Source organism: Nelumbo lutea, chromosome 4 (assembly GCF_056320005.1).
Source record: "Nelumbo lutea isolate HS-2025 chromosome 4, American lotus-T2T, whole genome shotgun sequence".
Lineage (NCBI taxonomy): Eukaryota > Viridiplantae > Streptophyta > Magnoliopsida > Proteales > Nelumbonaceae > Nelumbo > Nelumbo lutea.
Window position 1 is genome coordinate 30,522,417 of NC_142687.1, and position 56,196 is coordinate 30,578,612.

General features: G+C 39.3%; 2 long non-coding RNA genes and 1 pseudogene across 3 annotated transcripts; 2 read left to right on the forward strand and 1 right to left on the reverse strand.

Annotated features, from left to right (window-relative positions):
- Positions 1 to 20,121: 20,121 nt before the first annotated feature.
- On the forward strand, positions 20,122 to 22,202 carry LOC148854941 (uncharacterized). Of its 2 annotated transcripts, none has more exons than XR_016112170.1 (2): positions 20,122 to 20,503; positions 20,728 to 20,998. It is a non-coding gene; the product is annotated as an uncharacterized LOC148854941 (long non-coding RNA). The 2 variants fall into 2 exon arrangements; XR_016112171.1 differs by lacking the exon at positions 20,728 to 20,998 and adding an exon at positions 21,299 to 22,202 and having other exon boundaries at positions 20,178 to 20,503.
- Positions 22,203 to 22,245: 43 nt separating this feature from the next.
- On the reverse strand, positions 22,246 to 30,069 carry LOC148854942 (zinc finger CCCH domain-containing protein 30 pseudogene; annotated as a pseudogene).
- A 651-nt stretch (positions 30,070 to 30,720) lies between these two features.
- On the forward strand, positions 30,721 to 31,581 carry LOC148854943 (uncharacterized). The gene is made up of 2 exons (XR_016112367.1): positions 30,721 to 31,011; positions 31,131 to 31,581. It is a non-coding gene; the product is annotated as an uncharacterized LOC148854943 (long non-coding RNA).
- The last annotated feature ends 24,615 nt before the right edge of the window (positions 31,582 to 56,196 follow it).

Here is a 56,196-nt window from a genome sequence, read left to right on the forward strand (position 1 = left end):
CTGAAATGTCAAAAGCTATATATATTTGGTGAAAATCTGGAAAGCATGCCACTGCATTCCAAGCATGAGAAATGTGAGTACTCTATTACAAAACTACTTTAGGTAGCTTCTTCAGAACATAGGTACTCAACCACCTAGCTTTGTTATCACAATACCTATGACATAGAGGACACACCAAACTAGTTAGGAATGGAAACAGGGCAGGTTTGGGGTAGGGATCATATTCCCAGTCCTTGACCTGATTCTGAAATTTGAAATAAATCCCCATCGGAGACCCAAAAATCCCAGAAATGTTTTAATTAACATATTCTTGAAAAATAAATAAATAATTTAAAATATGAATAATATTTACAATATATATAAATAATATCATAATATATATTTAATATTTATATATAATTGGGTCTGGGTGGGGTGGGGACCTCATTTCCCATCCCGACCCCGACCTTGGTTTGAGATCCCTATTAATCCCCGCCCCGCCAAAATAATTCCCATCCTCATCCCTATCAGGTTGGGAAAACGGGTACCCGTAAGGGATGTGGAAAATTGCCATCCCTAAAACTAACTCTAAGATTGAGGCTTTGTGCTTTTTGGGCTTTGAAAGCAAAAATCCAAACTTAACCAAATACAACCTAATAATCAATCAAACTGGGATTATAAATCAAAACAGATATATATTATACATGAAAATGCATGCTTATATGTTTGACTTTGGGAAATTTTGCATGATCTTCGAGTGGATCTAGCTGAATCCAACCAAAACAGACTTGAGGTCCAAAATTGAGCCTCAGCCTAGCCTTGGTTCTTTCATCTGTGAGTCATTGGACATTCATCAGGTTGAGTTCAATCAACCAATCCAAGTCGCAACCCTATTATCAAGGCACTATGTCAAGATTTACGGTGAGTACATGTTAGTTTGCAAATAGTAATGCAGTAAAGAGATGGGTTTTGATTGAATTAGTGTGGGTTCAGATCTGATTCAGTTACTTAAATATCGAATACATCTTTGCTTTCTTATCCGAATGGACCAATCAATCAGAGAAATGGAGATTCAAATATGATAATAGGCTTTCCTGATTCTTTGGGAAATGGATGGGAATAAACAAAAGTATTGCCATCGAAGGATAAAAACATACAAGGATGAAAAATACAATTTATTCAATCCTCACCCAATAAAAACAACAAACAATAAAAATAGATCTCTAAAAGATGTAGCATCCTGATCACCAATATTCAGCCATTGCTAAATAATAGCAACAACAACAATAGAGTATGAATTAAGCCAGAAGAAAATGAAGTTGTTGTGTATTCAAAGCAATCATTTATTTGAAATCAACCTAAAATTTGATTTTGATCCATTCAATCAATAGTAGAAGCAAGTACTTCTTCATGAAAAAAAAAAGTATGAAGGGGCAAAAAAGATTACCCGAGATTTAAACTCTTGGAAAATATTGAACACTTTGCTATGGATTTGAACTTGAGATTTAAGAAGATGCTCAGCCACCCTCCTTTTAACTGCTAAACAATGTTAGCGTTTCACCTGATGATGGTAGGTATAAGTTCTTTAGGCTATATAATTTCTACCAAAAAATATATTTAGGTTATAGATTTAATCTGATTACCATTTTTGGGGAAGATGGGGTCACTGTAACTTAGGAGGAGAAGCTCTGAGGCGCGTCTGAAGACACTGTCTTTAGAATGTTATTTGCCCCCACTCAGTTTTACTGAGTTTGTTGTTGGGTTACAGGCAAATTCATTCCCACGATACAACAGAGCCTTGGGCGAGAATCTGCAACCAGCAAAGTTGAAGAGTCTCCAAAGAAACCTTCTGTGATACTGTAGCAGACCAGACTGAGAGAGAAAGAGAGTGAATTTCGAAATTGTGTTTTTGGAGTCTGATTCATGCTCCTTAAATAACTTGTGAAGAGGTATGAGGAAAATGTAGGTGTTGGTTTAGAGAAGGCACCTTGAACAGTCACAATTTCAATCATTGTGACTGTTTAAAAAGTTGTTAACAGTTGGTGACTGTTAACTTTGAATTATGCCTCTTGATCACACCCGATCGAATCGTGACCGTTGATCTCATCAATGGTGATCAACGGTCATCAACGTACCAAAACCAGAGCCGCCCATCGCAAGCCACGCGGGTGCGAGCAAAGTGTGAGCAAAATGCGCCTCTAAAGCGCCTCATTGCGCCACACATGCATGCGCACGCGTTGCACGGTATCGAATCCCCATACTCTCCTCTACTAATTCTAAGGAGTGTAAATCAACTCCTATTGAAATATTGAAAACAAAACTTATAATTTTCCAATGTGGGACAAGTTCAAAACTAGGTTTTTCTAAGAGAAAAACTGATTTTTTTCAAACAAGTGTATAGGTGCAATTTCTCATGTAATTGACCAATCAAACCCATTGGATTTAATCTCTTATGAGATTAAAATCCAACAGTCCCTCACATTGATTGATCAATTACGTAGTTCTCTCTCAATCCAAACTACTATGACACAGTTATGCATATAAAAGGTGTTTATCAACTTAAACCTCTTGCTAGTATAGTTATCTCAGAGCCTTGTCAAAGTTATTGGTGGTAAGACCTTAAACCAACTACTCTCAATACAGACCGGAGACACTTATACACATAAAAATGTTCAGTCTCTGCAAGAGTTTCAAATTTTGCTAAGCACTATTATGGCCATGTGCTTCTTTCCTAGTTTCATGAACAATCCCGAGAGCAAACCCAAACCCTCATGAGAAGCGACACCACTTCTATGTTCACATAGGTGAAGTTTCACTATGTGCTCCGTTATTTGACACATTTCAGAACTTCATTAAGAGTTTATCTCAACCTCTCATCATAACGGACAGCACTGTTTATGTTGTGATGGGAAATTTCTCAATATCAGTGCTAACAGTCACATTGCTGTAACTTGTTGTTACCCATTAAATCCAATACTGATGGCTTTTCAGTTCAGGTCGGGTTACCATTACAGGTGACTAAGTAAAGGGTTTTAATCCCATCTCTTTGGTTGTCATTCTTACCAATTCTCTTGCTAAACCCTTGGTAAGAGGATCAACCAAGTTTTTACTTGACCTCACATAGGTTATAGTGTTGACTCCATCTTGAATCAGTTGCCTAACAAATTCATGTCTCAGACTTATATGTCTGGACTTACCATTGTAGGTACCACTGTAGGCCCTTGATAGAGTTGCCTCACTATCACAGTAAATGGAAATTAGAGGCATAGTACTAGGCCAAAGTTTTATATCCAATAATAAATTCATAATCCATTCAGCCTCTTTTCCAGTAGCCGCTAAGGCTATGAATTCGGATTCCATGGTTGAGTGAGATATACAAATTTGTCTCTTGGATGCCCAAGAGATCGCACCTCCACCAAGGACAAAAATCCTTCCAGATGTGGACTTGTTATCTCCATTACCGGTAATCCAACTTGCATCAGTGTACCCTTCTAGTACAGCTGGATAATCACAATAAAACAAACCAAGTTCCAATGTTCTCTTGAGATACCCAAGAACTCTCCCAATTGCCTTCTAGTGCTCTGCACCGGGATTACTTGTAAATCGACTGAGTTTATTTACTGCAAATGCAATATCAGGTCTGGTACAAAGCATAGCATACATCAAGCTCCCTACTGCACTAGCATACTCAAGTTGTGCAATTGCTCTACCAGTATTTTCTACTAGTTTTATACTAGAATCATATGGCGTGCTATATTCTTTAAAAACTAAATGTTTATATTTTCAAGTACTTTCTCAATATAATGTGATTGGCTTAGTGCATAGCCCCTACTATGCTTTTTAACTTTTATTCCCAAGATGGTATCTACTTCTCCTAAATCTTTCATCTTGAAAATAGAGGATAAGTAGTTTTTAGTTTCATTTATGCCAACTATATTTGTACCCACAATAAGCATATCATCCACATAAAGACACACAATTACTCCATAATTTTCAGTGAATTTTGAGTAGATGCATCTATCAGCACTATTATGTTTAAAACCAAAAGCTAGAATGCAAAAATCAAATTTCTCATGCCATTGTTTAGGTGCTTGTTTTAACCCATATAGTGATTTAACCAGTTTACAGACTTTCTTCTCGTTTCCAGGAAGAACAAATCCTTCTGGTTATTCCATGTAAACCTCTTCATTTAAATCATCATTTAAAAAAACAGTTTTAACATCTATTTGGTGAACAAATAAGTGATAAATGGATGCTAATGCTATAAGTGTTCTAATAGAAGTTGTTCCATCGGTGTTGTATTTTCTTCTAAACACCCATTTACATTTTATTGGTTTTGATCCTAGAGGCAGATCTACTAGTACCCATGTGTTATTTGACATTATTGAATCAATTTCATCATTTATAGCTTCCTTCCAAAAGGCAGCATCTCTAGAGGTCATGGCCTCACTATAGATTTTTGGATCATTTTCAATGTTTAGGACAATGGGTATTTTATTTAAAATCTTCTCTCTATCAACCTCAACGAAAAATACAATTGACTGAGTATAGATAAAATCTGAACCTAAGTGTTTCTCTGTTCTTTGTCTTTGACTTCTTCTAAGTCCTATTGTAGGTGTTATAGTTGTGTCATTTCTTCTTTCAGTCTCATTATTATCAACAGGTATTGAGATCTGAGTTTCTCTGTCATTTCCTGTGGATTCATTTTCTACAGGTTCAGAACACAGTTTATTTTCAAAGAATTCAACATCTCTAGTTTCAATTATTATGTTGGACTCTAAGTCTAGAAGCCTATAGGCCTTGCTATGTTCTGCATATCCAACAAACATACTTTTCTTAGCTCTGGGTCCTAATTTGGTTCTTTTAGGATCTGGAACTCTATAATATGCTAAGCACCCCCACACTTTTAGATATGCTAAATTAGGTTTTCTTCCTGTCCATAATTCATATGAGCATTTGTTATTAACTCTAGAAACAATTCTGTTATGTAAATGGCAGACTGTTAGGAATGCTTCCCCCCACAGGTTTAAGGGTGCATTAACTTTTAACAACATGCAGTTTATCATTTCTATAAGTGTTCTATTTTTCCTTTCAGCCAGGCCATTCTGCTGAGGGGTATAGGGAGCAGAATACTGATGTATTATTCCAAATTCTTCATAAAAAGAATTAAACTCATTTTTAAATTATTCAGCACCCTATCACTTCTAAGGATTTTAATTTTCTTTTCTAGTTGATTTTCAACTTCAGTTTTATATAGTTTAAATATGTCAAAGGCTTCATCCTTAGTTCTCATAAAAGGTTTCTTAGCCATTTTAGATTTTACACATATTTCACATTTTTCAGTTGATTCATTACAGTAAGCAATTATACCTAGTTTGCTCATGTTCTTTATGGATTTAAAATTCAAGTGTGCTAATCTATCATGCCATAAAGAGAAAGAATCAACAATATAAGCAAAAACTTTTCCTTCATTAATACTTAATTTGAACATACCATTACAACCATATCCCTTTCCAACAAACATCTCATTCTTGGATATGATTAGTTTGTCGGATTCAAAGACAACTTTGAATCTCCTCTTACAAACAAGATTTACTGAGACCAAGTTCTTTCTAATGTCAGGAACATGGAGAACATTCAGGAGAGTCAGTGTCTTTCCGGAGGTGAAGTTCAACTCTACATTGCCTCTTCCAGCAACTTTGGCACATGTTTGATTTCCCATCTGTACCTCTTGGCCATCAGTCACTTATTCATATGTCTTGAATAAGGACTTGTCCTTACAAACATGGACTGTGGCGCCTGAATCAAACCACCATCCAGAAGATGATTCTGTCATGTTGACTTCAGTAATCATGGCCACGAGATTGTCTTCTACCATGTTTGCAGACTTGGTTCCGCCTTTCCGATATCGGCAGACTCGAGCATAATGCCCCTTCTTTCCACAAACATAGCAGGATCCTTTCTTATTGTTGCTCTTTTTGAAGTTCCCATCATTCTTCTTTACTTGTAATGCAGGGTTAGTATTTTTCGATCCGTTTTCCACAAAATTTACCTTAGAGTTCAGCATACTAGTCAGGGTCTTATCCCTATTGTCTCTAATTCGAGACTCTTCTTCAATACGAAGGTGTTGCTGAATTTGCTCCAAGGTAAGTTTTTCAGCATTGTGCATAAACTTCTTCCTGTAATCCTTCCAAGAGGGTGGAAGTTTGGCAATGATTGCTCCCACTTGGAAAGATTCAGGAAGGATGATGTTAAAGGATCGAATTTTATTGACTATCACCTGTAGTTCATGAACTTGCTCTAGTATAGGTTTATGGTCGTTCATGGTGAAGTCAAAGTATTCTGCAATAAGATACTTATTCGTACCTGCTTCTTGCACCTTGTATTTGAATTCCAAGGCCTTCCAGATTTCTTTTGGAGATGCAAGTTTCTTGTAGAAGTTGTAGAGTCGGTCTGATAAGGCATTTAGTATGCATCATCGGCATAGAAGTGAGTCCTCTTCCTGTTTTGCTCATTCCTTCTTTAGTTTCTCAGAGTCTTTGTCAGTGGGTTCAAGAAGTGATTGCAGATTCGGGTCCAACAGATAGTATAGCTTTAGTGTGGTCAGAAAGAAGATCATCTTGTCTTTCCATCGGCTGAAATTTGCTCCATCGAACTGGTCTAATCGAATAAGATCTTGGTTCATCATTTTGATCGAAGTCATGCTTGCTTCCGCCTCCATTGCAGAATAACGTTCTAAAAATTGTTGGGGAAAATGGGGTCACTGTAACTTAGGAGGAGAAGCTCTGAGGCGCGTCTGAAGACACTATCTTTAGAACGTTATTTGCCCCCATTCAGTTTTACTGAGTTTGTTGTTGGGTTACAGGCAAATTCGTTCCCACGATACAACAAAGCCTTGGGCGAGAATCTGCAACTAGCAAAGTTGAAAAGTCTCTAAAGAAACCTTCTGTGAGACTGTAGCAGACCGGACTGAGAGAGAGAGAGAGAGAGAGAGAGAGAGAGATAGTGAATTTCGAAATTGTGTTTTTGGAGTCTGATTCATGCTCCTTAAATAACTTGTGAAGAGGTATGAGGAAAATGTAGGTGCTGGTTTAGAGAAGGTACCTTGAACAGTCACAATTTTTTAAAAAGTTGTTAACAGTTGGTGATTGTTAACTTTGAATTGTGCCTCTTGATCACACCCGATCGAATCGTGACCGTTGATCTCATCAATGGTGATCAACGGTCATCAACGTACCAAGACCAGAGCCGCCCATCGCAAGCCACGCGGGTGCGAGCAAAGTGCGCCTCTAAAGTGCCTCATTGCGCCACACACGTGTGCACGCGCGTTGCGCGGTATCGAATCCCCATACTCTCCTCTACTAATTCTAAGGAGTGTAAATCAGCTCCTATTAAAATATTGAAAACAAAACTTATAATTTTCCAATGTGAAACAAGTTCAAAATTGGGTTTTTGTAAGAGAAAATTTGATTTTTTTCAAACAAGTGTACAGGTGCAATTTCTCATGTAATTGACCAATCAAACCCATTGGATTTAATTTCTTATGAGATTAAAATCCAACAACCATTTTATGTTCCGCATTCTTTAGGTAAAAATGACATGAAAGAAGCACATGTCGTGCCACGTGTATTAAGGCTAGAAGACGGAAACATGACTAGCGAACTTTATTAATATTCTCCTTTCATTAGGAGTGATCATTTCACCATGAAAACCCTCTTAGGTCTTTACTTTCTCTAATAGAATCCATCATTATCCTCTCTCATAAGGCCCTTTTCAAAAACTCTTTCTCCAATAATCAACGTTTGTAAGTTGTAACGTTTCTCTTCTCTCATTAATTTCATTATTTCCTCTTAAATCTCTCTTGACCCATTTTGACTCTCTTAATCGAACATAGGTATAAATTACATAGGTTGATTTTAGATATGTTGGTTTGGCTTAAGGCTTAAGCCAAGAATATGGAGCCTAGCTAGACTCAAGTTGAAATCAATTCAAACCTAAAATTTGCCAACCTAAACCTAACAAAATTTTCCCTCTCACCTCAATGCTTATATGGACCCTATCCTCTTCTCATTTATTGCATATCATTATTTCTTTATAAATTAAATTATTAAAAAAAATAAGAAGCCACAATAAAATCCCCCTTTCTCTCTCCAATTGCCTTTTTTTAAGGCTCTCTTGATCGTCAATGTTTGTAACGTCTCCCCTCCCCATTAAACCCCTTATTTCTTCTTAAATATCTATGAATCTCTTTTGACCATCTCTAATAAAGATGGCATATAAATTAGATGGGTTGGATCTAGACCAGCCCTAGACACGAACCTTAGTTTGGAACCAAACTGATGTCAAACCCTAAATTTACAAACAAAAACTTAACAAGTCTTCCATTTATGAATTTGATTATTGATGTAGCGCGATCCGGTCACTCCTATCTGACACTCACGTGGCTCCTGGAAGGTACTTGAGGTGAAGAAGAAGAAGAATCCCCGGGGAGTTTACCCGGTGGGGATACTCCAATGCTTAAGTTAGTACTCTGTAGGAGAAGCAAAAAGGAGACGAAGACTAAGAGTGCAGATAGCGCGTTCTCACTATACTCGAGAGATTAGAGGTCTCAAGAAGAAGTCTCTCTTTTGCCATGAGGGCTTTTATAGGGACATTCATGTCAGGTTGGGCATAACCGCCACTGGGCTCCTGCCACAGCTGTTACCTGCCAGGGCCGCGCAGGTGGCCATTGTGGCGTACGTGTCACCCGGGTGAATGACACGTCTCCAAAGTGGAAGGCATGCCTTTTGCCTGCTGAGAGATGTGGATGCAGACTGTCGAAAGGACTGGAACTGCACCGTCAGTAAGGGATATGGCGCAGTCTAACCGGTATGGTCTGTCAGTCAGAAGCTTCCTGAGGAGCGCTCATGCGGCTCATTCGCGAACTATCTTATAGCGAGCTGGGAACACTCCAGGACTACCCTTAGTAGGATTGGTCATTGGGAACGAGTTGTCTGCTTGGGATCTCGGACGAGCTAATAACTTTAGCTCGTGAGCTAAAGTTGCTTCGGAGTATCTCTTTGAAGGTAGCTCGGGGAACCCGGAGCTCGCGTTGTGGCGAGCTTCTACTTTTGTGAGCTACAACGTAGTGAGTTGCTTCATGGGCCCGTCACTTGGTCGCACCAGGCTACAACGTTGAGCTGTCGCTCGTGCTGAGTCAGTGTCCATGTGTTACTGTTTCATAGGTTGAGTCAAATTGTCCTCCATCAATTGCCCCCCCTCCCCTTCTCGGGCTAAGGGCATTGTCTTAGTGCGGGGAGTTTATGAAGCGTGATGGACTGATTTGACCGAAATTCAAACTTGATTGACTGTTCACATTAAATGCGTTCGCGGGAATCAAGAGATTTTCTAATTTTTCTGACTTTTCGGATTCCAAAAATGTGCTGAAGTGGCTTTTAACTCTGAACGTCGTGCAACCACGATTACCTTAATTATAGAGGACATGCCGCCAATCACCTTCGGTTTTCAAAAGGCATGCGGTCAGGGCGCCCGCAGACCGTTGGATCTGCTTTGATCTAGGCTATCAATTTGGAAGGGTGGAGACTATAAATAGGGGGCCTCCTAGATTTTCTCCCACGCCATCTTGCTGTCTTCGACTTCTGAGGTTGCACACTTCATCTAGTTAACCTGAATTCCTCACTTTGCTTCGTTCTGTCTCTTCTGGTGAGTCCCAATCACTGTCAGTCATGTCTGGGTACCCATACCACACTTACCATCGCAGCGATAGTTAGGACGACGACGATGCTCCCTCGAGCTTGGGGGGAGCCTGGGAGCAGATCCCGGAGGCTCGGGAGGCCTCCGGCGATGTAGCATCTACTTCTAGGGAGAGGGAGCCTAACACTTTCGGCCCTTCGTCCATGACAATAGAAAAACTCATGTCTCTAATCTGCTACTTTCGCCTCCCTGGGATCTGGCCTACAACCTCCCTACTAACAACTTCCCATGGGAGCATGGTTCCAATGACATAGTAATCTTCCAGGAATAGTTCGAGGCTGGCTTGCGCCTCGCCCTGCACCCCTTGATAGTGGAGGTGCTAAATCACTTTAACATCACCATTGACCAACTTCATCCCAATGCTATTCGAAACATGGTTGGGCTATATCTTTGTGTTACGAGTACTGTCTTCCTCTGGACCTTGATATTTTTGCCTCTATCCTCTGTATAAAAAATGATGCTCTTGGGGTTCCTCTGAAGAGGCGCTTTTATTACCTCTCTCCCCGTCGCGGCTATAAGCTCTTGTACGATCTGCCGAATAAGATTCCCGCTTGGAAGCGGGATTACTTTGTGGTCCGCAACCCCGAGGGGTGACCCTTCCCGAATGCTTGGAGGGGCGCCATCCAGGACCCTGGGGCCGAGTTGGACCCCGAAACTCAAAAAATGATGCTGTCCTGGGCATCGGTAGGCTTCCTTTGCTCGGACTACTTAGCCGAGGAGAAGCTCGTGCAGGAGCCCGGGTAGGTTGTCTTTTTAGGTCGTGTGGTTTCTTTAACGACATTGTACTCACATTCACATGCATATATTTCATTCTTGCTAAATTAACACTGATGTTCTTCTTGGCAGCCATCATGTCTAGTATCGATTCGTGCCGCCTTCTCTCGAGCAACCAGTGGCACCATGCTAAGAGGACGCGCCCCAACCGAACTCCCCCCTCAGGAGGTACTGAGTTTGGGTCTGCCGAGCCGGTTTTATCCTCCCCTCCACCGGAGATTCCGGCACCCCCACCTGAGGGAACTAGTGGGGTTGGTTTCGAAGGGGACGAACTCCCTCAGCAGGGGAAGGCTCCCTGTAACCCCCTCCAGCCACGCCCTTAGCCCCAATTCCTAGTGGGAAACTAGGAAGGGGTGAACGACTACCTTGTGGCTTGTCGAAGGAGCCGGAAGGCGATTAGTAACGACGAGATCACTCACTGGGGGAATATGGAGCCCAGGGACCTCGTCACGTTCGCCTCCGCCCACTGCATGGTGGTAAGTGACCCCTTTCCACTATCCTCTGATCTTCTCTTTTGTCGGCAGGTGAATTCCGCCATCCATGCCATGGCTCTCCAGACCCTCGATCGGTTCCGGGGCGAGCTCCATCACACTCGCAAGGGGAGCGGGTCTCAATAGCTGCCCGTCCATGATCAGGAGGCTCAAATAGCCCAGCTTTCTGAAGAGAGCGCACGTTACAGGGAGGAGTCATCGAGGATGGTGGCGGAGAGGGAGCTCCTCAAGCAGCAAGTGCGGGACTTGGAGTCCACTCTTCTAGATCAGACTTGAAACTTTGATCAGATGGTGGAGGCTGAACGAGAGAAAGCGGTCTGGGATTTTAAAGACCCCCAGGAATACCATGACCTCCGGGTGGAATATGGTTCGAGTTCGTACTGCTCTGGGTTTAAGCTCTGCCGATGGCTAGTTCGGAAGAAGTTTTTTGGGCTTAACCTCGATGGCATCACTATGAAGGGTCTGTCTCCTAAGATGACAGACCAAGCGGAGGAAGAGGAGCCTGACTCCCCAGAGGATGAGTTGGCGGATCCTTGAGGCAGTGTTTCTCCGGACTTCTGGTGGCTTCCGGGTGCCATAAACCCGATCTTTCAAAGGTCTTTGGTTGGGCAGTTGTGCCCTATGATAGTCAGACTTTCCCGAGCTGTTTAGCTCGGTTATTGCATTGTCATTTTTCTTTCTTTTTTTTTGAAATGATAATGAAAGTTCTCCCTTTTTTCTTCCAAGTATGATGTGCTCTCTTTATCTTTGCTAAGGCAATCTCAACACCCAAGCTATTAGAGCTACATGCCTAAAGTATATGCTTGTTGGTTATTCTCTAGTTCGACCATCGTGCTAGAACAACCCTTTAGCCCAGTCCATCCGTGCCTTCAGTCCGCGGAAGATGACCCTGTTCGTGACTTCTGCTTGACCGTTTGCTTGAGGGTGTGCGACTGAAGTAAAATTCTATCGGATTCCCATGTCTTGGCACCAGTCATGGAATTTGATGTCATCGAACTACTTGTCGTTGTCAGAAATCAATACCCGAGGTAACCCGAAGTAGCACACGATGTTCTTCCAAAAGAAGTTTTGGACATTCCGGGCTGTGATCGTTACAAGGGGTTCGGCTTCTACCCACTTGGTGAAGTAGTCCACTGCTACTACTAAGAACTTCCTCCCACCCGTTGTTGGCGGGAATGGTCCGAGTAGATCGATGCCCCATTGTGCGAAGGGCCACGGGCTAGTGAGATACTTGAGATCGACAGCAGGTTGGTGGTTAATATTGGCGTTCTTCTGGCATTTGTCGCATTTTTTAACAAGTTCAATAGCGTTTGCCTTCATTGTTGGCCAATAATACCCTTGTCGAAGCATCTTCTGAGCGAGGGCCCTGTCCCCCAAGTGTCCGCCGCACAATCCCTCATGAGTGTCATGGAGTACGAGCTTGACTTCGGTAGGTCGCAAGCAACGCAGGTAGGGGAGCGTGTAAGATCTCCGGTATAGCCGTTCGTCTATCATGACATATTTGGCTGCTTGGCGCTGCACCCTTCTGGCTGCATTGCGATCTGTAGGGGGTCCCGTGTAGCAAGAAGCTCGTGAGTGGGTCAATCCAGCTCGGCTCTGCTTGAACGATGAAAGCGACCTCCTCTTCCCCCCCCCCCGAGAATGCTAGGCCGGGGCAAGTCCTCTATGTACACGGTTCTCATGGTGATGTCACTGGCGCTGGCTAATCTGGACAGGGCATCGGCCTCAGTGTTCTTCGACTTTGGGATTTGCCTGACAAAGTGTGACTGAAAGTTGAGTAGGGCCTCTCTGACTTTGGCTAAGTTGGCTATCATGGTTGGCTCGTGATCTTCGTACTCACCGGTGACCTGGTTGACCAAGAGCTAGGAGTCACTACAGATAACGATGTGCTTTGCTTTTCCTTCTCTAGCTAGGGCTAGTCCAGCTATCAACGCCTCGTACTCCGCTTCATTGTTAGATGTCGCGAACTCGAAGTGTAGTGCGTACTCCAGTTTTGTGCTCTTTGGGCTGTGCAGAACTATTTCGGCTCCACTGCCCTGTTGGTTCGAGGAGCCATCTACGTGAAGGATTCAGGGCTCCTCATCCTAGCTCGCGCTTGGCCGAACTAGGAGAGATGCCACATTGGCTGCTACCTCACAGGGTTCGGACTCGATCGGCCTGGGAGCTTCGGGCTCACCCGAGCTGGGAGCCTCGTGCTCAACCGGCCTGGGGACTTCGAAGCTGAATGTGCATTCGGCTATGAAATTTGCTAAGGCTTGGGCCTTAATGGCAGTTCGCGGCTTGTACTGGAGGTCATACTTGCTGAGCTAACGGCCCACTTCGTTAACCGACCAGAGACCTCGGGCTTAAGTAAGACTTGCCTCAGAGGCTTGTCGGTGAGAACGATAACAGTGTGAGCCTGAAAGTACGGGTGGAGCTTCCGAGCTACAATTACCAATGCGTATGCCAGCTTTTCTATCTCTAGGTATCTCATCTCTGCTCCCTACAATACTTTACTAACATAATAGATGGGTTGTTGAACCCAATCTACTTCTTTTATTAGTACCGAACTGACCTCTTCGTCACTTGCCGAGAGGTACAATTCTAAAATATCACCCTCCTCGGGCTGGATTAAGATCGACACACTAGCGAGGTATTTCTTGAGCTCGTCAAATGCGAGCTGATAGTCTTGGGTCCATTCGAACCCTTTGCTTTTGATTGCCTTAAAGAACGGCAGACAACGGTCTGCCGATTTGGACATGAAGCGGCTCAGGGTGGCTATGCGGTCATTCAACCTCTAAACCTTCTTCAACTTCCGGGGTGGTCTCATATCTAAGATGGCCTTAATTTTATCCAGGTTGGCCTCAATGCCGCGCCAGTTAATGATGTATCTTAGGAACTTGCCCGAGGTCACACCGAATACACACTTGTTTGGGTTCAGTCTCATATTAAACTTACGCAAAATTTCAAAAACAAAATGCAAGTCTTGTATTAATTCATGTGAAAATTGAGTTTTGATGGCCATGTCATCTACATAGCATTCTAATTTTCTGCCGATTAGTGGCGCAAACAACTTATTTACAAGCCTTTGGAAGGTTGCCCCTGTGTTTTTCAACTAGAAGGGCATAACCTTGTAATAGTATAGACCGAACTCCGTGATGAAGGCAGTCTTTTCTTCGTCCGCCGAGTCCATCTTGATCTAGTTATAGCCCGAATAGGCATCCAAGAAACTTAGCAACTCGTGCCCTGAGGTCGCGTCCACTAAGCGGTCAATTCTGGGGAGTGGGAAGTAGTCTTTTGGGCAAGCCCGATTTAGGTCGGTGTAGTTGACGCACATGTGCCACTTGCCGTTGGCCTTCTTCACCAGGACGGGGTTAGCTACCTAGCTAAGGTAGTGGACTTCTCTTATGAAGTCAGTTGCGAGGAGCTTCTTGACCTCCTCGTCGACCACTTTCTATCGCTCTGGGGCTAGGTTGCGTTTCTTCTGTCTAACAGGCCTAACAACAGGATCAATATTCAACTTTTGAGTTATGAGCTCGAGGTCTATACCGGGCATCTCTACCGCGGACCATGCAAAAATATCTAAATTTTGAAGTAAGAAGCTTACCGATTCGGATCGTAGAGGCTTCTGGACAGAAGCGTCGATCTGAAGCGTCCGAGCTGGGTTTGTCGCTGAGGTCGGGACTGTGACTATTTCTTCCGTGGGCACGGCTCGTTCTTCGCCTTGCTTCGTAGGCCGCTCCAGTTTGAGGTCGTCGTCCACCTTGGTCTTTCCCTTCAGAGCGGTGACATAACACTTGCGGGACTCGAGCTAGTCGCCCCATGCTACCCCCACACCGAAGTCTGTTGGGAACTTCATAGCCAAATGGTAAGAGGAGACCACCGCCCGTAGGACATGGGTGATCGGTTGACCTTTATGGCATTATAGGGGAAGGGGGTCGCGACCACCAGGAAGTCGTGTTTGAATCTGACCACACAAGGCCATGTGCCGACTTCCACGATACTGTTATTTTCCCAAGGGGCCAGACTTCTTCTCCGCTGAAGCCCACCAAAGGAGTGTCCGTAGGCTTCAGGTCACTTCTTTGCAACTAAAGATGGTCGAACACAGTTTTGAAGAGGATGTCGGCTGAGCTACCTGAGTTAACGAGTACGCGCCTGACTTCGAAGTCGTTGATTCTCAGCTTTATTACAAGTGCGTCATCGTGGGGATAGTGGACCCCTCGCGCATCATCTTCTGTGAAGAAAATTGGCTCTTCTGTCCTCGGCCGCTTTGGGGGATTCTGCTCTTCCAGGGCGGCCTCACGAACTGACGTTCGAGCTGCTGCTGAAGTGCAACCCGCAACGATCAAACCTCCCACTATCACGTGGATGGTCCCCCGAACTGGCCTCTCCTCCGAAGGCTGCCACTGCGGTTGTTCGGCCGGCTTGCTACTGGACTCGGGAGCATCCTTACCGTGCTCCCCTTGACGACCTATTTTATTACTATTGTTATTATTATTTTGTACAAAGTTTTTCAAATATCCGCGACAGATGAGTTCCTCTATCTTGTCGTGGAGGTTTTTACAACTCTCAGTACTGTGACCGTGATCTTTGTGAAAATTGCAAAACACATTCTTATTTCTTTCATTGGGATTCCCCCTCAAACGAGGTGGCCATTTCACATACGGGGCATCCTTGATCGCCATTAGGATTTCAGCCCGCTTCGCGTTCAGTGGAGTGTAATAAGTTCGGTCCACTACAGGAGCTTGAAATGATTGACCCGACTTTGCCCCCCGAGCTGCATCCTTTTTCTTTCGGCTGTCCCCTTGACTGGAAGGCTCTCCTTCCCTCTTCCTCTTTTCAGGCGTGCCCTTGCCCTTCTGGTTGATCTCTTCCTTGGTGGCTATAAACCTGTCCGCGAGCTTAAGGAATTTGGTTATGATCGTTGGTTGGTTGACAACCATGTACCACTTGAACTCCTTATGCATCACACATTTCTTTGCTGCTGCAAGGCGCACAATGGGGTCCAGGCGCGATATTTGCATACAAGCATCGTTGAACCGCTTGATGTAGCTCCGGATGGACTCTCCCTCTCTTTGCACTATGCTGAGGAGACTCTCTTCAGTTCATGGACACCGCTTGCTGGTAACGAAGTGGGACGTGAAGGCTTGCGCAAACTGCGCCCAACTTCTTATCGACCTGGGTGCCAAGTTTCGGAACCACGTACGGGCTGCTCCTCTGAAAGTGGTGGAGAAGGCCACACACATGCATGACTCGCTGACTCTACGATTGGAAGGTATCTACGTGATCATTTGGGTCGAATGACCCATCGTACTTGTCAAGAGGGGGGAGCTTGAAGTCTTTAGGCATTGGGACTGCCAGGAGCTCGGGAGATAGGGGGATTGAACTGAAAGGATGGGAGCCTTGACTTCACCCGAGCTTTCTTCTTCTTTGCTTCCGAGCTCGAACAGGTCGTGAGTGGTAGACCGGCAAGCTCGACAGCGTCATCTCTGTTTCTTGGCGGGCTCAACATTTGTACTGCTCACCTCTGTGTTGTCCGGGATGGTGTGTACAGGAAGTAGCTTGGGCCGTTGGTGATGACTGTGGATAGAGGGATCCTGCTTAGAGCCTGTGGCTAGAATCTCGAACCGGTTCTCCAAGAACGAGGTATCGAGCTTGGATGGTTGAGATGATGTGGACTTGGTGAGCTGGGGTCCTTCCGACCTGACCGCCCGTGGTGAGGTCGGAGTGGCCAGTCTTTCCCGTCTGCTGCAGGAGGAGGCCTGACTCCTTGGAGGGTTCTGGGGGGCCTTTCCTGGGCGATAAAGGTGCTCCTCTTGACGATGGTACCTAGTCCTCTATGAGGCTAGGTGCCGAGGAGGGAGCTGCGATTGCTGAAGCTGAGGCTGTGGCAGCTGGGGAAATTGCTGTTGGTATTGGTACTGGGAGACCTGGTATAGCACGTGTTGTTGATAGATCTGAAACTGTTGCATTTGAGCCTGCATGGCCCACATGCACTGCACCAAATCTTCTAGTTGGCTCGGACTGGCCGTTGGGGGCACAACCGAGGGTTCAGTGAAGGTTGTTCCAACTATGGTAGGGAGTGAAAAAATGACGGGTGCCCCTCCAAGAGGCACGTTCAAACTAGGGATCACGTCCGCTGAGAGGGGGGCGGTGAATTGTTCGGTATAGACAATAGGGAGCTAGGGCTGTTTCGTGGAGTTATTCATCTTCGTGCTTCATCCGATATTGCTTGAGGACGCCATGAGTGTTGAGTTTTTGGAGAGTAAAGAGATGTGAAAGTTTAGGGAAAGGCTTTTCGAAGCGATTCCCACAGATGGCGCCAAATGATGTAGCGCGATCCAGTCACTCCTACCTGGCACTCACGTGGCTCTTGGAAGGTACTTGAGGTGAAGAAGAAGAAGAATCCCCGGGGAGTTTATCCGTTGGGGATACTCTGATGCTTAAGTTAGTACTCTATAGGAGAAGCAAAAAAGGAGACGAAGGCTAAGAGTGTAGATAGCGCGTTCTCACTATACACGAGAGATTAGAGGTCTCAAGAAGAAGTCTCTCTTCTGCCCTGAGGGCTTTTATAGGGACATTCACGTCGGGTCGGGCATAATCGCCACTGGGCTCCTGCCATAGCCATTACCTGCCAGGGCTGCGCAGGTGGCCGTTGTGGCGTACGTCTCGCCCGGGTGAATGACATGTCTCCTAAGTGGAAGGCATGCCTTTTGCCTGTTGAGAGACGTGGATGCAGACTGTCAAAAGGACTGGAACTGCACCGTCAGTAAGGGATATGGCGCAGTCTGACCGGTACGGTCTGTCAGTCAGAAGCTTCTTGAGGAGCGCTCATGCGGCTCATTCGCGAACTATCTTGTAGCGAGCTGAGAATACTCCAGGACTACCCTTAGTAGGATTGGTCATCGGGAACGACTTATCTGCTTGGGAGATCGGACGAGCTAACAACTGCCATTGCAAGGGAGTTTGAAATTAGCAATGTGTTTATTGAAAATGATCCACTAGGAAAGGCTGATAAGATCAAAGAATTACAGGTAGATACATCCAAACAATTAATGGGCCAGTAATACTCCATATTAACTATAAACCTTCTCCATATGAACTATAGAAGTCTAATGCAAAAAAAATCCTATATTTATGTATAAGCTTTCATGTTTAAAGTCTATCATTTATGAATTCCTCTGAACTCAAAGCTCCCTCAATCTTATTTGCCCTACAAATGTTAGAATAAACGGAAAGTTTTGTGTTCAATCAAATAATCACATAATTGTTGATGTTGTAGATTTTCTATCAAATAATCATATATGCCCCCACAAATGTTGATATTGATTCTCTAGATCATAGGAATAAATGGTAGTTTAAAGGCTTTGTTCAATTGATATTGTGTAGGGACAAGCTCACTTACATGTCAAAAAACTAGATATAAATTATACATGCATCTCTAACAAACTTATATGCTAGGACTTAATTAAGCACAGATTGAGTGTAAAGTTCCAGTAATAATCAAACTAAAATTTTATTCAGAGGACTTGTTGGTTTATTGCTAATATCTTTAGCTCCATTTTGCCATTATGTCAAAGGAGCAGCATTGCACTGGGTCAAAAGAATAGGGGAATGTCATGACACAAATGGATAATGAATTTGTGTTTGCAAAGATATAAGTGATTGAGAGAATGGATGGAAAGGCACAATCAATAGATTTAACTGAAAATCTAGATGAACAAGAAATATGAACAAGTCATTAAACAATAGAGATTATATATTGATCAAGCATTTTGCAATTTTTCTTCAAATGAAAAAAATGGAGAAGATATTGCTTTCGAGTGATAGCATACACAGATATAGCATCCACAAATAGCATACACAAAGATAGCATAAACAAAAGGAGAAGAAGGTAAAAATGAATGAAGAAAAGGATCTATTATAGCATCCAAAAATAGGTATGACGAGTTTGTTCGTTTCAACATTCAAATGAAAAAACAAGAGAAGAAGGTAAAAACAAAAAAGAAGAAAACATAAGTGAGACGAAGAATGCTTAATTTGGAATGATGAAGATAAAAACATGAGAGAGATGAAGGAGAAAGAGGGACACGACATACCGGTTGATGGATCAAAATGGCGGATAATCGTCTTCTTCCTTGTGGCGGATCACAACAGCAAAGAGCTTCAACGAAGAACATAGCGGCACAGGCAGCGAAGAATAACAATGGTAAAATGTTGTAGGGAAAGAACAGAAGTGTGTGATGCATAATTGTATATTATCAATAAAAAATTGCATAATAGCCAGGACCGAATTCAACCACGATAAAAATGTATTGACAAATTATTGAGCCGTGTATAGGGTTGATTTACGATATATTGTGAACTGGTCTCGTCCACACCAAATTGAATTTTGAATTCAACCTGTGGTATGAATCGAATTGATCCATTCACGAGATGAACATAATTCCAAACACCACCTACACTAAATACGTCAATGATTCAATCGTCCAAATTAGTGTTTTTGGACCGTTATTGACCTGGACGGTCGGACCGTTCGGCCCAGGAATCATCTAGGCAACCGGTTCCGTTATATTCCAAACCCAAAATCTAGTAAAAAATCGTTCAAAAAGTTAACAAACCGTTGATTCAAGCGGTCGAACCATTGACGTGTTGACCCATTCAACGGCTTTGACTTTTTTTTAAATTAATTTTTTTTTTAATTTTACTATCAAAACGGGCCATCCATTTGAATTGGATGATAAAACCGTTGACCCACAAATCGGTGGCCAAAACAGTTCCTTTTTTGGGTCGTTTTTTAAAACGTTGGATCGAATAACGAGGGATTGAAAATAGCTTCTTAATTTTTGTAGGTCGGAAAACAATGAAAACAGAACACTCGTGAAATGTACGGGTCGTGCCAAACACCCACAGAGTCCGTGGCGCTGGACTAGTGGAGTTTCCTTAGCATTCACGTTAATGTTGATGACCCCTTGTTAACTAATTTGGAGACAAGAAAAGAACCGGGAATCCGCATTCCACGTGTAAGTGGATGGTAGCATTTGATGCATATCATAGGTTATGATGGAGTTGGGAGGTATCATCACGTCCACGCGTACAGTGCAAGTGCAACGCGGCTTTTATGAAAACCCTAGCAGCGAGGGAAGGGGGTTCATTAGTCCCTCCACTTCGTCTATTTATACTCCCTTTGGTGCTTCACATTCACAGATCACGGAGTACTGGAGCCGGCCGCCAATTGGAGATGATGTAGCTGCCACCGATCGAGCCCAATGGAGGAGTAGGGAAAGGCAGACAGAGCCGCCGGAACTTATTGGACTGGGTGCCTTGGGAAGTTCTATTACAACTGAGAGTTTAGAGACAGATCTCTCTCTCTCTCTCTCTCTCTCTCTCTCGTATAAGTGCTGAACCTTCCCAAGGCCTCCCATGCCGATGATTTCCTGTGGTTCCTCCCTTTCCTTTTCTCTCTACTATAATGAGCTTCTTTCACTTGATATGCGGTGGTTCTTCTTTTCACCTGGCATCGAATTGTAATATTTCTACTTCACTTTCTTTTATCTTTCGTTCTCATAGTATATCTTAATTAAACTCTTCCTTAATATTTCGCAGAAGAGAATCTGGTAACTATTGGCCATTAGGGGGGTGTCATCGTTTGCCAGTTAGAGGAAAATGAAACAGGGGATTAATATTAATTATAATCTTTTACTGTACTCTCTTTCTCACAACCTTAACCTTTCCCTTGCGTTCTGTGTAGATCGGGTGCCGTGGTTAGACGTTTATAGTTCGGTTTTGGTTTAGTGGCCTGGACAGGGTGATGGAGATCAGGGGATGTGATGTGGATTCGATTCACTAACATCATTTGGATGTATTTTTTGGTATTTATTTAGATGATTTTTTGGAATAGCTCATTTGGCTGCAGAAAAAAATTGTCTCTTTACTGCTCGGTGGATTGTGGCCAGTCAAGGGCTTAATTATTTAGGGTTTAAGGTTTATAAATCTACGATTTTGGATTTGGTAATGCTTCACTACATGGTTTTTGTTTATTTATCCGACAATATCAACTTCTTTTTACGATTCCTCTGTATTATCCATCGGAGTCGCTTTTATCATGGTCGAGTAAAGTTTATCTAATGTCGACACTTAGTTATCTCACTATTCATCTGGTCCGGTTAGTTCATTAAGTAGTCATGCTCTCGGTTTTTGATAAAGAACTGTTTGTTGTAGTAGCTGATATTCTAATGCTATCTTAAAATTTATGTTTTCGCTTTAGTCAAATCGGTTTAAAGATTGCTATTTTTATCTGATCGGAACACCTGTCTAAATAGCAATGAGTGGCCGGTAGATTATATGAAGATGAAATCTGTTCCTCCAAACATCAAATCGGTTTAAAGACTGCTATATTTATCTGAACGGAACACTTGTCTAAATAGCAATGAGTAGTGGACTGTTCGCTGTTGACGTATCTAGTTTCTAACTGCTTATGGGTTGGATCTTGGCTAACTATTAAGTGCCAAATGTTTCAAAGCCTCTGTCGAAGTGTCGAGGAGGGCAACTCATTGAATGGTTCAAGATTTCTTCGTAGGGGCTGACTCTTTTGGAATATGGTTCAATCGTCTGCTGCTATTATCTGGGAAGCTTGGAAACTTTGAACACGCTCAATCTGATTCCGTTGGAGCCATTCTAGCAGCCTGTGTTAGGGTCTCTAGGGTCAGCACAATAGCTCACTATCTAGGAAGAGAGACAATGGTGGTGACAATGATGGGTCCTGAATTGATTAAATCTACTGGTGTCCTGGTGTGTATCGAAACCAGTTGTTGGAATTGCCGTAAGAAATGCTAAATGGTGATTTTGTGGCCGTTAAACCTTGTTTTCCTTGTAGAAATTCTGATATTGTAATGTTCTTAATCGAAAAAAGGTTAATCCTGTTTTGGGTAGAGGGTGGAAGCTATCCCGGTGATAAAAGAAAGTGTAGTTATGATCAATACCAGTTGAACGATTTATGCTGTTAAAATACAAGAAAATGAACGGTGGTCTTGAAGCGATTGTTGCTGATTTTAGAATTCAACAAATTCTTTTGCTCCTTTCAGTTTTCATTACTGCTTCTGCATTTGTAATAAGTGGCCCGTGTTTGTTTTTGGTGTAAGCTGCCTTAGGCTCTTGTGGCTGGCTGACCCACCTGAATGTATCAGTTTTACAGTTTATTTGAAATTTTTATAATTCCTTGTTGAATGGAAGCATGTTGAGAATGATACATCTCCCGCATGTTAAATAATTAGGAAAATTTTTGGTAGCTATCTTGTACTTTAGGAATATTCAAATTTTCATTTTGCAACAATTCAGTACCCGCCACAAGGTTTCGAGCAATGCATGAATTAATTTTCAAAATAACTAAAATGACCCCAGGCGACTGGATTGAAGTCACAGTTGTTGCCTGTTGGGCTTCAAAATCCTGCAACATGCTGAAGTAATCAACTGAAATATCTCTTGCGTTGAGGGACGACCTCAGGCGACTGGATTGAATATTGCTTCCAGGATGATACGAGGTTGGGGCGTTGGGCTGCGTCCAAGCCAAAGATGATTGGTTAATACCATTTGCAGATGGGGACATGGGTGGCTTTAAGGGCGAAGGAGACATAACAGAGACCGAAGAGGGAGAATCAGGCAAGAGACTCATGGCTGCCAGCCATCTCCATGGCGGAGGCAGCTGAAGCAGTTGAACGGGGAGAAGGAATGGCCAGAGCCGGTGGAGGCATACAGGGGGAGCCAGTTCCTCAGATGTGTGAGCAAAGAAACAGACTCATTTCATCAACCTGTGCCATCCTTACACAGCCTTGTCCTGTACTGCGCCGGGTGAAGCCAACACTCAAAAATGCCATTCGTGTATTCACACAAATCCCCTCTTGGACATGTCTTCGGAAATCAGGGCAGGGAACGCAGCTGTAGTGGTACATCCTTGGGTCTCTCTTGCGAGCCTTCTCATCTGGGTGAACGAATGGACACTCGGTCCGGTCATGAGAGTAATCTCGGGAACAAGGGCGGACCTTAAACGAGAACATGCGGAACTCATCTGTTGCATAGATGCTGTTCTTGATGTCAGGCAGAGATGGGTCAATAGGGTACTCCTTTTTCTCCATTGCTGAAGAAACAGGGTGATCATTGAACTTGATCATGGGAGATGAAGTCGAATCTGAGGCAAACGACGGAGATCCATTCTCCGGGGTTGATGACAAAGCGGGTGAATTTGAATTTGATGTGGTTGTGGAAACCCACAGATTGAGCTCTCCAATAGAAAAACCATCAGAACCATTGCTCGCCAGGAGCTCCTCAAGCGCAGCCTTCACATTAGGGAGCTTAGGAGATACAACAATAACATCAGCAGGCCGGTGGCCATTGGCATCCACTGAATTCCGGGCCACAGGGACGATTTATATCAGCCACGGATAGAGCAAGGATTAGCTTCAAGACATCAATACTACCATAAGTTGCAGCAACCATGAGAGGAGTTTTGTGCTCAAGGACTATCTGCTTCGAGCCCTTCTGGCGGACGTGCCAAAGACCAATCTCATTGATAGTAGAGGCATCACGCTCCAACGAACGCTTGAAGCCTTCAACATCATTGTTAGCCGCGAGCTCAAGTAAATTCTAGAAAAAATCTGGTTTCTACAGTCAGGTGATTCGTGCTTTTCATGGGGTTTTTCTTTCTTCGGAGGATGAAGGAGAAGACGGCAATGACGAGGTGGACTTTAACCGCTCCGGCCCACAACACATACTTCAATTGCTTGGAAATCCCCCGATTTCCAGATTTTGAAGACAGACAAGCTAAGCCACGATTAAGCACTCTATTAACTTTACAGATCTCTCTTTTGTTCCAATAAGAACAGGGCTCACACTGTCACTATCATTTGAATGTGATCGACTCACTGCAGGAACAGAACTCCCACTACTATGGATCACAGAAGATGATTGAGAGCTCGGAGCTCTAGGCCTACCTCTAGAGGCTGAAACTGGCCTCTTCTGGCATTGATAAATTTGGAGGAGCATGCAGTGAGAAACCAGGCATCTCTGATGGCTTCCAAGGTCTGGATTTAACAGTTGGTGAAGTGCCACGTAATGGCACTGGATTTCTTGCTCTGCTGTTGGAACTGGCTTGGTGGTTGAAGAAGACCGCGCAGGAGGAGCAGAGACAGTAGATACACTGGATGGTGTTGATGGTCGACGTGTTGGTGCTTTTGACCTAGATTTGGATGCTGGAATTGAGGAGCTGAGACAGTAGATAATACACTCGAATGCGACGCCAGAGTTGAGTGAAGCATGCTCGGAATGAAGAGCGAGAGTTGACACTGGGTAAAACGGTCTGAGTTGAGTTAAGGGGAATAGCAAGGGAAAAGAGTAAAAAGGTTCGAATTTTTCATAAAAGGTTAGTTTTGGTATTAAGAAAATGTTTAAACCGCACCTGATATCACGTGATGGTCTGACTAACGGTGAATTAACGTTGGGTACTGAATTGACGCAAGATGAAAAATCGGGTACTAGATTGTGGTGTTTTAAATTTTGGATACTGAATTAACACCCGGTTACCTATTGGGAAATTTTCCTATTTTTAATAAATTTTTAGTGTAAAAATAACAATAAACCCAACTTGATTCTAGTTGGTTTTCTAATATTAATATTTCTATGGGGTTTTAATTCACCAATTTTTCTATCTAACTAGGTTGGGCCTTTTTTGGTTTAGCAATATCTAATTTTTAATATGGAATAATGTGAAAATTCCATTCTTTAATCTAAAATATTTTATATTGAAAATTTAAAAATTTTAATTTATTTTTTAATAATATTACTATGATTTTTAAGTTTAATTATAAGCTTATATTTTGAATCAACCAACCAAACTGAAAATTGATCCAAATCCAACCAAACAAACTGAAAATCGATTCAAATCAATATAATTTGAGTTTTCATTAATGATTTGTTGGTTTTGGATGATCTTGTGAATATAATAAATAATTATTAAAAAATAAAAAATATAATTTTTATTATATAAATATATAGTAAATATAGATTAGGATTTTGAAATTATTATTAATAAATATCAAAATTTTTTAACGTTATTTTATAGAATTATAAATTGATATAAGTAAAATAATGCTATTATATTTTTCATTATGTTAATAATATTTAAAAGTTTAAATTATTTATATTTTATATTATTTATCAAATATTATTAAATCTATTATAATTATTTTTGTGTTTTTGATAGCTATAAAAAATATTTATGTAATTTAAGAATTACCATAGTTATTTCAATATATTTATTTATTGAATTTCATAATCCATGAAATTATAAGTTATAGTATTATAATATTGTTACTAATTTTGTAAAATATAAAATTATTATTAATTCAAATATTATGAAATCTTTTATAGCGATTATAATATTTAAAATTTTTCATTGTTTAAATTTTATTTATCTTAAAGTTACTACATAAGAATAAATATTTTGTTATATAATATTTAGCTATTTTGTTTTTTATAATATTTAGTAATTGAATTTTTTAAATAATATTTTTAATTTTTAATTTTTATTATTTGAATAATATTTTCATTGAATAATTCATGAATTTATATTTTATATTATTAGTACATAATTTTCTTTATAAATTTCATAAAAGTATAAAATTATTATACATATGAATATTATTAAATCTATGGTAACTTTTTGTGTTTTTAATAAATATTTTAAAGTTATTACATAATTTCATTATAATATAATATTTAAATAATTCTTAATTTTTTTTAATTCAAACTATCTTTTTATAGATATAGATGAAAAGTAGGAGATAAGATAAATAGGAATTAGAGATGATTTAGGAGATAATCGGAATTATATATAATTTAAGAAATAAATTAGAAATTATAGATAATTTAGTAGAAAGTGAGGGATAGTGGTGCCACTTAGCCACCTTAAATTAGATTTTAGTAGAGAGAGATTTGAAGAATAGTTTTAGGAAGGGATATCTAATGGGATAAATATAGAGGAAAGAGGGATGAATCAAATATACTGAGATTTCAAAATGAAAGAGGGAGAAGGGAATGATGAAGTGGCTTCATGAAAGAGCAAGAAAGGCTAAAATGAAGAGGGGCTGAATTCTCTGTTTGGGTGAGGGAAAAAGCTTGGGCCACTTGACGTGGCATGTTTCTACTTTAATATATGCAGATATCTTAACGGGAAATATTTCCATTTTGAAAATACATCCATCTTTATTCCCTTGTTGAATAAGGAAGATGGACTTATTTGGAGATTAGAACCAAACAAATCGGCTTACATAGACAAAATTATGGAAAATAAAAATATCAGTGATTCATTTAATTGGAATACTAAAGTTTGGAATCTTTGCTGCCCCCCTAAACTGAAAATTTTTCTCATTCTTTTAAGGGGTAGACTCCCCTCTAGGGATTTTTTCAAGAAAAAGGGGTTTAATCTAGAGGATACCTGTGATAAATGTGGTGAGTTAGAGGATATAAATCATATTTTTTACCAGTGTAATTATTCTAAACAGATTTGGATGGTCTACCCTAACTTAGACAATCCAAATGATGAAGATGGAAATTTAAAAGTTTGGTGGGAGAGAATTTCGAAACAAAGACAAGAATATAAATTAGAAAAAACAACTTTTATATTATGGTCCATCTGGAAGAGTAGAAACATAAAGGTTTTTGAAAAGGTGGAGACTCCCCCTTCTCAAATTGTGGAGAAAGCAAGAATGGCGTTTTGTGAGGATATAAAAGTTCAGCTAAATGAACCCGATAGTAAAGTATCAAAGAAGTGGCGTCCGATTATCTGTAAATCCCCAAAATGCAACACGATCAAAATAAACTTTGATGCATCTTGTATGAATGGTTTCAATTGTTCCGTGGGGACCATTGCTAGAAATTATGGTGGGAAAGTTTTAGATATAAAGGCATATTTTCTGGGTAAAGCCACAAATAATATGGCAGAGGCCTGGGCTGCATGGGAAGCCCATAATATGGCTTTAAATTTCAAAGATTGTCCCATAATATTAGAAGGGGACTCAAAGCTCCTCATTTCCTATCTTCAAGGAGAACCTCAACCGCCATAGAGTATACAAAACACCATTGAAGATTGCATTGCGTTGAAGACCCAGCTCAAGTTTGGGTTAGAGTACCGACATGTCTTTCGTGAGGCGAATCAAGCTGCTGATTGGCTTGCTCATCAGGCTCAATTCAGTCCTTCAGACTCTTTACATTTTGATTTGCAGGATCTCCCTCCCTCTCTTGGTTTTATATGTAATAGTGATTCTTGGGGACTTGTTACCCTAGCCTTGTGTAGCACCGCTTAGATTTATCAAAAAAAAAAAAGAAAAATTATTTAATGCATACTTGATGTCATTTTGAAATTTGGGATTGACACAAACCTCAAAGTTCAGGATACTATTTACGAAAATTTCCTCCCTTTTAACAATTATATATATTATTTTAAAATAACATCGGTGTAGTTGGTGTAGTGTTATCACTCAACTACACAAATTTCATAAGTGATATCAAGGGTTTTTGCCACATGTTGCCAACCAGAAGCATTAGTCAGATGGATCTTCTGGATCGTCACTTGTTCATTTCAACCATCTAAATTATCGATGAGTTTGGATCTGCTGATCACGATACATTGTTGGCTATGCGTATCTTTTGCTCATCGATAATATTGATGATGTAAAATACAACCAATATTCTCAATGTATGATAGGATGTACGTGACCAGCAATGTGTTGTAATCGACAGATCCGAACTCCATCAATATACCCTACCTTGTTTTGTGGCAATGCTTGGCCATGAATGGAATGTTGGTGAACGAGTTGGCTAAAATCTTTTAATGGGTCCTAAGCCGTGTTCGGTGAGGTAAGAAAGAGTTTGTTGAAGTGGGAACCGGGAACATAAAAGGCCAAGATATGAAGCGTGGTATGCTCGTAAACGAGTTGGGCAATTGTAATCCATGGGCCCTATTCTGGTTCAGTCAAGTTTTTAAGTAAGAAGCGGTTTTCTGAAGTAGGAACATAATTCCAATGAAGTGAAGACTGAAGAGTGGAATCCTAGTGAACGAGTTGGGCAATTCATTCCATGGGCCTTATGACAAGCAGTTTTTTGAAGTAGGGATATAAGTCCCAAGAAATGAGAGTGGATTGCTTGTAAACGAGCTGGGCAATTCTTTTCATGGGCCCTATGCTGGGTTCAGTGAAGTAAGCTGCAGTTGTTGAAATGGGAACATAAAGATCAAGATGTGAAGAGTGGAATGCCAGTAAACGAGTTGGACAAAGCATCCCATGGGCCTATGCTGGGTTCAGTGAAGTAAGAAATTGTTGTTTAGGCTACATTTGGAAACAATACAAATAAGTGTGAATGCAAATATGTAGAGTATAAAACGGTTCATATAAATTGTAAAATTGGGTTAATTTTGCATTGACAAAATTAGCTGTGGTGGATACAAACATGAATTCCAATAAAGCATATGCTTTTTTTTTTTTTATCAAAAGCCCCACTTGAATACAAATTTACTTCTTTTTTATTGATATACCTTTACATCTTATTATCAATGTAAATATGCATTGATCTATCATTTGTCAATGCATAAATGTAACATTGCCAAACGCAAGCAAAAGTGAACCAGAGTGCAAATTTACCCTGAACTGGGATTTACACTCTATTTCCATCATTTCCAAACGCAGCCTTAAGTGGAGCTTAAAGATCAAGATATGAAGAGTGGAATGCTAGTAAACGAGTGGGAAAATCTTTCCATGAGCCCTATGCTGGGTATAAAGACATAAGAAATAGTTGTTGGAGTGGGAACATGAAGGCCAAGAGATGAAGAGTCAAATGCCAATCAAAATTTGAAAAGGCTATGTGTTTGGAAACAATGCAAATGGAGTGTAAATACCAATGCACTCTGGTTCCCTTTTGCTTGTGTTTGGCAACATTACAATTGTGCATTGACAAATGTCAGAAAACACATTTTCCAATGCATATTTACATTGATAATAAGATGCAAAAGTACATCAATAAAAAAAGAAGTAAATTTGCATTCAAATGGGCTTTTGATAAAAAAGGCATATGCTTTTATTGGAATTCATGTTTGCATCCATTACAGCTAAAAGTCTTTGTTAAGAAGGTAAATTTGTAAGTGTAAAACTAACCCAACTTTACAATTTATATGGACCATTTTACACTACATATTTGCATCTTTTCCAAATACAGTTTGCATTATGATTCAAAAATGTTAGATATGAGCCTCCAGATGTAGCAATGTGTAAGCCTAAAAAACTATAAAAAAGTTTATAAATAATAAAAAAACATTAGTTAAACTAATATAGATTGATTGAACTTACGAGCATTCATAAAATAGAAGTCTAGGCTTTTATCATTCAACAATAATGACTAACCAACTAAAAACCATAGACCCTTTATATTCAAGTTTCAAAATCCAGATTTCTCCAATTGTTCAAATGATCAAATCATATGTTTTAGATTAAAAAAATTCTTCATCATTCAAGTTTCCATCACTAATGAGATATCCATATAATTTATACTAGATTTCTGGTTAACCTGCATTTTAGAAGAAAGTAAATATTTTAGTTGGTTCAATTTATGCAAAACCTAAATAAATAAATAAAAAGAAAAGAAATTCATTGGCAAGAAAATTGAAAGGCAAAAATTGGGTAGATGGCTTTTTTTTTTATGGAGCAAATAGAAAAAATGGCAAACTTGGGAAGCTATAGGCCCATGTTTGGTTCAATCCTCATTCTTTCTCATTCTTACCCAAGATGAAATTCTAAAATGGATAAGAATAGATAAAATGAGAAGATATTGTTATGAACTAAAAACCTTTTTCCTAAAAATGAATTCTTTTTAGACCGACAAGTGCCCTATGTTGTTCATTTTCATTTTTCAAAAAAAAAAAAAAAAATCTATGCTGGCAATCATAAACTGCCAGCCTAGGTCTTCGAAACTGTTGGCATAGATGTTTACCAGCAAATGGCCAGTGGTCAATGTACGTCGAGATAAGTTTCCATGAATATCTATTAGTAACCATCTACGGTGATAATTTGTAGGCATGAAGTTTCTTTATAGAATGAAAATGAGCAAGATGAGGCATGATTACTTTTCATGCTGCAAGCAATTTCAATTTTGGTGCTATGGGGTGATTTTTCATTCTAAAAAGAATGAGGCCCATGACAAGAACTTTATAACCAAATGCTCTAATATTATTCATTCTTGTCCTTTCTTGCCCTGAATGAGCAAGAATTAAAAAGTGAGACCCAGAGTAGGGCTTATGTCTATGTAGGCCTCACACCTTGAGGCTTGCACCTCTTTTTGACAAACATTTAAACTCCAACCAAAGTTATAAGGCTTGAATCTTGGTGCAAAATCTGATAGCTTTAAGAGTAGGGCAAATATTTTCATTGGCTCTATAAATTAAAACAAAGGCAAGGACCGATTGAGCTATATGGATATATAGTGATATGGGGTACATGAATGCCAAATGATCTTGTTTCATGGTTATCCATCAACCTCTCTGAAAATGGAAAATAAGTGAGAAACAGAAAGCCAAGGGAATCTGCACTGAATGTGTAAATAAAGAAGTAAAACAGTAGCAGGTAGGTTAGATGATGATCCGTTCAATAATTCAGTAGAACAGTGAAGGAAAAGAATATATAAAAGTCAACAAATGCAGTATGGACACAACTAACAACTTCACACGGAAAGTGAAAAACAGAATAAAAACCGGCAAACCGTCTAGCAACAGATGGATCTTGACCGGCTTCAATTTATAATTATAAACTGGAGACAGCAACAGCAACATCGCCGGAGGCAGAGATCCATCCAATCATTGTGCACAAGGAGTAAGGACTGGAGGAGGAGGAGGAGGAGGAGGAGGAGGAGATGGGTCGGCCCTCTAGCTTTGCTCGTTTTCTGATTTTGGTGATCTTTATAGCATTCATCTCTGCCATGCAGTTGGGATTGGTTAATGCAGGTGGGGATGTAGTGAAAGTAGATTATTGATCGATATTAGCTAGGTTCCGTTAGATCCATACTTGTAATCTCCTGGTTGTTATTACTTATTAATGGTTGGTTTTGGATTTAAATTTGCAGATTCTATGGTGAGAAAGATGTTTGAAAGAAGATCTATACCTACATCTCCTCCATCTCCAATTCCAAACCGACCAGGGCCACCTGATAGGTTGCTGAACTGATCTAGTATGCGCTTCTCAAATGCAATAAATAATTGCTCTGCTGATTAAACAGGGTAACTGACAAGCCCACTCCATCCATGTATAAGGAAACTGAAGCAAGTTTTCTTATACCTGCATCTGAAAGTTTTCGATTGGAATAATGAATAATAAAACCCTGGGATATTGATATTCTTGATTGGAATTGGATGATCCATAGTGTCAGCATAAGTGGATTATTCTGCAATGTTAAAGCCAATGCTTTTCAAGAGCGATTTGCTGCCAGTACTTCGTCTCTCGTATTCTAGCTCCTCCGTCCTTGTTGTTCTTAAAAAATGAAATAAAATGGTGCTATTCTGCCGGTGGTTTTTAAATTTTGGTTGATCTCATTATTATCTGGTTGGTCCCCTGAAGGTTCTGTATTTTGAGATGTTTTCTTTCAAGTTTCAATTGTTTGAGCCCTTTCTTTTCCAAATGTTAAAAGAGCGGAAGAGAAAAGGACAATGATGGCAAGAAATTTGAGAAATTCTCAAACAAATACGAGTTCACATCTTCTTCTCCCCACAAGCGGCCGCTCTACAACGTCCACAGCACATCCCCGCCGTGTATTGGGAATATCTCCTCACATCCCCGCCATGTATTGGGAATATCTCCTCACAGCACAAGGCGTTGTGGGGTGACCCCTCGTGGGAGATGTGATCTCATCAAAAACTTAACTTCCCTACACAATCATTATAGGGATGCAAGCGTAAGTGTATAAAGATAATTTTTGGGTTGAAGGGATAAGAGAGAGAGAGAGAGAGAAATATTTAACGGTTTAAACTTTTGGGTCAAAGGTGATGTATAACAACTAGGGTGTCAATTGGACTGGATTTAGTCCAATCCGATCCAGTCTAATTCAATCCAATGAATGCTTTGGACCAATTTGGACCAGTCTAGTTCAATGTCTGGACCGTCCAATCTGTTCAAATTCATTTTGATTTAGATTGGTTTCAACCCAAATCCGGTCCACTGATACATGTATTCTTATCTTATATTAATAGACCAGATATTGGCTTAATCCAACCCAATCCAATATAAATTTGTTATGAGGTCCAATCCAATCTAATAAATATTTTGGACCAGATTGAACCAACCCAATATGTCTTGTTGGTCCATATAAACAGTCCAAATTAAATTTAGACTCCAAACCAAAACCGATCCATTGACACCCTTAATAACAACCCACTTTGTAACTAAAGCATGTAAGGGCTCCCCTATTTTGACGACTCTTCTTGCATGTTCGGACAGATGCATGTGACCGTTCAAAATTTTAATATTTTTATAAAATTCGACGATAAAAACTTTATTATGAATACAGGTGGCAAGGGCTTTTGAAGTTGAAACTAGTTCCATGAATATATACAAGTTGAGGAGAAGAGTAGGTGATGCCTATTTCTACTCCCAAACTACTTTACCATGTGAAATATTTATTTATTGTTTGTTTGCCTCAACATTCATTCAAATCTTATATTATTAAATATGCATTTAGTGTTCAAATTCGAGTTTATTTAAACCGGAATCAAGAACATGAGCCATTCAATTGCGTTCATCTTGCTACAACTATTTAATAGAAACAATTGAGATTTCTGCCGATTAATGATGATACATTGCATATGTTTGAGATTGAGCAAGCGGTCCTCACTAATGATGCATATCAACTAAGAGTCTGCTTAATTTATAATTGGAATCAGAATGAAAATCGTCTATTCCCATAATTTGTTTGGTTCGTATAAGAATTAAAATGGGAATTGTAATCACCTGAAATGGGTTTTCATTCTAAGAAAGGAAGATGAAATGGACTTTTCCTCAAATGTAGAAATATCATTTCACCAAAAATGAAAATGGAATTCCCATCAGACTGTCTGATTCCAATTCAAGACCCCTATCTACGAGTTATAAATCTTTATTTACAGCTACAAATGGTTAGGAATGGCATCGGAAAATTGAGTGAGATGTCCGGGAAAATTGTCCTTTTCATTCTTGAACTCATTTAATTACCTCTGAATCTCTGATATCAAATCCGTTTCAACTTGTTCTTTTCTCTCAAATTTCCAAACATGTTTTATCCCATTCTCTACCCTTTACATGAGAAGAGTCAGGAAACTGTCAATCAATAAACGATGTTTAATATTGCCGTCTGTCAAAAAAACAAAAAAAAACAAAACTTCACAATCAGTAAATCGTTGAATAGTTTACGATAAATGCTAAAACATCCTCTCATCTCACCTTCAATTTCCAAAAGGATTCTAACCTACTTTGTTGACTAAAAACGGCAAAGATAAAATCACCACTCGCTTATTCTGCACGCAAGTTACTCTAAGCAAGTTGGCATTTCACATTACATTATTAGAGTTTTGTCGGAATTGTCCCCATATTGGGCTTGGTTTTAAATAAATGGAGCAAAATGTCCACTATGGTCAATGGACCGGATTCTAGTTCAATCCGATTTAATTTGACAATAATAATATAACCATTTATGTTAAGGCAGATATAAGTCCAATTTAGTCCAATCTGATCAGATCGAACCCCGTTTGGTTTGTGGGAATAGGGTCTGAAATCGGAATCAGAATGCGCCGATTCTAACTTTTGGTTTGGTGGAATCAGAATCTTATTCCCATTTCTTCTAGAATGGTATTCTCCCATTTGAGGGAATGGCCATTTCTTGCCTCTCTCTTGGAAATGAAATCCCATTTTTACTGATTCCAATTTTCATTTTATTCATCTCAAAACCAAGGTTCTAAATATCGATACAGGCTGATATGCTGGTATCAGTAGGGTGTATCGGCCTGTATCGGTGCTTTTTTATGTTTTATTTATTTTTTTTCAAAATCGATTCAGAGGGGTCGGTTTAAGTCTTGACTATCCTTTGAACCATGGCCTGACCCGATACACCCCCTGTAGGGGCATATCGGGAAGCCTCCGATATAGGCCGATATATAACGATATTTTAAACTTTAGTCAAAACTAAACAGACTATGGAAATAGATCATTCTAATTCCGATTACGAACCAAATGGACCCTTATCTTATTAATTGAAATTAGAAAGTTTTTCACATGCATAAATATATTTTCAGAGGCTAATAGGAATTTCAATGTCTGTCTTAATTTTTGGTATTAGATTCAAACACCCAAAAACCTTTTATATTTATAAAAGGTTAATTGCGAAGCTCTTTACAAGGAATGTTTAAGGATTAAAGTAATTTTAAAAAACCTGGAGGTTTAAAGAATTTCTGTCTCTTTCACAGACAAATCTTTGCTAACTATGGTTTGTAAAAAGAAACCAAGCCATGTAATGTAATGTAAGACAAGGTATGGCTCCACAACTTCCAAGGAGTATAAATGCTACAATCAGCATGCGACATCTGTCTTTAAATGCACTTCCGGCTGTATTATACATTTTGTATTTATAAAAATATAAAAAAAAATATATAATAATAATAATATAAAATACAAGGATTTGCACTGTATATTTATATTTGTACTCCATTCAAACTGAGCCTGATTCATTAAATCTGGATCCACTCGCAATGAAGTACATTCCAACAGGCTTCCAACCTGATCTGACATTGCACGTATCAAAGTCGTGGTTTTATGGTGAGGTGTGGGGTGTCAGATCATATTGGAAGCGCGTTGGAATGGGTGTATTGGAAGCATATCCCAACTCTAATTCGATTGTGCCTTTGTGTGCGCACCAAATGTGTACTAGATATGGACTCCCCTATGTTATGATTAGCCCATGACGTTCTCGAGTTCAAGTCCACAAAAAGAACTGTTTCAAAATATAATAGGATGGTTTGAATGCGGATTTACTGTAATCTATTTGGTTTGGGATGTGGTACATTTCTAATGAAATTCAACCATGTCCTATTTTATATGCCTTCTCATCTCATACGTGCAGATTATATTTAATTGTAAGGTTTAGCGCGTTAGTATCTAAATTCAATTTTTGATTTCTTAAAAAAATAAAGGTGAAAAAAAAAAGAAAATTTATTGTCCAATCGAATCAGGGGAGAGGTTAAACAAAAAATAGGAAAACTCAACCAAATGCTTGCTTGCCCAAACCCTAGATGTGCAAATGCTATTAATAACCAGAAACTGCTTTTGCAAGAAACTCAACCCAGGACTTGGGGCGGAAATCTTTTTGCCAAAAACAGTGTTTCTTCTTCACTAGCTTATTTTCTTCTTTGGGTGCCATTAACAATCGGAAATCATTTTGCAAGAAACTTAACCCAACAATAGGGGAGGAAATCTTTTTGCAAGAAAAGTGTTTTTTCTTCACTGGTTTGTTTTCTTCTTTGGGTGCTGATGAGGGGTAACTTGGCTCGACCTATCAACGCCTGGACATGTGGAAGTGACCTGTTGACTGGACGGCGACTAGGCATTCCCTGTCGCCTCAGCAAGCTAGGTCAACTTGGGTACCTCGAGCACCTCGGCCAGGATCGAGATCTGAGGAGCTTGTGATGGTTTGACTTGCCGAGGCGACACGTAGCCAACTTCTAGAAGCTAGCCAACTATCTTTGAGCTCTCTAGGATCACATCGCACATCTGTAAGCCTTATCCTTATCCTGCCCCAGATCAGACGGACTCGATGAGACTTATCAACTAACACGAAGTCCACCTCTTGGTGTGGAACGGATTCCTAGTAGCACAAACTGGGGATCTCAAAGGAGTTTCGTACGACCTACGACATCTCATTTATATAAGGGCATCACCTCCAACATCACAAGGTACGTGCGATTAATAGCTCACTAGATTACTTGCATTCAAGCTTTCAGTTCGCTCACTAAGAGTACTGACTTAATCATCGGAGCACCCATACCGGGTTCTTTGAGTGTTGCTTTCTTGCATTTTAACCGGCCAGCTGATCAGACTGGCATTCGAGCTGCCCTCCATCTAAGAACATCCAGATCACACACTATTAGGCACCATTAACAACCGGAAATCATTTTGCAAGAGACTTAACCTAGGAACAAGAGCGGAAATCTTTTTGCAAGAAACAATGTTTCTTCTGCACTGGTACGTTTTCTTCTTTGGGAGCCATTAACAAGAGATTTGCAAATTTCTCATTCGTTTGATTTCATCAATATTTTTACATGTGCTTATATAAAAACAACCACCCATTGTTTTTACAAAAATCTTGAACAACCACTGAAATGAAGAAACGCTCTTCACTATTTCTTAACAAAGGATTTCCCTTCTTCGATTGGTTTCTTGTAAAATGATTTTTAAATTGGTTGTTAGGGTTTTGAAAGGCTCAAGTTCCCTTTTTTCTTTTTTAGCCTCTTTCCTAATTCATCTGGACAGTCAAATTTCCTATTTTTTCACATTTTTCTTATGCACCATTTTCTTTGCTGATGTGTGGGTTGGAAGCATCGTTTTCCGAGAAAACTGTCTTTTTTTTTTGTTTGGAAATGTTGCTGCTAAGTAGGATGTGTCTTGGAGTAACAACAATGTTTTCTGTTTGGTAAATTGGTACCAATGCTTTAGAAACGTTTTCAGCACTGGTACCTATTATCAAATGCCATGTCATGTCCCTATCACTACCACATCACATCCCTACCATTGCCACCTCATGTCCCTGTTGGAAGCAACAAGTTGTAGCTCCATGAAATGCCAAATTCGATGTTGTTCCAATTCCAAGGTGTGGCTTGGAGCACCATTTTTTATGGAAAAATGGTTTCAAACAAACAGGCATTTCCTAAAACAATGGCATGTATAGTGGCCTGGAGCACCATTTTAAAGCACCATTTTTTATGGTGCTGATGTGTCGCTGTTTTCTGGAGCAATGGCATCAATGCCAAACGGACACTAGATATCAAAAATTGAATTTGAAGACCAATGCCTCAAGCCTTACCGTTAAACCCAGTATGCACATGTAAGATGGGAAGACATGTATAGTGGGACGTGATTGAATTTCATTAGAAGTATAACAAGTCCCACACCAAATAGTGTACAAGAAATCCGGGTTCAAATGATTTAGACTTTTAGATTCAAGCAAAAGAAATTTAAATCTAGTGCTTATATCCCGCTGTATTATTTAGTTTCTGGCAGGTTCCCATTACCTACTATGTTACATTTGCTGATTTGCACAATAAGTGCAGCAGCTCGATTTCCTACACCTCCTACACTAACTAATTACTTGTTTAACAGATGGTGCATTTTACTTGTGCACCCAGGCATATAGGCAAGATACAAGGTCTAGTTATCTGTCATAATGTGATTGGTTAATGTAGGAAGTGTAGGATTTGAAACCTGATTTCCTAGGCCAAGTGTTTTCTTTTAAGAGATTCAATTGGATTCCACAACAAGAAAGATAGGGTATGGAACCTCTAATCGAGCCTAGCTACCAAAACAAGCAAAGAGATGTTCAACTTGAACTTTGAAGTTCACTAAAAGCAGAAGATGAGATGAACTGTAGCTTTATTCATTATCTGATTCTACTTGTCTTTATGGGAAAATTCCTGATATCCTATACTTTGGCTCAAGTGACAATTTGGTTTTCGAACTTTAAAATGCGACAATCCAATATCTATCATTAACCAGTCCGTTAATCAGCCATTAAGTGACATTTAAAAAGTCAAAAATGCCCTTCGAATGCCATCTAATTCTCTTTAACAATCATCAAAACGTTGACAAAAAACTAAACAATCCTAAATCTTAGCTTCTTCTATTCAAAAAATAAATAAAGTTGGTGACTGTTTAGAAGAATCTAGAATTTGGGACTGTTCATTTTATTGTCAATGTTTGGATGGTTGATAAAGAGAATTAGATGGCATTCAAAGGGCATTTTTGACTTTTCAAATGTCACTTAATGGCTGATTAACGGACTGGTTAACGGTAGGTAATGGATTGTCACATTTTGAAAGTCGGGTACTTGATTGTCACATTTGAAAGTTTGGGTGCTGAATTGTCACATTTTAAAGTCCAAGGACCAAATTATCACTCGAGCCAAAATACAGGGCACTGATCGAGAATTTTCCCTATCTTTATTTCTATCATCTATATCGTGCAGTTGGGGGGATTGGTCAATGTAGGTGAGGCATTGAGGAAGAGGTTCAAAGTATTGGCATCAAGTGTATGGTATTGCATCTTGAAATCATCGAAGGACCTAATACTAAGAGTTGAATTTTTTTATTTGTTTTAAGGTAAATTTCTTAAACTACCCTTATGGTTTAGCCAATTGACTAAGTGTACCCTTACTGTTTGAAAATTGACTAACACTACCCCTACTTTTTCTAACAATTGACTAATACTTTCGTTATCGTTAGCATCCGTTAATAGAAAGATGAAAAAGACTATTTTACCCTTTATTTTTCTTCAAATTTTCAAAATAAAACAGAGAGAAGGGGAAAATTTGCCCCTCCAATATGAAGAACTCCCCTTCTCCCTCGACAGAAAAATTTGCCCATTTGAAATGCCTCACCAGGCGCAACTAGATGCTTCCAAGGTGATTGACGGGCGTGACCAAGCGGAGCAAATGCCTCGACGATGGTGTCTCCTTTTCCAATTAGAACAAAACAAAGAGGAAGGAAGTGAACTAAAAAGATTCGGAAGGTGATGAGCACGATGAGGTGCTTGGTGGGTATTGAGATGTTGGCACGATAAGAGACGCTTGCCTGATGTTGCTGGTCCTGCTCTTGAAGAATTTGAGCCTCTTCTTCTTGGAGGCTGGACTGCAAAGAAGAGGAAGGCATGCCCTTAAATTAAAAGAAAACTGAAGGAGCTCCAATTTGTCCCGCTTATTCACTATCAACAGTTGCTCTATCTATGTCATGCCCAAACTCAGATGGCAGAATTCTCTTAACAGTTCCGAGGAGCTAATGGCGTTGCTGAGGGTGAGCTGACCTAAGATGCTATCCCCTCCTACGGCTGGTATCGCCACATCAATTTTGTGATCTTTTAATATCTTCTCCATTAAATCACAATCATCCATGGTACCATGTAGGATGATGGCTACTTTGTCTCGGAAGGCTCCGATGAGTTTGGCCTTGGAAGGACTGATTGAACCGGGACGGATAAGAATATAAGTGGTTCTGCCAGTGGTCCCTTTCTTGACTTTAGCCTGCGTCTCACGAAGAGCAACTGCTTTTTCTTCCATCTCCTTCAACCATTTCTTCATCTCGTCCAATTCTTGCAACCCTGGAAAAAAAAATCAAGACTTATGTGTTATTGCCGCCCAGAAGTTCTTCCATACTATTCTCCCTTTGAAATGCCTCACTAGGCACACCAAGCTCGCTAACCACAACCGCCTCCATGCATAAGAACAATCTGAATCGACAATGATCGGTTTTGGTGAATGATGATTTCTGAGAGAAAACCAGAGTTGAGAGTACAGAAATTATGCTTATAGATTGACAAGTCGTTGCCTAAACATCCATATCTAGCTTTGGATGCCGGTGCTGGTGCCAGAGATGTCAGCGTCAGTGCTTCAAAGCCGGTGCTAGAGGGGACAATGAGATATTCCGTTGGAACCAGTGCTGGTGCTAGTGCCGATGTTGGAAGTTATAATAAGGGTAAATTGGGTATATTTGGAAGTTAGAATAGTCACGTGATACACATTTGAATGGTTTATGATGGAACATTAATGGTAAGGGAAGTATTAGTTAAATGCTAGAAACAGTAAGGGTAGCGTTAATTAATTTTTAAACAGTAAGAATACACTTAGTCAATTAACTAAACCATAACGGTAGTTTAAGAAATTTACCCTTTGTTTTATATGATACTTTATGACCTTTGTCAACTGATGACAAGAGATTAGAAGAAACAATATATATACAAGGATTTTTCATATCAACATTCAAGAGTATCCATACTTTGAACATCCATAAATTCAGTTCTATCCTTTTTTATGGCAAAAGCTAAAACACAGAGAGGTTCTTCCCTTAAGCTCAATTTGTTTGCAGTGTGGATTTCATTTGCACTAGTGTAAAATGAAGGGAAATGTCAATAGGTAGTGAAATGATGTATTTTCATTGAGATAAAAAGCAATATGGCATAGTTACTGATTACCACTTTATAGAAGTCGATGGTGGCTGGTAAGATCCTCATTGATAATATAGGAGTGACGTGCCAATAATCCAACTTGATATGACAATCCTATTTCGTGAAACATGCATTGAGCTGGTAAGATCCTCATTTCTTGCTTTTGTTGTTCATTTTTTATTTCAAAGGGCGGTGGTGGCCAGCCCACAACAGCCCCACCATCGCCAATGATCATTATCAGCTGGAACTGCCGTGGGGCTGTGCATCCCAAGGCAATTCAGGGTTTACAGGAAGTTTTAATATGGACTTCATTTTCTAAAACAAAAATCCTTAATGACAAAATAAGTAAACTAGCCAATGATCTTCAATATTCTAATCCATATTCTAATTCTTATCTGATCCGTACTGAAGAAAGACTCCCAAGGCAATTAGCTGTTCTTCAGAAACCAGGAATCCAAATTTCAATCTTTTTGATCAATCTGAGGTATGTCTTCTTAAAAATCAACTCCCAATCTTCCCCTTTGCTTGGCCCCCCAATTAGGAGCCAGAGAAACAGATTCTAGCTCACTTTACAAAATTTGTTAGAAACTATGGACCTTCCTTTTGTTGATTTCGGCTTCAGTCCGGGCATGCTATATATAGGCACCATTTGCGCAGCAGGACCACGTGCCACGCGTCCTTTGCCTCGTGCGACTGCTTAAAGTGTGTGGGTTAGAGTAAACATTGTTGCCCATCAAGGCATCAATGCCATTAGACTCTATTCAAACTCCATATGAAAACCTGTAATATTTCGTTTCCCGCTCCTCTCTGACAAACTGATTCCTCTCTCTCTTTCTCCCTCTCAAACTAGCGGTGACCAACAACCATCACCGGCGACCGGAGGAAAGAGCCTGGCCTAAACCGAGATGTCCATGTCTCTGTAACGATCAAGAAATATGTCTACAGTATCCTTAAATGCCTTGAGTTGTGATCGAGTAACAACGTCGTTATATCTTGAAACATAATTCCTGAACCACAAAGCCAAACTAAAAAAGATCAGAAAAACAGAGAGAGAGAGAAAAAACACTCAAAACATAGTTGTTCACTTAAAGCTCAATGAAGTAATAATAGACCAAGGAAATACAACAAAAGCCAGCTAAAGACCGGGTTTGGGGGAGTGAGGCACGACTCGAATTGCTTCAGAGATAGCCTACAGCCTTGGTTCTCCCAGCTGAAGCCAGCGACGATTGACATCTCTGTTGTCACTGATATTAGTCTTGCTCTTACTCACTGTGGGTTCTATGTAAAATTTGATTTTTCTTTTTCTTTTTCAAAGTCTTATTGTGGACTACTGGATTGGTTCAAAATTGGTATATTGGATTTGGTGCGTCTACTGCTTTTTCCTTGATAGAAAAATGTATTAAACCAGGAGCTTATGAGAACTGGGATTGCATGTTTGTTTCTTTGCCCTATTTCGCCTTTTTCTTCCTCTCGATTTGCTAAATTTAATCCACTCCAGTAATGTATAAATTATCTCAAGATATTTTTCTTCTCACTTTGGTTCTATCTGATTTGCTTTTTCCATTTGCATGCTTGCCTTTTTTACCAGACAAAAGTTTTTTTTTCTTCTTTAATTTTCTTCCTTTTGTTTGAAAGCTGGATCAAATGGAAACATCTGCAACCTTGTCTGGTTTTATTTTTATTATTCTAACGAAGAAAGACCTTGAGTTGAAGTTTTGATCCACGAATGACCTCTGGACTTCGAGCTCTTCAGCCTGAGGAGCATTAAAATTCTTCTTCTATTAATAGTGTTAATGTTGTGTAATGTGTATGGCCTTAATTGTTTCTGACTTGATTGTTCCGATATTAACCACTGAGCTCGAATCAACTGCGCCCATCATCACAGTAAATCCTTGCGACCATCCATATCCATTGAAACAAGGACACGCTCAGTAGGGATCCAAACCCAAACCAGATGACTCGAAATGATGCTGTTCATGGAGTCCGGCTTCTATTAGGCCAAGCTCTTTCCTTCAGTCACCGGTGATGGTTGTTGGTCACCGTTGGTTTGAGAGGGAGAAAGAGAGAGAGGAATCAGTTTGGCGAGAGAGGAGGGGGAAACAAAATATTACAGGTTTTCGTATCGAGTTTCAATAGAGTCTAACGGAGTTGATGCCTTGATGGGCAATGACATTTACTCTAACCCACACACTTTAATGAAGCTACTACAATTCAAACCTCAGATCCTTCAACTTCTAATCCTTATCTTCTATCTTCTAGACAATATAGAGATTTGATTTTATAATTAAATCTTTTAGAGATTAATATTTAGGGAGATAATGTATCTTGGACAAACAAGAGAATAAAAGATCACATCCAAAGGATTCTTGATAGTGTAGTAACTTCCCCGGATTGGATACAAGAACACCCCCATGCCTCTTTGGGCCTAGGAGCAAAATGGGGTTCTGACCATCAAAGAACCGAAAATTCCAAATCTCCCAAAACCATTCCGATTCTATGAAATATGGTTACCAGATTCTTCCAGTAAAGAAGTCATTTAGGATAGGTGGAGCTTACAGATTAGTGGGCATGCAGCCTATCGAGTAACCATTCGCATGGATAGAATTAAAACATTTTTAGTGCATTGGAGAAAATCTTCTTATGTGAAACCAAAAGATAAACCTTGTGTGCTGGAGAAGACAATAATAGAATTGGAACAATCTCCAACTATGGACCCCAATCAGCTTACTCAATTGTATAAGGAGTATGAAGATATATCAACTCAACTTGAAAGCTTTTGGAGACAAAAATCCCATCAAATTTGGTTACATTTAGGAGACAAAAAAACAAAGTTCTTTCACAAAAGTGCCATTTTTCAACAAAAAAGAAATCATATTAAGGGAGTTAAGGATGAACAAAATAATTGGGTTGACTCTCATAAGGATATTTTTCAGGTTTTTGTCAATTATTTTTCACATCTTTACTTGTCCCAATAAACTTAGAAGAGCATTCTCATTTGATAACTCCCATCATTACTAGAGAAAAAAATATCCATTTAATGGCACTTCCGTCAACAGAAGAAGTCAAAATAACTTTATTTAGTATTGACAGTTTAAAATCCCTTGGCCTAGATGGAATGCCATCTTTAGTCTTTAAGGAATGTTGGGATATGATGGGTCAAGAAATAGTCCAGCTAGTACATGAATTATTTATAAATAAAAAATGCTTAGGAGGTTCAATTACACGTTTATCTGTTGATTCCTAAAAAAGTAGATTGTACTAAAGTTCAAGGCTATAGACATATCAGTTTATATAATGTCAGGTACAAAGTCATAGCAAAACTTATAGCCTCTAGACTTCATACAGTTCTAAACAAATGTATTAATCCCACTCAAGCAGCTTTTGTGCCTGGGTGTCAGATGACGGATAATTCTATCATCATCGATGAAATGTTCCATTTCCTCAAACATAAGTCCCGAGGTACAGGCTATGTGGCCTTAAAGTTAGATATGTCTGAAGCCTATGATCGACTAGAATGAACTTTCTTACTACAAGTCTTATATCTTCTTGGCTTCTCACCAGATTTCTGTCACGTTTTAAAAGAATTTATCTCAATAGTTTCCTTTCAATCTTAATCAGTGGAACTTTTGAAGGATACTTTTATCCTACAAGAGGTCTATGGCAAGGAGACCCCTTTTCGCCATATCTTTTCATCCTTGCTATGGAAGGTCTTTCCTGTCATATCACTCATGCTGAACAAGAAGGTCAATTAAAAGGCATTCAAATTTCCTCTACTACCCCTTCCATATCTCATTTATCCTTTGCAGATGATACTATCCCATAGGGAAGAACTTGAAAATCTAAAATAATCCTTACTATGTTTCAGGAGGCTTCGGGGCAATTAATCAATTTTGAGAAATTTGGCTTCTACTATAGCAAAAATATTCATCATCACCATCAAAGAATGTTTCGTAGGTAGTTGCATATGAGTCCCATTAATGCTAAATCTCAATACTTAGGATTTCCTATATTCTGGTCAAGAAACACATGCCAATTTGAACTATGTGCTAGATAATTTGAAATCCAAGCTAAATAAATGGAAGGCTTCAGCTATCAGCCAAGCATGTAAGAAAGTCATAGTCCAGTCAGTGCTTCAAACTGTTCCTATTCATTCTATGAGTCTCATTGAATACCCCCAGAAAACGATTAGTAGTATGAAAAAAATTATAAGGGACTTTTAGTGGGGTTGTTCTGATTCCAAGAATCATTCTTACCAATGGTGTTCTTGGAATAAACTGACCCTCTCCAAAAATGCTAGAGGGTTAGGACATAAAAATATGAGACTAGTGAATTTAGCTTTGCTAAAAAAGATAGGTTGGTGTTATCTTAATGAACAACACAAATTATGGGCCCAAATTTGGCATTTTAAATACACCAAACATCACTCACTTTTTCCTTATTCAATCTCTAATATAGGATCCCTTTATTGGAAGTCAATAGGACCTAGAATAAGAGGTCTAGCATCTGAATGTGGTTACTTAATCAAGGAAGATGATAATATTCCTCTTGATAAAGCTCCTTGGATTCAATCTAATCACAACTTCTTTTGGATTGCAATACCTATTGCTCCAGATCTTAGAAATTTGAACCTTTCACATCTTCTCTCTTCAGGTTTCCAATTTGGATGCTTTAAGAATTCAGAGAACTCCAATCTTCCCCTCGGAAAATGAAACTAATTGGATCTGGACTAAACATGAATTTTAGGTAAATTCTCCACTAAAGAAGAATATAAAAATATGCAAAGTCAGTTCAATACACCTCTTTCACCCGATTTATGTTCCTGTCTAAAATGGGTTTGGAAACTTAAAATCCCTCCTCAATATCAATTATGTCTTGGGAGATTGGTAAATAACTCCATTCTAGTCAAGGAGTTTCTTCTTTTGGATCAACAGAACAGAACCTGTGTTTTATGCAATAGAGAAACTGAAACTGTGTCTTAACACAAAAAACAAATAGAACAGAGTAGTAAACTGTTTATTACACAGTGAGAAATTTATAACAGATTAGGAGGTAATAAACTCAAGACAACTCACCGATTAACTTGAGATTACAGACTCTTATTTATAATTAAATAGCTGAACTGACTTGCTAACTTTTCTCAACTAACTAAGATTGAGATAACTTATGACTCCTAATTTTACTCAACTGACTTGCTGACATTTCTCAACTAACTAAGACTGAGATAACTTATGACTCCTAATTTTACTCAACTGACTTGCTGACATTTCTCAACTAACTAAGACTGAGATAACTTATGACTCCTAATTTTACTCAACTGACAAAGACCAGATCAACTACTAACAGCAAGAAAAAATAGAACCTTGACTAATTCAAATGCAAGGAGGGGATGCACTAACTTGTAACACTCCCCCTTAGTGCATTCCCTCAATCAACAAGACCAAATTTTCTTCAAAATTCTTCAAACTTAACTCTAAATAGAGCCTTTGTAAATCCATCTGCAACCTGCTAAGTTGTGCATATGGCAAGCAACTCAATTTCTTGATTCAACACCTTGTCTCAAATAAAATGATAGTGAACAACAATATGCTTCATGCGAGCATGAAACACCGGGTTTTCAGCAAGTCTGATGGCACTTTCATTATCACAAAAAATGGGAATTGGAAACTTTGAAGCTTCATTAACATCTTGAAGAAGTCTTGTAAGCCAGATACACTCCTGAGAAGCTAAAGTGGCTGCAACATATTCAGCCTTTGTGCTTGATAACGTCACTATAGCTTGCTTCTTACTGCACCATGATATAACTGCTGAACTAATATTAAAACAGTAGCCTGTGGTGGAGCGTCTATCATTTACATTTCCAGCCCAATCAGCATCGACATAACCTTGCAGAGAAAAAATCCCTTTGTGTTGATAAAGTAAGCCATAATTCAAGGTTCCTTTCACATACCTCAATATGCGTTTTGCAGCAGACATATGATCAACACAAGGTCGCTCCGTGAACTGAGAAATTATGCCCACTGAAAAAGTAATATCTAGGCGAATAATTGTCAAATACAGTAAACTCCCCACCATTCTACGATATTCTGTTACATCATGCAAAAACTCTCCTTCATCTTTCTGTAACTTGAGACCCGGATCCATGGGAGTAGTTGTAGAGTTTGATTTCTCCATACCGAACTGTTTTAGAATCTTTGCAGCATATCCTTTTTGTGAAAGGAAGTAACCATCTGATCGTTCTAATTCTAAACCAAAAAAAATGAGCTTCACCCAAGCTTTTTATTTCAAAACGAACAGATAAATCTTCTTGAAGGCGCATGATTTCAACTGTATCACCTCCTATAACTATCATATCGTCCACATAAAGAAGAATCATAATGGACAGAGATGCCTTCACCATAACAAAGAGACTAGGATCTGAATTTGAAGGATAAAAACCACATAATTTAAAATACTCAGCAATCTTTCCGTACCAGGCTCGAGGTGCTTGCTTGAGGCCATAAAGCGCCTTTTTAAGTCGACATACATGTTCGGGAAACTTCTCTGACACGAACCCCTATGGTTGTTCCATGTAAATATCACGATCTAATTCACCATAGAGGAAGGCGTTCTCCACATCAAATTGCCAAAGAGTCCAACCTTTGCTTGCAGCCAAGGAAATAATAGTGCGAACCGTAACCATTTTTGCAACATGATTGAAAGTGTCATCGTAATCCAAACCATACTGTTGAGAAAAGCCATGAACAACTAAGCGAGTTTTGGGTCTTGCAATGCTTCCATCTGCTGCCTTCTTTAACTTAAAGACCCATTTACATGTAATGACATCAACATCATTTGGTTTGGGAACCAAATTCCAAGTAGAATTCTTCATCAAGGCTGCAATTTCATCCCTCATTGCATTTTCCCACTCAGGCTTCCCTTGAGCTTCAAGATAAGATGTGGGTTCATTTTCAAGTGTGTCTTCCATCATAAAATATGCAAGGGTAGTACCTTGATTTGGCTAGACTTCATAATCATTTAAATGAGTGGGCAACCTTCGTTGCCTTGATGTTCTTATTGGTGTAACTTCACCTTGTGGTGGATCATTTTGAGAGATGGACTCCAGACTCCCCCTTTCACTAGAACCAACTTCAGTAGGAGGTGATTCAAGATTAGAGTCAGTGAGAGGCACAAATTCAGAATTTTCTCTCTGAGCAGAGCTTGGATAAAAAATTGAGACTTCATAAAAAATAACATCACAAGAAGTAATGATCTTCTTAGAGACAGGATATATACACCTCCATCCCTTCTTGTGAGCATCATAACCAACAAACAAACACTTTCTTTCTTGGGGGTCAAGCTTAGCTCGGCTATGTTTAGGTACATGAACATTGCAAAGAGAGCAAAAAATTCTAAAGTAACTCACATCAGGCTTGGTATTGAACAACAACTCAAAAGGAGATTTTGATGTACCTAGCCATGGAGTCAACCGATTGATCACATGACAAGAACATTGCATAGCTTCTACCCATAGCTCTCGAGGGAGGTTTTTATCATGCAGCCAAGATAAGGTGACTACCGTGAGATGTGCCAACTTCTGCTCAGCAGCCCCATTCTGTTGTGGGGTATTTGGACATGTAAATTGACGTTTGATGCCATGCTCTTCACAAAATCTTAAAAATTCATGAGATAGAAATTCTCCCCCATTATCCGTTCACAGACACTTTATGACTGAAATGAACTCTTTTTCCACCATCTTCTTAAATCGCGTGAAGTGGGTGGGAACTTCACTCTTGTTTTCCAAAAAATATACCCAGCTGTACTGAGAGAAATCATCCACAACAACCATCATATAGCGAATGCCACTATAACTTGGAGTGCTTGTTGGTCCCATGAAATTAGAATGAATAAGCTAAAACATTGAAGATGCACGATTCATGGATTTCTGGAATGGAAGACGGTGGGATTTTCCATATCGACAACCAGCACATACTCCGCCTGAACGTTCTGAATTGAAAAGAGGAACACCCTTGAGCAATCTATTTGTTGATATTTGCTGCAACAATTGATAACCAATATGCCCAAGTCGAGCATGCCAAAGAGAGACACTAGTATTTTGACTTGTCCTATCAACATAAGCTTCACTAGCGGATAGCACGTACAAAGAATTTTTCTTTCTCCCAATGAACAAAACATCAACATCAATACACCTTAAATTCTTAAGGATCCATACCTTATCTGGACCGAACAAAACAAACTCTCTGGAGTTAGTGATGAAGTAAGATTCTTCTTCAAGCCTGGTACTTGATACACATCTTCAAGAGTAAGACCTTCACCTTTCAAAATTTCAGCTTTAACATTGAATTGTCCTTCCTTCATTACCGAGTGTAGTGAATTGTCAGCAGTCACAATCACTCGATTTCTTAGATGGGGACGAACATCAGAGAGTAATGTAGCGCCTCCGGTGGCATGATGTGTGCAGCCTGAATCAACAATCCACTCTTTCTCATAATCAATGCAACTACCTGCACTTGAGTCATTTTGATACATAGCCGAAGCAATATTATCAGGTTGATCAATTACCTCAATAGGCAAACATTTGTCCCAGTTCAGTTCATCTTCTTCTTTTACTTCATGTTCTATATTGGCATCTGATTCTGCAAGTTTAACACGACAATTTGGCTTAATATGGCTAGGTTTGCCGCATTTTTTACACACTATCTTCACGCAAAAATTTGCCTTTATGTGTCCCACCTTTCCACACCGATAACATGTTAATTTGGAAGTGCTCGACTGCTCCCCCTCATCTTTTTGTTGCTTACCACCGCTTGATGAGTGTTTGTGAGCATTCATTGTCTTTGACTTGTCTTTGACAAAAAGTGCATCTTCAACATTTGGAAACTTGCCAAACATCTGTTTAACCAAAGCTTCCTGGTTAGATAATAGATTCTCCAACTCAACAATAGACGGTTGGTTCATCCACCCTTGAATAGATGAGATGAATGGCATGAATTCTTTTCTCAGGCCATGAATCAAATTGCATCATAGCCTTGCATCACTTATCGGTTCTTCACTATCCAATTCTGAAATTTCTGCACACACATTCTTGACTAGGAGAAAATAATCAGAAATGGACATATTACCTTGAGTTAAAGAAGCAAGCTCATTTTCAAGGTATTGCAGTCGCATTGTATTTTTCTAGGTGAACAATCTTTCAAGAGTATCCCAAATTTTCTTCGGCGAATCCAACTTGTGAACAATCTTTCCACTCTTTATCTTCCATTTTCGTCTTGCATCGATAAGCTGTGGAGTATCATCAGGAAGTGTATTATCGCCTGTAACAAGATCCCACAAATCCTGTCCTTGAAGATAAGCCTCCATGCACAATCGCCAATATTAATAATTAGTACCAACAAGCTTCTCAATGGTCATTTGAGAAGCACCACTACCTCCGTTCATCTTGAAAGTTGAGAAAAAAAAATGCTGCACACATCTCAACAAATTCATTGAGTAATTTCAAGAACACGTAGTGAGCAACCAAGCTCTGATACCATAACACAAAAAACAAATAGAACAGAGTGTAATTCCTTATTCCTTATAGACAACAGTTTTTCACTATTCTAGATTGGCTAGCAATCGGTGGTTATTACATTTGGTTTGCTCGTAATGAAAAATGCTTTCGTAATCGTGAAATTCCTCGAACAACACTACCCACTTGAGTTCATTCCCTCATTTGTATAATATGTTTCCCTCTTCTAAACCTCCAATAATTACAAATCCCCTTAATCCTATCACTGATTTAATTATTTTCATACATGCTAGGAAATTAACTGACTGATTATACACTTTTGGCATTGTTATCTTATCTCGCAACATTTCATGCCTTAAAATGGTAAGGGGGTAGATTTACATATGCTAATATGATAATACAAGCTGAACTCTTTGCCTTAACTTGGAAGTAATTCAAAACTGGAATGATGGAAATATTGCAATCTTTTCTGATGCTAAGCAAGTGAAAAGGCAATCTTGAATGTCCAGTGTTTCTTTTTGTTTTCTACATAGACTATATAACCAGTCTGCCCATGCAGTATCTCAACTAGCTAAACAATACTCTCAATCTCACGTAAATTTTTATGTTAGCGAATAGACTTCTTTTATCCTTCAAAAAAAAGTAGCCCTCTATTAATGCCGTGTAATCTATGAATTGATTTTTTTTTGGGTATTATTTATATGAATTAACCCAAGTTTCACTTCAAACCTATAAAAAGAATGACACTACTGACACTAAGATAGACCATGGATGATCTCTCTCTCTCTCTCTCTCTCTCTCTCTCTCTCTCTCTCAATGAGGTCCATTTTTGTCAAAAACCAAGTCACAAGGCCAATGATATATAAATTTTGCTAAAGCCCAAAGAATCAAGCCCCAAAAACCTTTCTTACGCCATGTTTGAGAGTGCTTATTCAAAATAAGTGTTTATTTAGGCTATTAAGCACTTATTGGTATTTGGAAAATAAGCCCGAAATAAGTGCTTATTTTAAAAATAAGGGCTTTTTTAAGCCCAAATTTCTATCTTTTTTAAGTGCTTATACAATAAGCACTTATTCAATTTTTTTCTTCCAAAATTTTCCCATTTGAATTTTAAAATACCACTTTTAAAATTATCCTAGTTGAATTTTAAAAAAGCACTTTTATGAAAGCACTATTATAGAAGCACTCTTATAAAAGTACTTTTATAAAATCACTTTTAAAAAAGCACTTTTGTGAAATCACTTTTACAAAAGCATATTATCGGAAAAGTACTTTCGTGTGATGGACATATGCTTATACGAAAGCATATTATCCAAAATTATCACTTTTACAAAGGTACTTTCGTAAGGGTACTTTCTTAAAAGTGCTTCCATAAAAGTACTTTTATAAAAGTACTTCCGTAAAAGTGCTTCCATAAAAGTATTTTCATAAATGTGCTTTCATAAAAGTGTTTTTTATAAAAATGCTTTCAAAGGGTAAATTTTGAAAATTTGAAAGAAAATGAAGTACAAAATTGTCACAAATGCTTATTTAAGTGCTTATTAGAGAAAAAGAATACCAAAGTCCAATATAAAATAAGTGTTTATTTTAAAAAATAAGCACTTGAAAAAGTTGGATGCCATATGCAAATAAGTGTTTATTTGAATAATCACTTATTTTTAAGCACTTATTCAATAAACACTTATTCTTAACTTAAGCACTCTTAAACATGGTCTTAGCCCAATATTTTTAACTTAATCACTTATTTGGATATTCTCTTTTCCTTTTCTTTTTCTTTTTTTTTTTTTTTTGGGGGGGGGGGGGGGTGGGGGGTTATTGTTCAGTCCATCTCAGAAATTTGAGCCCCACCATATAGGTGGGATGAATCCTGATATTGGATTGATGCCAAATCCACAGGCATGAGGCAATTTATAGGGGGGCTACTAGTAGACTTAGGAGGGGGCTGTAATTTCAGATTTTTGAGGTGGACTGCAGTCTACTTATCCCTTTTTTTTCAAGGGAGTTTTTTTAAACTCACCATGATTTTTCAACATTTCTCTTAGTGCACCGTTAATGCTTCTCAACAAAGGTGTCCATGTCAGCATAAATAACAAATTTCAAGACCAAATTACCCTTGAATGGTGAGTTAGAGGAAAAATGATCTTTTTCAGTTTTCAATTTTCTTGTTTTTTTGCATTTTTAGTGTTTTGTTATATTTTCTAATTTTTTTATAATTTCTGTTTTTTTTTACATTTTTCTATTTTCTACAATCTATAAATTTTCCTGTATTTTTTGTTATTTATTTACAATTTCTTTGTTTTGCTATAATATTTGGTGTTTTTTCTACAAATTTTATTTTCTGATTTTGTTTTTCAATTTCCATAGATTTTATAATTTGAAAATAATTTTTTATTTTGTTTTCAATTTCTATAATTTTTTTTTACAATTTTTATGTTTTTATGTATTTTATATTTAAAAATATTTTTTTGAGTTTTTTCCTTTTTCATGTCTAAATATTAAAATGATAATATATTAACACCCGCTAATTTATTTTATATTTTATATTTTTGTAAAGATTAAAATAGTAATATAGTAACACCCGTTAATCTATTTAATGCTAAGTTAGTGACATGGTATATTATATTGACAAAACCGGTGACGGTAAAATTCACCAGCCTTGGTATATCCTAAGCCCAAATAAGCCAAGATAAAAATGACAAACTGAAAGACGACGCGATAAAGGAATAAAATGGGGCCCACATCACATCTCACCCCAAGCCCACCAAACCCACACTAACCAATCATTTTGAGCCGAAGAGCCCATCCCAGCCGCTTCAGTGGATACATCATTTCATCTGAGTCTGACCACCACGTTCCCAAACTCCAAAAACTGTTTTTCACACTCACCTCACACCGTCACTAAAAGCTCCTCCGTAAAAGGACGATATATTCACATGGGCCTGTTTTTCAATGACGAGGCCCACCCAAGACCCAACCAACATTAACAAAAGTAAAAGAAGTGAAAAAACCGACAAACTCTTTTAACGGGATCCGATGCCAAGGCGTGCCCCATCAAGATCCAGTACCAGTAGTCCAGTAGTAGTAGCCCACATTCTCCCTCCTCCGTCAAAAGCTGCGACTGTTTACGATGTGACCCAGCAGGCAGCAGCCAACGCAACAAAACCCCTCTTCGCCGTGTATGGCGAGACCGATGGCTTGAAAGTTGAAACGGCTAAAACGCGCCTCCTGCGGGACCCACTCCTGTTCCTCATACCGCGTCCGCGAGTTCGAGGCTCACGCGCCGCTTTGTGTCTGCTGATCTCCCGGCAAAAGTTTTCCACGTGGCGCTCCTTCAATTTGTACACGCCATATTGAAGAGCTGGCGAGGCCGTCCAGTATCTAATGATTGATTATTTTATTAATTTTTTCTGCTTTTCTGGTTTATTTTGTTTTATTGATATAGGAGGGCTTAATTGAGCTAATGCCTAATGACGAGAGTGGTTATAATAGAAATATAGAATGGAATTATTAGGTTTGAATTTTGACGTGGATGTTGCGTGGTAGTGACGTAGTTAATATAAAATCATAAATGAGGAATATCATGTGGCTCACAATCCTCAAACAGTGCCAACATTGGACGGTGGAGATTCGATGGAGATAAGTGGAGCACCCACTATGGCACAGTCCTCGGGTTGACATTTCGTGTTGTTTTATTAAAATGTCTAAAAGAAAGGGACCCACTTTCTATTATTGCCTTATCATGGTTTCCACATGATCGTGAACTCCGAATCCATTAAGCAGGGTGGAGGTTTGCTAGAGCCTAGAGGTGCAAATATGGACATAAGAGGAAAAAAACCAGTTGAACCAGTTGCTGTAAGACCCGCAAGGGTTCACAACAAACCTAAAACCAAGCTGGTTAAACCAGTTGATGCATGCTTGTCTACCCAGTTCAACCGATTCAATTATCTTCGGTAAATAGAAATGGCAACAGGGCATCCTTATCTCCGATCCCTTCGAAAATAAAATTTGTCATCCATTCTCAATCCCTGATAGAAATGTTTTTTAGATAACAATATTTTTTTAAATAAATTTATTTAAAATAAATAAAATTTCAAATTATAAATAATATATATATATATATGAAGAATGAAAAAATTCCCATCCCTATGGATCGGGCCCTGGCTGATGAAGTAGAATATCAACCGGATCATTTTAAAAGGGGGTGTATGGATGAGAGGAGAGGCGACCAAAAATGAAGAAATGAAGAAATGAATGAGACGGGACAGTAAGTCAGTAATTGCTTTTGGTCCCGAGAATTCACACTTTAACCTGGTTAAAATTTGGGGAATGACTAAGAATGAATAGAAAACATAAAAAGGGGTGGGTGGGTGGGTGGGGGGGTCACCTTTGACTTGAGAGCTTCACCTCTCATCTCTGCTTGTTAACTTTGCCTTTTCCATGTGATGGACATATCTACTTACTGTAAAATGATTTGCTTACATTTTCTTTTTCTATTTTTTTGCCTCTGCTTCTTCTTAATTTCTCATTGAATAGATTAATCAGCTGTTTAAAAGCCAAGAAGATATGCTGGGAATCCAATTTTTGCTGAAAAAGAAACCTTAGTTATTGCTCCTTCCTTGCAATGAAAACAAGAAAATCTTAAGAGGATGATTCTATTGATGGACCCATCTGCATGCTTTACTCCTATCCTACCTCCTGTTCATCAATGTAGATTATTCTGCAGCTCTTGGACGTTAAGCCATAGCCACAAGAATCAGAAATTCGGAAAGACCACACAATTCCATCTCCAAACCGGACCCTTCATCGAGTTGGGTTGATGCTCGAACCGTCTACCCTACAAAGATTAGACTACATGGAGGAGGACCAAAACCATCATTCAACACTTTTCTTCTGCAATCATGTATATATCCAAAGATGGCAAGCCTTTTGAGATCAATGAGTTAATTTAGACAATGTTAATTCCACAACGAAACTCAAAAGCGGGTGATGGGCACTTTTTGTCTCGAGCCGAGCAGGAACTGTGACTGTGTTCTCTTAACTTTTACAAATTTTACAATTAAACAACCTAAACACTGTGCTTTCACCCCATTAAAAAAACCCGTCGGAGCTCGCTTTTGAGTCTGTGTGACTACGAAGGAAAATTCCGAGAGCATTGAAAATCGAGTGAGTGGAGGATTTGGCATTCCCCACAAACATGCCCTTGCGAGCTTGGACCGAGAAGGGAATGAATTTCTTTAATTTTGTTCCTTTTTTGTTTTAAAAAAAATGTGGAGAAAATATGGCACCCAGGTAGGACTAAAAGCTTCAACCTCGCCTTTATATACGACCCATCATGTCCCCCACTCTCCAGTCTTCAGTCTCCCCGCTCAAAGCACTGACTATCAGTTTCCCCCTGTTTTGTTTTTGGTCACTCTGCTGCAAAACAGTTTCAGAACCCTGCTCATTTTGGCTTCAGCTCTTCGTCACGTATAAAGATAAGGAGATGGTGAGAAGCAAAAGTTTGAACCGGGGAGAGTTGGTTGACTCGTATGGTGGTTGTGGGTACAGATGGAGGCGTCGCCGCCGGAGACGGGCTGTTCCTGTAAAAATCTGACAGGTCAGAGGGCGGAAGTCCTTCCAATCCGACACCAAGATGAACACGCAACAAATGAAGGCTCTGCAGTGGCGCTCTCCTCTGTTATTTCTTGCTTTGCTTAGCGGAGGGCAGAACGGGGAGAGCGACATTGCATTGCGGGGAATCGAGGGTAGACGGTCCGATTTCAATTATGTCTTCTCTTTCTCTTCTTGCTTGTAGGTCTTTAACTTGTATGGGAATGGGATGTAAGAGACGCATTCGAGGTAAGCTTGTTTTGTGCTCCAGTACACTGGTTCTCAGGTTTCAGTAAGTGTGTCTTGATGCTTGTAATGCTGCTGGCAATGCATCACTTACACCCATCATGTATTTGCTTCTAATCATCAATGAAAAAGATCAGTACTCATTACTTAGTGCGCTTTGTTCTCAGATTTCTCTTTTCTGTAACTCTGCTTTCTGTAAATTTCAGTACTCATTTCCAAAGCAAGAATTGAATTATCCCGAAACGTCAAAATTACCCTCTTAAATACACTACAGGTTGGTCGTCTTCATGAGTACAGAGAAGATCAAGTATACAAGTAGGCTAGGTGGTAGGCGAGCTCTATCCCTTGTGAAGTCAGATTAGAGGATAACAATTATCCTTAATTTTTTTTGCACTTTTACTTTCTTCTTCTTTTCTTCTCAATTTCTTTCCCTCTAAACTCTAATGGTTTTCCTTTCAACGTGGGAAAAAATAAAACAAAACAAGCAAAAGGAAAATTTTAAACATGATTAGTATTTTGAAGTTTTAAATAGAAAGAAATATACCTATTTTCACCCTTTTCTTCTTCACTCCTCTTGATATAACCCATTGATTAGAGGATGAGAACAAAATAGTGGAAAGAATAA